Source organism: Macrobrachium rosenbergii, chromosome 54, assembly GCF_040412425.1.
Source record: "Macrobrachium rosenbergii isolate ZJJX-2024 chromosome 54, ASM4041242v1, whole genome shotgun sequence".
NCBI lineage: Eukaryota > Metazoa > Arthropoda > Malacostraca > Decapoda > Palaemonidae > Macrobrachium > Macrobrachium rosenbergii.
In genome coordinates, this window is record NC_089794.1 from 62,125,994 (window position 1) to 62,198,082 (window position 72,089).

Here is a 72,089-nt window from a genome sequence, read left to right on the forward strand (position 1 = left end):
GAGACGCAGGAAGAGGAGAAGGGGGGAGCTCCATCCTGAGGTTGGGGAGCCCATCAAGAAGCTTGACCAACAAGTTCTCTGTGCCAAGGACAAGACCATATGGCATAGAGATCCTAACCCTCGTTTGCCCAGTATTGTGAAGACATCTACAGAAAAAGGTGCCGCCCCTATTCTTAGTGAAAGTGCTACCTCCGCAAGTGATATCTTTCCATTATTTTTAGATGAAATGATGCTAGCTGAAGTGTGTTTAAATACTATGATAAAATGAATGCAATAAGAGAGCAGTTTAGTACAACCTACAGTGCAACATTTAGGGAGGTTAACCTTATGGAGATGAAGGCATTCATTGGCATTCTTCTGTTTAGTGGTATCAAGCAGGACAATCATGTAGCCACAGAGGAAATGTGGTCCCAAGTGTGTGGCTGTCCCTTCTACAGGAGTGTCATGAGTAAACGTAGGTTCTTCTTCATTCTCCACTGCCTAAGATTTGATTACAAAAATAAGTGTACCCTAGTTTAACCAGACCACTGAGTTGACTAACAGCTCTCCTGGCTGGCCCAAAGGACAAGACTTATTTTAGGTGGCTAAGAACCAATTGGTTACCTACCTGCCAACGGGACCTACAGCTTATTGTGGAATCCAAACCACATTATACCAAGAAATGAATTTGATGACAGTTAGTTAGTTATAAATGATTTGTTTAACCAGACCTCTGAACTCTTTTAGGTTCTCTCTGGCTGGGAAAAGAATGGGGGAAAGAGTACATAAAAATTAAGTAGTTAACTAAATAAATAAATAATAAAAAAAAAGGGGGAATTGGAAAAAAAATCGAGAAAAAAATAGAAAAAAAGGGGGAAGATTATATTTTACTTATCAATTTAATTTTGTTTAGGAAGAGAATGATGTTATTAATTGAAAAGTTATTACCTTCTGCTAGAATATCCTTCATTGATTTATTTTGTAAATAAGTCTTTCTTTCATGATGCCATCTGGGACAGTCAATCAAGATGTGTTTGATTGTTACTGGGATGTTACCTCTTTCACAAGCTAATTTGATGACAGTACCACAAGATATGTTAGGACGCAAAGTGATGATTTGCCCATATACGCAAGCTGTGGGATGTTGTCATTCACAAACGCATCATGAACTATCGCCGTCCAGGGCCCCACGTGACTGTGGACGAGCAGCTTCTTACATTTCGGGGTCATTGCATATTCCGGATATTCATACCTAACAAGCCAGCTAAATAAGTATATTTCGTTATTTACTACATATATGATTATATGTGTGTATTGTATACATACATGCATACATATATATATATATATATATATATATATATATATATATATATATATATATATATATATATATATATATATATATATATATATATATATATATATATACAGTATATATATATATATATATATATATATATATATATATATATATATATATATATATATATATATATATATATATATATATATATATATATATTATATAGACAGATAGATTTATACATTTTATATATATATGATTTTATATATGACTTTATTGTTCATACAGGTATGGCATCAAGCTGGTGATGGCATGTGATGCAGATACTCATTACATGTGTAATTCAATGCCCTACCTTGGAAAAGGAACTCTGGTGGACAAGGTGAAGAGTGGCACGCTTGGAGAGTTCTTCACTATGTAACTAATCAGGCCATTCCAGCTTTCAGGGCGTGTAGTAACCACAGACAATTGGTTTATGTCTCTGCCCTTAGCCCACAAGCTGAAAGAATCCTCCATGCATTTAGTTGGGACAATTAGACCAAAGCCTTATATTCTGCAGGAAATTATGCACATCAAGATAAATACTGGTGAGTCTGTGGCAGCATACAACTGTGAAGATAAAGTAACAGTGCTTTGCCAGAAAGTAAACACGACGAACAGGATTCAATTGCTATCTATAGTTCACCATAACCAAACCATCGTTGAGGGAAAGAAAACTCAAATTCATATATTTCAAAATGCAACAAAAGGGGGAGTGGACACCTTTGGCCAAATGTGTGCTGCAACATCTTGCAGTCGAAAGACAAGGAGATGGCCATTGTGTCTGTTTATGGCATTCTGAACATTATTGTAAATAATGCTTTCATAATCTATTCGAACAAACCAAACAACAGAAGTCACATGGCGTCAGTTTGGGATGAGATTAGCAATGGAACCGAGTCGTCCTTGGGCATGCTCAGACTCACCCAGACTGGTCTCCAAAGGGAGCTTTCAGCAGTTATCGAAAGTGTATTTGGCCCTGTGCAACAACTTCCCAGGCAACAAGAGGAAGATGCAATCAAGACAGAAAAGTGATACAGATGCCATATTTGTCCGCATTCGTCCACAGCTAAGACAAAGCTTTTGTGTGCAAATTGCAAGAAGTCCACTTGCCATCGTCATAATACATTCTGCACTTACTGTATCCCAGAATGGTTAGTATTCATTATTTTCTGTTATTTTATTATTTTTGTACAATTCTAGCAATAATTTGCATATATGATATGCCACATAGATCATAAATGCTTAAGTATCCGGGTGGAAAATTCCTGCTCCATGCGAGTTTTATATGTAAAATATTTTTTTTTAAATATTTACAATTTTTTATATGTTTTTATTATATCATCTTATTCAAGTATATTGATATTTTATAGATACAATTTTCATGTCTCAATTCATAATTTATATTAGAAAAATATATTTTTGACAAGTTTTTTAGCGACTAAAAACTTCCCCCTTTTTTTTTTTTTCTTCCAGATTGTAGTTTTCTGCCTAGGTGGCTCATTTTTCCACTGAAGATGCCTCAGGGAGTACTCAAACTGCCATTACGATATTTTCATCAAATAAGTACAAAGGCCCACAGGGCCACAGGAGTGGTGGTATATCAAAATTTTAAAAAGTTTTCAGGTATCATTTAATAAAAAAAAATCAGTGTTATTTTTTTTTGAGTATAAGCTAGTTATAGACATCTTGAAGTCCATGTAAAAACAAAATCTTAAAGAAAAAACCATTACCCAACCTAACAAGTGTATTAGAAACAAGCGGTAGTGTATATGTTACCCCTTTACCGGGTGCGCTTTCAATTCAGACGTTTACCTGTCCAGGGTTAATAGTTAGCTTAATACACTACCTTAATAAATAAATGGTTAACGTAAGAATATAGGAGGGAGTGAAGATTAGTATACTCAAATCTATTTTTAGAAGTCTTAACCTCATTTTTAAAAACTTCTTTATTCTGTCTCTTTCTCTTTGTTCTAAAATGCTTCATGTCTCTATGTTTTAGAACACCACATTTACAGTTTGTAAACGGTATACGTAAAACTAGATCAACTTAAAATTATCTACTGTACAGTTAAAGACATAGAGAAACAATAATACGTAGGTTGCGCTAACTACGAATGAGAGAGAGAGAGAGAGAGAGAGAGAGAGAGAGAGAGAGAGAGATAACAGTTGTCCTTACTTAGGAGAATGAAATTTTTTTATGAATTACTATGGACAGAGAGAGAGAGAGAGAGTTAGTTAGTTACAAGAAACCTCTGACCACTGATCAGCAACATTAGCCATTCTTGTCAGGTTAAAGTGACATGCCTGACAGCTTTTACCTTCAAGCTTCTTCCAGAAGATGAGGGAAAAATATTTGTTTGTTTAAAATACGTATCACATACGGATTTTGTAGTTACAGTTATATTGTTGTTGTTGTTGTTATTATTATTATTATTATTATTAATATTTAACCTTATTAATATTTGAAAATTAGTACAGCACTTATTAGAGAGAGAGAGAGATTATTACTTTTACTATCTAATGTTATTTAATTTACACAAAGCCTGAACACTTATAAATTACATAAAAAAATTGAACAAACACTTTTGCAGGGTTTCTCAGTATTCGCAAATATTTGCGTGGCTCTGAAAAACTCATGTATGATGATAATTAGTTAGATTCCAATGAAAACTTTGCGTGCCTGTGAATTTGCCCAAGCTCAGGGTGTTATTGTATATACTGTGCTGTTTGTAATAAACAAATTTACTCAAAAGTTTTGGAAGCAAAATTGAAAATTATAAAATAACTGTTATAAATAATTCTGCTAAAATATCTCAAATATATCATGACTAGAATTCTTGCAAATTAGTTGAAAATAAACTTTTAACAGACAAAAGTATTTGTTTTATTCACAATCAATTACTAAAAAGAATACATGTTATATGCACGAAATAAAATTTCCTTAATCCTACCTCTTGCTTGATGGGATTGTATGAGCCCAACCTATGATTGATAATTTTAGACAATTTCAGCAAAAAAATACAACACATTCATTCAGCAAATACTTTTTGCATAGATCACCAAAATAAAAATATTTTCTTTTTAATGTTTCATTTGGTATCTAAACTAACAGAAACTGGAAGTTATGTTTACAATACACAAAAATTTCCTAAGTAGTTTCTGAAGCAAAACTTAAACCTAAAATAATTATTATAAATAATTCTGCTAACAAGCTTCAGGCATATCATGGCTTCTGAATTCTTGTAAATCAAATAAATACAATTTTATCAGAGACATAGGCAATTTGTTTTCTACAGATTAATGAACAGTGTTCTTAAGACTTTACCTTAGGGGTTAATTTTATATAAATTCAAGTAAAAATATGAAACACTCATTCTGTAAATATCTTCATCTAATTCACAAATATCTTTAAATGGACTACAAAGATTTTTTTTTTTTTTTTTTTTTTTGTCGTCTACTACTGAACCACAACTATGTTACGTTGTGTGTAATGAACACATTTACTCAATAGCTTTGGCAACAGAATTGAAACTCATATAAAACTTTGTTACAAATAATTCGACTGATAAACAGTGCCTCCCTCCGTTTTTACACGTTTCATTTTGTTGCGGATTTTTGTGGAACATGTCATTCACTTGTCCGCAAGGAAATTTCACTGATTTGTAGATTTTTCTTTGGGCCCTATCTCTAAAATTATCACTACAGTAAACCACCATATTCATGGAGGATGTGTTCCAGACAACCACCGCAAGTTAAAATCAGCGAATACTTGCTACCCCCTCAATCAAAATGCTTATAACTGCCTATTTTGAAGGTTCAATAACAAATGTATACTTAAAGTATCCTACATCAAATATATCTTTAATTATAATTCTATTACTGTATTAATCTTTGAAATTTTATTAATATAATTTCAAATTTATCTTTAAACATTAGTTCCCTTAAAAATATAGACATACGTACTTCTAAGCCTTCCACTTCGACTTATATTCAACAAGGCTGGCTGGGGCAGAAGAAGAAAACACACACACACACACAGAGAGAGAGAGAGAGAGTAACTTCTTACAATATCCAAAGACTGGAAACCTTGAGCATCTGAGGGCAACACTCCTTCCCCTCACACCAATATGTCAAACTGTCAAGTAAACTGACATTTACCCTCCCCCCCTTCCTTTCTCAAGTCAGCATAAAAAGAGTGGGAAGCATTATTTGTTTGTTTAAAATTTTACATAATTTACTAAAGAAATGCATATTTTTTTACTTCAGAATATTATTATTATTATATTATTTGAAAATTAGTAACTGAGGGGGTAGGTTGGACCTGTCATATATGTCAGATTTGACATATATGACAGGTCCAACCTACCCTCTCAGTTCAGAGCTTTGGAAAAGACTGGGAATGTGTATTTTTTTTTATTTCACAATTTACTATAGAAATGCATAACATTATTACAGTATATTATTATTATATATATTATGTTGCCCATTTGGTGGTTAAATAAAATAGCTATGAGTGATACTGAAAACTCACTCTCTCTCATACATACATATTTTTAAGGATACAATGTTTAAGATGACTTTCAAATGATATAAATAATATCATTTCAAAGATTAATAACAACTTACTGTAGTAAATAATTTTTTTAACCATAAATATATTTGTACGCAATCACAAAAATACTAACATGACAATTAACAAACCAGCATTCTGTCTGGAGGTATATACATGTTCCATTCATCTAAACTACCCATGTATTTCAGATAGCCTATACTCTATACAACAGTACTATCCTAAAATACATACCTCTACAGTAAATATCAATTCAAAATCATCTTACAACACAGGAAAATATATGTAAAATATACGCCCAGTGCATTACATACAGTATGAGCAGATTGCGCAAAGTTATGTAGACCAAAGAAAACGTGCATGTCTGAATGATAGGGGACACTTGTAGGCTTGAACTTAATTTTGCAACATGACTGAAATGATATTAGGGTGTTCTGGGATGACAGTCTGCAGTATACTTTTGCTTGAACTGTCAAGTTTGGCGATGAACGGTTAAAATAGGCATTTAATAGTGTTTAAAGGGTGTATATGACATACTTAAGAGTAACAGTGGTAGGACAGTAGCCTACTTAAGAGTAACAGTGGTTGAACAGTACTGTAATGCAAAGTTACTTACGGTGTTTTAGATGATGATTTGGGGTGTATTTTTGTTTGAAATAATGTTAAATTCTTTTAGTATGAAAATTTAAGGTATATCTTGTTTGAACTGTCAAATTAATCAGTGGAATGTTAAAATAGGCAGTTATAAGTATTTTAGTTTACAAGGCATTCGGCAGTTATAAACCAATTATAAGCATTTTTAGAGGGGATTTATGCATTTCCGCATATATTGCATTTCTGAAGCAGGTTCTGGAACCTATTCCTGCGTAAAAATGGGGAACACTGTATTTCAAATATACCATGCCTTCAGAATTCTTATGAACTAAATAGAAATATAATTCTCATCAGAGACAGGGTAATTTTGTTTGATACTGAATCAATTACCAAAGTGAAAAAGTCGTTATACATTTGAAAAGAAAAGTACTTCACCCTTATTGAATAACTGTAGACAATTAATTCAACTAATATGAAAACTTCTCAAAATATTTTTATTTAATTTGCATAAATTTCTGAAAGTTTCATGCATAAAATGGAAATTAAAAATATTAATTTATTAAATATAATCAACTACATAAACTAAAGAAAACTATATAAATTATGTATAAGTAATAAACGAATTTACTCAAGAGTTTTGAAGCAAAATTGAAAATCATAAAATAACTTCGTTACAAATAGTTCTATAAAACATTTCAAATAAATCATCGATAGAATTCTTGCAAATTAGATAAAAATATTTTCAACAAACAAAAGTAACGTTTTATTCACAATCAATTAGCAAAAACAGTGAGTGTAATACATGAAAAAAAAAATTACCCTGACCCTATGTGGTGCATGTTGGGTTCAAATGAACCCAACCTACAGCACCGATAATTTTAGACAGTTTCAACTAAATATAAAACATTCATTCACCAAGTATTTTTTGCATACACCACACATACAAAACAGAAATATTTCCTTTTTCTAGTGTCATCAGGTATCAAAACTAACAAACTGTATGTTACATCATGTCTATGATGAACAACAAAATCCTAAGTAGTTTCTGAAGCAAATTTAAAAACTATAAAATAATTCCTACAAATAGCTCTACTAATATGTTTCAAGCATGCCATGACTTCTGAATACTTACTAAATAAAAAATACAATTTTATCAGACATAGGCAGTAACAATAATTCTAATACCATATTTCTTCTGAATTAAGAGAGACATAGGCAATATGTTTTATACAGAATCAATGAACAAGGTGTTCTTAAACTTTCCTAAAGGGATAATTTCACACAAAATTAACTAAAAATAAGAAATAATCATTCTATAAATATTTTCATCCAATTCACAAATATCTTTAAATGGATTACAAAGATAAAATGGAGAAATAACATTTCCTTTTTTTTTTTGTCAACTAATAATTAACCAAAACTGTTTCACTGTGTGTAATGAACACAGTTACTCAATAGCTTTGAAAGCAGAATTGAAGCTCATACAAAACTGTTACAAGTAATTCGACTGATGTATTTCCAATATACCATGACTTCAGAATTCTTGTGAATTAGATAAAAATATAATTCTCACCACAGACAAAAGTAATTTTGTTATATACAGAATCAATTACTAAAATGAACAAGCAGTTATACATTTGGGGAAAAAAATTCACTCTTATTGGATAACTTTAGACAATAATTTCAACTACAAATATATGAGAAAACTTTTTCTGAAAATATTATCTAACTTGCACAAGTTTTTGAAAGAACTTCATACATAAAATGGAAAGTAAAAATATTACCTTAAATATAATCAACTAACTAAACTAAAGGAAATTATTTATATTGCACTGTGTGTAATTAAACAAATTTACGCAAGAGTTTTGGAAGCACAATTGAAAATCATAAAATAACTTTGTTAAATATTTCAAATATATGACTAAAATTCTTGCAAATTAGATAAAATATAACTTTTCACACATGAGTAATTTGTTTTATTCACAATCAATTACCATAAAGAATGTTATACATAAAAAAATTCCCTTAACCCTATTTAGTGCATGTCGGGTTTGCATGAAACCATCCTACATGATTGATAATTTTTGAGAGAAAAAAAAAAAAAAGACGCCTTCATTCAGCAAATATCTTTTGCATAGACCATAAATACAATATAGAAATATTTCCTTTTTATAGTTTCATCTGGTATCTAAACTAACAGCAACTGTATGTTACATTGTGCCTACAATAAAATATAACTATTTCCTCAATAGTTTTAGAAGCAAAATTGAAACTATAAAATAGTTACAAATAATCATACCATCATATTTCAAGCATAGCATGACTTACAAATTCTTGTGAATTAAATAAAAAATACAATTCTATCAGACATAAGGAACTTGTTTAATATAAATTCAATGAACAGTGGTCTGAAGACTTCCACTTAAAGGGTAATTTTTATATTTAGACAAATTCAACTAATAATTTTATCTAATTCACATATATTTTCGAATCAACTAAAAAGATGAAAAGGAAAAATAAAAATATTTACTTTTTTGTCATCTACTACCTAACTAAAAACTGTTACATTGTGTGTAATGAACACATTTACTCAATAGCTTTAGAAGCAGAATTGAAACTCATACAAAACTTTGTTATAATTACTTCAACTGAAATATTTCAAATATACCATGACTTTAGAATTCTTGTGAATTTGATAAAATATAATTCTCATCTGAGAAAAACATAATTTTGTCTTATACAAAATCAATTACCAAAAGGAACAGGTGTTAAACATTTGAAAAAATACTTCATCCTTACTGGATAACTTGAGATAATAAATGCAACTAATAATATGAAAAACTTCTGAAAATATCTAATTTGCACAAATTTTTTCACAGAGCAATATTCACTTATTACTCTATTTCAATTTATTTTAATGACTAAATACATTTTTATGATAAACGATTTACTAATTTTCAAATGTTAATATTATTGTGCAAAACATAAAAAAAATATCTATAAAATGTTTAATACAAATTTAAATAAATCTTGTAATACAAATTGTAAATTTTTAAGCTCATTCTAGCCCACCCTGGAATGACAGGTGGGCCCCAGAATGAGCTTAACAAGTTTACGATGTGTCTTCTCTCTCTCTCTTTAAACACAGCAAAATATCTAGAGAATGTTTACAGTAACACAAATTAAAATCTTTAATACTGTATAAATCGTAAATTATTTAAGCTCATTCTGGGGCCCACCTTGCAAATGATAAGTTTATTTACAAACTCATTCTCACACCTCCAGTGGATTTTCCTCCAGAATGAACTTAACAAGACAACACACAATCTCTCTCTCTCTCTCTTTATTTTCAAGGGTAATGTAAGATGTTTTTGAAATTATATTACTATACTGCAAAGTGTTTTTGGATGATTGAACATGCTGTACAGTATCTGAAATATTAGCTAATTATTTTAATCTTATTATTGTCCAGTATGCTTTTATTGATGTGCAAAACCTTGTAACCTACGCAAAGAAAAAATGTTTGACAAAGTAACATCATGTTTATCTATGTATAAAACAGTTGTACAAAACAGAAAAAAAAAATACTGTACAAAACAAAACACACACACACACAGAAAGGGCGAGAGAGAGAGAAGTATCTTTGACGAGACTTCACAATTGCTGGGAGAGATTAAGAATGCTTTAATATCCAAATATGAAATTATTTTAAATACTTTTATGGTGATTAGAGATGAAACATCAACAGCAATAAAATATTCTCTTGTGTACTGTTATAACATGTGATAATCATAGTCAACTAAACTTGTAATGAAATATGGTACAATAAATCAAACACAGCAAAAAATATGGCAACACTACCTTTGTCAATCTATGGTGAACTTTCTGGATTTGTTTTTTTTCTTGTTTTTTTTTAATGTTTACTTATGAAATTTGGATTTTAAATATCTTTATTTTGATTAGATCAATACAGTATAAATGGATTCTGTAAATAAAATAATATGTTATAGATATTTTGCAGTGTTTTCTCATTATTAATATGTATGAGAGAGAGAGAGAGGGGGTTGCCCACAGTTATGTAGGCCAAAGAAAACATGCGCCTGAATGAGAGGGGATACTGAAGAGTAACGTTGTAGGCTGGTACTTAGTTTTGCAACATGAATTTAAAATGATATAAGGGTGTTCGGGGATGATAGTTTGAGGAGTGCATATGCGGTGCATATATAGCCTATTTAAGAGTAACAGCAGTAGGTGAGTACTGTAATATAAGCTTACTTTGGATGTTTTAGGATGATGGTTTGGGGTGTATTTTTTGTCTGAAATATTAAATATTTCTAGTATAATAATTTAAGGTATAATTTTGTTTAAAATATCAAACTAAACAGTGAAATGGTAAAACAGGAAGTTATAAGTATTTTAGTTTAAGGGGTACAAGGTTTCTGGCAGTTGTAAGGCAGTTATCAGCATTTTTTTTAGGGGATTTTTGCATTTCCGCAGTAGGTTCTGCAACTTATCTCCGTGTGAAAATGGGGGAGCACTGTATACATAAATAAACAAAATTCCCTTAACCCTATCTGTTTCATATTGGGTTTGCATGACTCCAACCTACAAGATTGATCATTTTAGACAATTTCAAAAAAAAAAATACGAAACATTCATTGAGTGAATATTTTTTTGCATAGATCACAAATAGAAAAGGAATTTTTGCTTTTTATAGTTTCATCTGGTATAAACTAGCAGAAACTGTACATTACATTACGTCTACAATAAAAAACAAAATTTCCTCAATAGTTTTGTAAGCAAAATTGAAAATTATAATTATAAATAATTCTACTAACACATTTCAATCACAACACAACTTTCAAACTCATGTAACATAAAAAAAAATACAATTTTATCAGAGACATGTAATTGCTATATGCAGAATCAATGAACAAAACGTTCTCAAAACTTTCCCTTATTGGGTAATTTTAGACAAATTCCATTACAAATATGAAATACTCACTCTCTACATATTTTTATCTGATTCACAAAGATATTTGAATGGACTACAAAGATAAAAAAAAACTTTTTTTTATCTGCTAACAGCAACTGTTACGTTGTGTAAGGAACACATTTACTCAATAGCTTTGTAAGCAGAAATGAAACTTATAAAAATCTTTTCTACAAATAATTCTACTAAAATATTTCAAATATACCATGACCAGAATTTCTGTGAATCAGATAAAAATATAATTCTGACCAGAGACAAAAGTACAGTAGCTCACCAATACAACAGACAGTGTATCGTACGTCTGGATATATTAATGCGAAATGGAAATATTGATTTTAGGGTTTTCAACATCAGATCGAGCGCTGTACTGTTTCTTTATCAATTTACATTGCTTTCAACACTAAAAATTATACTAAAGCTTTCATTGCCCTGAGTTTATATTAATAATAAGTCTTTTATCTTACTTTACAGAGGTGTTATGAAAGTATGCCACAAACTTAAGCAGTTGGTACAGTATTATAAATGTGCCTGAAGAAACAAATAATGAGCAAACTCCGAAATCTTTTGGAAGCTAAAGCAATGTCCAAAGCTGTCAAAATTACACATGTAATTAATATAATTTAAAACGTTTATAAATAAAGTAGTTGTAGTTTTTAAAATTCTTTGATAATTTGCAAAAAAAAAATCTCTGAATTAAGTTCCATTCGGCAACTAAAGACAGCGATGGTATCGGTAAAATGCAACCAGCTAAATTATTTTAAGGGGAGCGTTTGACGAAAAAATCGAAGAATCCAAATTTTTCCTAATATTTCACATACGGACTCTTACACCTCTTGACTATAGTCTCAGAAAATTTTATTAAAAATTCGCAATAGTTTTGGAGCTGTAAGCCAAAACCGTACCCCTACTATCACTGAGAAAATTACATTTTTCGTATAATGTACCGATAACTTCAGTATATCGGTAGTAATTTCAATTTAGCTATCAAAGAAGAATACCTAAATGCGGTATATGGCAACTATATCCTATGCAATTGCGTAGAGGCTCTGTTGGGTGAAGGAGTGTACCCACTTGGGCAATCAGTGGCAGCTCAGCTCTCGACAAAGCAAAAAGTCGTGCTGTCCAACCTCGCCCGTGTTTTGAAACACTTGTCATTCAGCGCACTTATATTACTTTGCACAAGTAAATTTTTTGTATTTCTCTTGGCTTTGCAATACTTCTTTGTTCAAAAGAAACCATGCCGAGACCAAGAAAATTTAAATAACATCTACATTCCATAAGAGAAAGGAAGAAACGTCGTCATGAAGAGGGAGGCATCTAAGAGAGAGGAAAGAGGGGGACCAGGAGCCTAAATATATAAAATATAATTCAATATACATAAAATAATAATCACAGATAACACCAATATGATATAACATCAAATTTGTCATAAAAACCTCAAAATGTGAAACAACAAGCAAATAAATGGACGGACAAGTAAAAAATGTCATCAGAAAACTTGAAGGCCGATTTCTCAAAACTAAAGTTATTGATCTTCAAATGGAAACTCAGACGTAACGAATTCACCTATCTTAATGAAACAAAAAGCAAATGAAAGCTAAATAAATTGTCTACAAAACTATAGTTTTTTTTTTTATTTTGTCCCAAAAATATTTTTGGGATTTTTTTTTCCACGAATCGATCCACGATTTTTCAAAAATCGAAAAATATTTGTATAAAAAAAACCTCTATTGTTTTATTCTAATCTATAATACCTGCCTATCACGCAAAACTCAGCTCTCAGGCTGCAATAGTTATGGCTTTTTCTTTTTTTTTTTTTTTTTTTTTTTTTTTTTTTTTGGGGGGGCAAGAAGGAAAATATGAATACTGACCTTTTTGCTATACATAAAAACCAATGCCCAAACTTTCAAACTGATTCATGCAAAAAGGCCAGAGTTATTAATAAAAAATTATTTTTTCAAACGCTCCCCTTAATAATGTACACATAAACAAAATACAAATAGCACATGATTGCTCTGTTCACATTTCTGTATGATAATAATACAGAAAGTACCCGGTTATCGGTGGGGTTCTGTTCTGATAGTGTGACAATAAGTGAAAATCAGCAAATTTCAGGGTTTATCGGCGCAAAAAGCTGCTGATTTTCAGTTATCGGCGCCTGTTAGGTATGCATCAGTGACAATACCCGATTATCGGCGACGATAAGTGGAAATCGGAGCTGATTTTCGTCGCTAGGCAAGCGCCAAAAACCCAGATTGCCGATACCCAGGGACTGCCTATACATGCAATATGATTAGATAGAGTAAAACAACACTTTTGTTAAAATTACCATAATTCTGAATGACAACTATTGTTTAACTTTTGCGTATGGATATCTATCAGTGTAACAACCTAACTGGGCCAATAATCACTCATTCACTCTCTCCATTTCATCGCCCATAATACAGTACTTATAATGCTTCTCCATCCTCCACTAACAAATTCCAGTTTTTACAACAGCAGATGAAGCAATTCTAAACCGGTACCAACATAAACAATCAAACTGAGAAACAGCTAACTGCTGACGTCATTTACTGGAACTATCAAGCGTTTACTAACACTTGCACTGAATGTGTCAAGTTCTTAAACTCTGCTAGCTCTCAGTTGTGCCTTCTATAAGTATAAATAAAATACATTTTTATTCATCCTTCATGCAGTGGAGATCTTAAGGAAGAATACCAGTAAGTTAAAGCTGCAGATTACAGCCAAGGCTGAATAAAATGAATAATGGGAATTTGAAAGTGATGTCCAAACATTGCAAAATCACACTTACTGCTTATACAATCAAGTAATGTGCACATTTTAAACCAAACTTTGATAATTTACAAGAAAAAGTATCCGGATTATATTTCTTTTACCAACTAATGACAATGAAGGCGTCGACAGTACTCAGTTAGCTGAGATTTTGAGAATGTAATCAATATCAAATGTAAATGGCATATAATGACAATGTTTATATTCTGTAATACAGCACCAATATGATAATATACTTGCAATACAGTATACTGTAATGACAAAGTTAGTTATAAATGATTTGTTTAACCAGACCTCTGAACTCTTTTAGGGTTCTTCTTAGGGCAGCATAAAAAATTAAGTAGTTAACTAAATAAATAAATAAATAAAAAAAAATTGGGGAATTGATTATATTTTACTTATCAATTTAATTTTGTTTAGGAAGAGAATGATATTATTAATTGAAAAGTTATTACCTTCTGTAGAATATCCTTTATTGATTTATAAATAAGTCTTTCTTTCATGATGCCATCTGGGACAGTCAATCAAAACCACCTTTATTTAAATCATCAATATTATAAATATAGTTGTACTATTTTACTTTTGTAAATTATTCCTTCTCGATACATAAATACAACAATATATCAGAGTTTCTTTTATAACGGTGTAGGCTCAAACACTTTACTCCACCATATCGGTGAGCTACTGTAGTTTTGTTTTATACAGAATCAATTACCAAATTGAACAGGTGTTATACATTTAAAAAAAATGCTTCACCCACATAGGATAATTTTAGACAATAAATTGAAATACAAATATGAAAAACTTTCTGAAAATATTTTTATCTAATTTGCAAAAAATTTGAATGAGTTTAAAGCATAAAATGGAAAGTAAAAATAATTTTTTAAATATAATAATAATCAACTAACTAAACTAAAAGAATTATATATATTGTGTTATGTGTAATAAAGAAATTTACTCAAGAGTTTTTGGAGCAAAATTGAAATTATAAATTGTTATAAATAATTCAACTAAAATATTTCATATATATCATGACTTTAGAATACTTGCAAATTAGATAAAAATAAAATTCTTGATAGACAAAAGTAATTTGTTTTATTCACAATCAATTACCAAAAAGATAAATGTTATACATAAAAAAATTCCCTTAACGCTATCTGTTGAATATTGGGTACGCATTAACCCAACCTACGAGATTGAAAATTTTTGACAATTTCAACGAAAAATACAAAACATTCATTCAGCAAATATTTTTTCAATCGATCACAAATACAAAATAGAAATATTTATGAAATATTTCTTTTATAATTTCATCTGGTATCTAAACTAACACGCTTATTTTTCACACACACACACACACAGAGAGAGAGAGAGAGAGAGAGAGAGAGAGAGAGAGAGAGAGAGAGAGAGAGAGAGAGAGAGAGAGAGAGAGAGAGAGAGAGAGAGAGCAACACTCAAAGACTGGAAAGCTTGCTTCTGAGGGCAACACTCCTTCGCCTCACGCCAATATGTCAAACTGTCAAGTAAACTGACATTTACCCTCCGCCCCTTCCTTTCTCAAGTCAGCATAAAAAGAGTGGGAATCATTATTTGTTTGTTTAAAATTTTACATAATTTACTAAAGAAATGCATATTTTTTTAGTTCAGAATATTATTACTATTATTATTATTATTTGAAAATTAGTAACTGAGGGGGTAGGCTGGACCTCAATGTCAGATTTGACATATATGACAGGTCCAACCTACCCTCTCAGTTCAGAGCTTTGGAAAAGATTGGGAATATGTATTTTTTTTTAATTTCACAATTTACTATAGAAATGCATAACATTATTACAGTATATTATTATGTATTATGTAGCCCATTTGGTGGTTAAATAAAATAGCTATGAATGATACTGAAAACTCTCTCTCTCATATATACATATTTTTAAGGGTACAATGTTTAAGATGACTTTCAAATGATATAAATAATGTCATTTAAAAGATTAATAACAACTTACTGTAGTAAATCATTTTTTTAATCATAAATATATTTGTACGCAATCACAATAATACTAACATGACATAATTAACAAAACCTAGCATTCTGTTTGGAGGTATATACGTGTTCCATTCATCTAAACTACCCATGTATTTCAGATAGCCTATACTCTATACAACAGTAGTATCCTAAAATACATACCTGTACAGTAAATATTTCAAAATCATCTTCCAACACAGGAAAATATATGTAAAATATACGCCCAGTGCATTACATACAGTATGAGCAGATTTTGCAAAGTTACATAGACCAAAGAAAACGTGCATGTCTGAATGATAGGGGACACTTGTAGGCTTGAACTTAATTTTGCAACATGACTTTGAAATGATATTAGGGTGTTCTGGGATGATAGTCTGCAGTATATTTTTGCTTGAACTGTCAAGTTTGGCGATGAACGGTTAAAATAGGCATTTAATAGTGTTTAAAAGGTGTATACTGTATAGCCTACTTAAGAGTAACAGTAGTAGGACAGTAGCCTACTTAAGAGTAACAGTGGTTGAACAGTACTGTAATGCAAATTTACTTACGGTGTTTTGGATGATGATTTGGGGTGTATTTTTGTTTGAAATAATGTTAAATTCTTTTAGTATGAGAATTTAAGATACATCCTATTTGAACTGTTAAATTAATCAGTGGAATGTTAAAATAGACAGTTATAAGTATTTTAGTTTACAAGGCATTCGGCAGTTATAAATCAATTATAAGTATTTTTAGAGGGGATTTATGCATTTCTGCATATTTGGCATTTCTGAAGTAGGTTCTGGAACCTATTCCTGCGTAAAAATGGGGGAGCACTGTATTTCAAATATACCATGTCTTCAGAATTCTTGTGAACTAAATAGAAATATAATTCTCACCAGAGACAAGTAATTTTGTTTGATACTGAATCAATTACCAAAATGAAAAAGTTGTTATACATTTGAAAAGAAAAGTACTTCACCCTTATTGAATAACTGTAGACAATTAATTCAACTAATATGAAAACTTCTCAAAATATTTTTATTTAATTTGCATAAATTTCGGAAAGTTTCGTGCATAAAATGGAAATTAAAAATATTAATTTATTAAATATAATCACCTAACTAAACTAAAGGAAATTACATATATATATAACGTTGTTGTTGTTGTGGTTCTCCAGACTCTGTTATGCCAGGAAGCCTGCACCACTCAAGAAGGACACCACGCTTACTGGATCTGACCATAACTGTGTGGTAGTGTGGATGTTGTGTTGTTGTCTAAGGGCTGCCAAGTTACGGCAATCTACTAAGAGATGTGTAATTGTGTGGGGACTAACTTGGCAGAGTGGACATATGTCTGTTTGGGTGTTGTCTATGCGGTGTTTGTAGGTGTTTAGTGATTGGTGATGACCACAGTGAAGTCGAGTCAGGTGTACTCTCTCCAATCTTGAGAGCTGTGTTTCTGTGCTGCTTATGTTGGGTGGGGGTGCTGAGTATTTTTGTTTTGTTGGGAAGGTTATTAAGTGCTTGTCTGGTGAGGTGAGTATGGATGTGCTTTTTGTTTTGTGTGATGTTTGTGGGTGGTGGTATAGAATTCAAGATATTTGTATAGTGTCTGTGTGGTGTATTCGCTATTTGCCTGTGTGTTGGAGGGTGGTCGTGAAGGTAATAGCATGGGCTGTTTGTGTTGTTTATGACTGATGCCAAGAATTGTGTGCCTCTCATGTCTAAGTGTTGCCTGATGGTGAGAATCTTGGTTTCGGCGTGTAAGTGTTCTATTGGTGTGGATTGTGTACTGCCAAGGATGATTCTAAGAGCTGTGTTTTTGTATTATTTGTAGTTTGTTTAGTTGTGTGTTGGATATGGCAGGGTGCCAGGCTGGGCTGGCGTAGTTTATTATGGAGCGGATGTATTGTTTGTATACTGTGATGAGCGTTTCTTTTGTTGTCCAAATGTTGTGCCTGTTAGTGATCTTAGTGCATTTAGTCTAGGTCTGCATTTCTTGATGATGTTACATGTGGAGCAAATGACATTGAAGTGTTGTATGTGACTCCTAGGATTTTTGTTTCATGTGTGTGTGGAATTGTGGTGTTGTTCAGCGTTGCTGTGGGTCTGTACTGATGTTCTTTGTTGTGACTAGTGAGTAGTGTACTTGTGGATTTTGTTGGTGCTACCTGTAATCTGTTTTGTGTGAGCCAGTTTTCAAGTTGTGTTATGTAAGTCTGTACTTGTGTGGAGCATACGTTTTTGTCTGCATGTATTGATATGACTGTTAGATCGTCTGCATATGAGGAGATGTATATGTTGTTAGGTGGTGTTGGTATGTCATGCATGAATAGGTTAAAAAGTGTTGGACTTAGGACGGAGCCTTGTGGGACGCCGTTCGGGGAAGTTTCTGATTTTGGATAACTCGCCATTGTAGTGTACAAATGCTTGTCTGTCTGTTAAGTAATTGGCGAGCCAGCGTTTGGTGTTGCTGTAGTGTGGTGTTGTAAACTTTGTTGATGAGAAGTGGTCTAGAGATGGCGTCAAAGGCTTTACTTATGTCTATTGTGATTAGCAGTGTTCTTTGTGGTGGGCGTCTGGAGTTAATGCCATCTTGTATTTTTTGTGTGAGGTTGGTGAGTAGTGTTGTTGTGGAGTGGTGTGGTCTGTAGCCATGTTGAGTGGGTGACAGTGGTATGTGTGGTGTGGTGCGTAATAAACGAATTTACTCAAAAGTTTTGGAAGCAAATTGAAAATCATAAAATAACTTCGTTACAAATAAAATTCTATAAAACATTTCAAATAAATCGATAGAATTCTTGCAAATTAGATAAAAATATTTTCAACAGACAAAAGTAATGTTTTATTCACAATCAATTAGCAAAAACAGTGAGTGTAATATATACATGAAAAAAAAAATTACCCTGACCCTATGTGGTGCATGTTGGGTTCAAATGAACCCAACCTACAGCACCGATAATTTTAGACAGTTTCAACTAAATATACAAAACATTCATTCAGCAACTATTTTTTGCATACACCAAACATACAAAACAGAAATATTTCCTTTTTCTAGTGTCATCAGGTATCAAAACTAACAAACTGTATGTTACATCATGTCTATGATAAACAACAAAATTCTAAGTAGTTTCTGAAGCAAATTTAAAAACTATAAAATAATTCCTACAAATAGCTCTACTAATGTTTCAAGCATGCCATGACTTCCGAATACTTACTAAATAAAAAATACAATTTTATCAGACATAGGCAGTAACAATAATTCTAATAGCATATTTCTTCTGAATTAAGAGAGACATAGGCAGTTTGTATTATACACAATCAATGAACAAGGTGTTCTTAAAGCTTTCCCTAAAGGGATAATTTCATACAAAATTAACTAAAAATAAATAATCATTCTATATTTTCATCCAATTCACAAATATCTTTAAATGGATTACAAACATAAAATGGAGAAATAAAATTTTTTTTTTTTTTTGTCAACTAATAATTAACCAAAACTGTTTCACTGTGTGTAATGAACACAGTTACTCAATAGCTTTGAAAGCAGAATTGAAGCTCATACAAAACTTTGTTACAAGTAATTCGACCGATATATTTCCAATATACCATGACTTCAAAATTCTTGTGAATTAGATAAAAATATAATTCTCACCACAGAAGAATGTAATTTTGTTATATACAGACTCAATTACTAAAATGAACAAGCAGTTATACATTTGGAAAAAAAAAATTCACCCTTACTGGATAACTTTAGAAAATAATTTCAACTACAAATACGTATATGAAAAACTTTTTCTGAAAATATTATCTAACTTGCACAAGTTTTTGAAAGAACTTCATACATAAAATGGAAAGTAAAAATATTAACTTAAATATAATCAACTAACTAAACTAAAGGAAATTATTTACATTGCATTGTGTGTAATTAAACAAATTTACGCAAGAGCTTTGGAAGCAAAATTGAAAATCATAAAATAACTTTAAAAATAATTGTTAAATATTTCAAATATATGACTAAAATTCTTGCAAATTAGATAAAAATATAATTTTTCACACAAGTAATTTGTTTTATTCACAATCAATTACAATAAAGAATGTTATACATAAAAAAATTCCCTTAACCCTATTTAGTGCATGTTGGGTTTGCATGAAACCATCCTACATGATTGATAATTTTAGAAAAAAAAAAAAAATGACGCATTCATTCAGCAAATATCTTTTGCATAGACCATAAATACAAAATAGAAATATTTCCTTTTTATAGTTTCATCTGGTATCTAAACTAACAGCAACTGTATGTTACATTGTGCCTACAATAAAATATAACAATTTCCTCAATAGTTTTAGAAGCAAAATTGGAAACTATATAATAGTTACAAATAATAATACCAACATATTTCAAGCATAGCATGACTTTACAAATTCTTGTGAATTAAATAAAAATACAATTCTATCAGATATAGGCAATTTGTTTAATATAAATTCAATGAACAAAGTGTTCTGAAGACTTTCACTTAAAGGGTAATTTTTATATTTAGACAAATTCAACTAATAATTTTATCTAATTCACATATATTTTTGAATCAACTAAAAAGATAAAACGGAAAAATAAAAATATTTACTTTTTTTTGTCATCTACTACCTAACCAAAACTATTACACTGTGTGCAATGAACACATTTACTCAATAGCTTTAGAAGCAGAATTGAAACTCATACAAAACTTTGTTATAATTACTTCAACTGAAATATTTCAAATATACCATGACTTTAGAATTCTTGTGAATTTGATAAAAATATAATTCTCATCTGAGAAAAACAATTTAGTTTTATACAAAATCAATTACCAAAAGGAACAGGTGTTATACATTTGAAAAAATACTTCACCCTTACTGGATAACTTGAGATAAATTCAACTAATATTATGAAAAACTTCTGAAAATATTTTTTTCTAATTTGCACAAATTTTTTCAACGATCTTCAAGCATAAAATGGGAAATGAACATTTTTTTTTAAAAAACAATCAACTAACTAAAGGAAACTACATATATTGTGTTGTGTTTAATAAACAAATTTAATCATTTGTTTTGGAAGCAAACTTTAAAATTATACAACAACTTTGTTGTAATTAATTCTGCCAAAATATTTCATATATATCACTATTTTGTAATTCTTGCAAATTAGATAAAAATAGATTTTTTCTTCACAATCAATTACCAAAGAGAATGAGTGTTACAGTGGACCCATTTTTACGTGTTTCATTTTGTTGCAGATTTTTGTGGAACACATTCACTTGTCTCCGAGGGACTTTTCACTAATTCGCAAATTTTTTCATAGAGCAATATTCACTTATTATTCTATTTTAATTTTATTTTAATAACTAAATACATTTTTATAATAAACGATTTACTAATTTTCAAATGCTAATATTGTTGTAAACATAGTAAAATATCTATAAAATGTTTAATACAAATTAAATAAATCTGTAATACAAATTGTAAATTTGTTAAGCTCATTCTAGGGCCCACCCTGGAATGACAGGTGGGCCCCAGAATGAGCTTAACAAGTTTATGATGTGTCTCTTTTTTCTCTCTCTCTTTAAGCACACCAAATATCTAGAGAATGTTTACAGTAACACAAATTAAAATCTTTAATATAAATCGTAAACTATTTAAGCTCATTCTGGGGCCCACCTTGGAATGATAGGTGGCCCCATATTTTTAAGCTCGTTCTGGAGCACACCCCAGAATGATACGTGGACCCCAGAATGAGCTTAACAAGACACTCTCTCTCTTCCTCAAGGGTAATGTAAGATGTTTTTGAAATTATATTACTATAATGCAAAGTGTTTTTGGATGATTGAGCATGCTGCACAGTATCTGAAATATTAGCTAATTATTTTAATTTTATTTTTGTCCAGTCTGCTTTTATTGATGTGCAAAAACTTGTACATTAATTATGCATGGAAAATATGAAAAAAATGAATGACAAAGTAACACCATATTTATCCATAAAACCATACTGTACAAAACAAATAAACATGCATAAAAAATCAATCTTTTTCTTATCTAAGAGAGAGAGAGAGAGAGAGAGAGAGAGAGAGAGAGAGAGAGAGAGAGAGAGAGAGAGAGAGAGAGAGAATAACTTCTTACAATATCCAAAGACTGGAAACCTTGACCTTCTGAGGGCAACACTCCTTCCCCTCACGCCAATATGTCAAACTGTCAAGTAAACTGACATTTACCCTCTCCTCCCTTCCTTTCTAAAGTCAGCATAAAAAGAGTGGGAATCATTATTTGTTTGTTTAAAATATCACATAATTTACTAAAGAAATGCATATTTTTTACTTCAGAATATTATTATTATTATTATTTGAAAATTAGTAACTGACGGGGTAGGTTGGACCTGTCATATATGTCAGATTTGACATATATGACAGGTCCAACCTACCCCCTCAGTTCAGAGCTTTGGAAAAGATTGGGAATATGTATTTTTTTAATTTCACAATTTACTATAGAAATGCATGACATTATTACAGTATATTATTATTATATATTATGTTGCCCATTAGGTGGTTAAATAAGATAGCTATGAATGATACTGAAAACTCTCTCTCTCTCTCATATATACATATTTTTAAGGATACAATGTTTAAGATGACTTTCAAATTATATAAATAATGTCATTTAAAAGATTAATAACAACTTACTGTAGTAAATCATTTTTAATCATAAATATATTTGTACGCAATCACAATAATACTAACATGACATAATTAACAAACCAGCATTCTGTTTGAGGTATATACGTGTTCCATTCATCTAAACTACCCATGTATTTCAGATAGCCTATACTCTATACAACAGTACTATCCTAAAATACATACCTCTACAGTAAATATCAATTCAAAATCATCTTACAACACAGGAAAATATATGTAAAATATACGCCCAGTGCATTACATACAGTATGAGCAGATTGCGCAGTTACATAGGCCAAAGAAAACGTGCATGCCTGAATGATAGGGGACACTTGTAGGCTTGAACTTAATTTTGCAACATGACTTTGAAATGATATTAGGGTGTTCTGGGATGATAGTCTGCAGTATATTTTTGTTTGAACTGTCAAGTTTGGCGATGAACGGTTAAAATAGGCATTTAATAGTGTTTAAAGGGTGTATAGAGCATATTTAAGAGTAACAGTGGTAGGACAGTAGCCTACTTAAGAGTAACAGTGGTTGAACAGTACTGTAATGCAAAGTTACTTACGGTGTTTTAGATGATGATTTGGGGTATATTTTTGTTTGAAATAATGTTAAATTCTTTTAGTATGAGAATTTAAGGTATATCTTGTTTCAACTGTCAAATTAATCAGTGGAATGTAAAAATAGGCAGTTATAAGTATTTTAGTTTACAAGGCATTCGGCAGTTATAAACCAATTATAAGCATTTTTAGGGGATTTATGCATTTCTGCATATATTGTATTTCTGAAGTAGGTTCTGGAACCTATTCCTGCGTAAAAATTGGGGAGCACTGTATTTCAAATATACCATGTCTTCAGAACTCTTGTGAACTAAATAGAAATATAATTCTCACCAGAGACAAGTTATTTTGTTTGATAATGAATCAATTACCAAAATGAAAAAGTCGTTATATATTTGAAAAGAAAAGTACTTCATCCTTATTGAATAACTGTAGACAATTAATTCAACTAATATGAAAACTTCTCAACATTTTTATTTAATTTGCATAAATTTCGGAAAGTTTCATGCATAAAATGGAAATTAAAAATATTAATTTATTAAATATATTCAACTACATAAACTAAAGAAAACTATATATATTATGTGGTGCGTAATAAACGAATTTATTCAAGAGTTTTGGAAGCAAAATTGAAAATCATAAAATAACTTCGTTACAAATAGTTCTATAAAACATTTCAAATGAATCATCGATAGAATTCTAGCAAATTAGATAAAAATATTTTCAACAGACAAAAGTAATGTTTTATTCACAATCAATTAGCAAAAACAGTGAGAGTAATACATGAAAAAATAATTACCCTGACCCTATGTGGTGCATGTTGGGTTCAAATGAACCCAACCTACAGCACCGATAATTTTAGACAGTTTCAACTAAGTATATATACAAAACATTCATTCACCAAGTATTTTTTGCATACACCACACATACAAAACAGAAATATTTCCTTTTTCTAGTGTCATCAGGTATCAAAACTAACAAACTGTGTGTTACATCATGTCTATGATAAACAACAAAATTCCTAAGTAGTTTCTGAAGCAAATTTTAAAACTATAAAATAATTCCTACAAATAGCTCTACTAATATGTTTCAAGCATGCCATGACTTCCGAATACTTACTAAATAAAAAATACAATTTTATCAGACATACGCAGTAACAATAATTCTAATAGCATATTTCTTCTGAACTAAGAGAGACACAGGTAATTTGTTTTATACAGAATCAATGAACAAGGTGTTCTTAAAACTTTCCCTAAAGGGATAATTTCATACAAAATTAACTAAAAATAAGAAATAATCATTCTATAAATATTTTCATCCAATTCACAAATATCTTTAAATGGATTACAAACATAAAATGGAGAAATAACATTTCCTTTTTTTTTGTCAACTAATAATTAACCAAAACTGTTTCCTTGTGTGTAATGAACACAGTTACTCAATAGCTTTGAAAGCAGAATTGAAGCTCATACAAAACTTTGTTACAAGTACTTCGACCTATATATTTCCAATATACCATGACTTCAGAATTCTTGTGAATTAGATAAAATATAATTCTCACCACAGAATAATGTAATTTTGTTATATACAGAATCAATTACTAAAATAAACACGCAGTTATACATTTTGGAAAAAAATCACCCTTATTGGATAACTTTAGACAATAATTTCAAACACAAATACGTACTATATATGAAAAAACTTTTTCTGAAAATATTATCTAACTTTGCACAAGTTTTTGAAAGAACTTCATACATAAAATGGAAAGTAAAAATATTAACTTAAATATGATCAACTAACTACACTAAAGGAAATTATTTATATTGCACTGTGTGTAATTAAACAAATTTATGCAAGAGTTTTGGAAGCAAAATTGAAAATCATAAAATACCATTGTTAAAAATAATTGCTAAATATTTCAAATATATGACTAAAATTCCTGCAAATTAGATAAAAATATAATTTCTCACACATAAGTAATTTGTTTTATTCACAATCAATTACCATAAAGAATGTTATAAATAAAAAAATTCCCTTAACCCTATTTAGTGCATGTCGGGTTTGCATGGAACCATCCTACATGATTGATAATTTTAGAAAGAAAAAAAAAATGACGTATTCATTCAGCAAATATCTTTTGCATAGACCATAAATACAAAATAGAAATATTTCCTTTTTATAGTTTCATCTGGTATCTAAACTAACAGCAACTGTATGTTACATTGTGCCTACAATAAAATATAACAATTTCCTAAATAGTTTTAGAAGCAAAATTGGAAACTATAAAATAGTTACAAGTAATAATACCAACATATTTCAAGCTTAGCATGACTTACAAATTCTTGTGAATTAAATAAAAATACAATTCTATCAGACATAGGTAATTTATTTAATATAAATTCAATGAACAAAGTGTTCTGACTTAAAGGGTAATTTTTAAATTTAGACAAATTCAACTAATAATTTTATCTAATTCACATATATTTTCGAATCAACTAAAAAGATGAAACGGATAAATAAAAATATTTACTTTTTGTCATCTACTACCTAACCCAAACTGTTACATTGTGTGTACTGAACACATTTACTCAATAGCTTTAGAAGCAGAATTGGAACTCATACAAAACTTTGTTATAATTACTTCAACTGAAATATTTCAAATATAACATGACTTTAGAATTCTTGTGAATTTGATAAAAATATAATTCTCATCTGAGAAAAACAATTTTGTTTTATACAAAATCAATTACCAAAAGGAACAGGTGTTATACATTTGAAAAAATACTTCACCCTTACTGGATAACTTGAGATAATAAATTCAACTAATAATATGAAAAACTTGTTCTGAAAATATTTTTTTCTAATTTGCACAAATTTTTTTAACGATCTTCAAGCATAAATTGGGAAATGAAAATTTTTTTTTAAATATAATCAACTAACTAAAGAAAACTACATATATTGTGTTGTGTTTAATAAAAAAAAAAAAATGTAATCAACTGTTTTCGAAGCAAACTTTAAAATTATACAACTTTGTTGTAATTAATTCTGCCAAAATATTTCATATATATCACTACTTTGGAATTACTGCAAATTAGATAAAAATAGAATTTTTCTTCACAATCAATTACAAAAGAGAATGAGTGTTACAGTGGACCCCGTTTTTACGCGTTTCATTTTGTTGCAGATTTTTGTGGAACACATTCACTTGTCTCCGGGGGACTTTTCACTAATTAGCAAATTTTTTCATAGAGCAATATTCAGTTATTTTCATTTTATTTTAATGACTAAATACATTTTTACGATAAATGATTTACTAATTTTCAATTGTTAATATTATTGTAAACATTAAAATATCTATAAAATGTTTAATACAAATTAAATAAATCTGTAATACAAATTGTAAACTTCTTAAGCTCATTCTAGGGCCCACCCTGGAATGACAGGTGGCCTTAGAATGAGCTTAACAAGTTTACAATGTGTCTCTTTCTCTCTCTCTTTAAACACAGCAAAATATCTAGAGAATGTTTACATTAACACAAATTAAAATCTTTAATATAAATCGTAAACTATTTAAGCTCATTCTGGTGCCCACCTTGGAATGATAGGTGGGCCCCATATTTAAGCTCATTCTGGAGCACACCCCAGAATGATAGGTGGACCCCAGAATGAGCTTAACAAGATTCTCTCTCTCTCTTCAAGGGTAATGTAAGATGTTTTGAAATTATATTACTATACTGCAAAGTGTTTTTGGATGAAAGAGCATGCTGCACAGTATCTGAAATATTAGCTAATTATTTTAATTTATTATTGTCCAGTCTGCTTTTATTGATGTGCAAAACTTGTACATAATTATGCATGGAAAATATGAAAAAAAAAATGAATGACAAAGTAACACCATATTTATCTATAAAACTATACTGCACAAAACAAATAAACATGCATAAAAAAATCAATCTTTTTCTTATCTGAGAGAGAGAGATAGAGAGAGAGAGAGAGAACAACTTCTTACAATATCCAAAGACTGGAAACCTTGAGCTTCTGAGGGCAACACTCCTTCGCCTCAGGCCAATATGTCAAACTGTCAAGTCAGCATAAAAAGAGTGGGAATCATTATTTGTTTGTTTAAAATTTTACATAATTTACTAAAGAAATGCATATTTTTAGTTCAGAATATTATTATTATTATTATTTGAAAATTAGTAACTGAGGATTGTAAGTTGGACCAGTCATATATGTCAGATTTGACATATATGACAGGTCCAACCTACCTCAGTTCAGAAAGCTTTGGAAAATATTGGGAATATGTACCTTTTTTTATATTTCACAATTTACTATAGAAATGCATAACATTATTACAGTATATTATGTTGCCCATTTGGTGGTTAAATAAGATACTTGTGAATGATACTGAAGTCTCTCTCTCTCTCTCTCATATTTTTAAGGATACAATGTTTAAGATGACTTTCAAATGATATAAATAATGTCATTTAATTTAAAAGATTAATAACAACTTACTGTAGTAAATCATTCTTTTAACCATAAATATATTTGTACGCAATCACAAAAATACTAACATGACATTTCTGGGTTTTCTGACCTGTGTCACCCGGTGAAATAACCTTTCAGCACTTATTTCTAGGTAAAGCTATTGCTAAATATACCAGAGAAAAGCTAAAAAGCTAAGCCGGAGTTACTACCCCCGGTGCGAGCTCCATGATATGGAGTCGTGTATGAGAAAGGGTGAGATTGTCACAATCACAGGCCTCTGCCCTGTAAACATTCCCAATGTCAAAAGTCCCACCGAGAGGTGCCGTTACAAACCCCGCACCTTTCGCGGACTGTAAACAAACCGGCGTCACCCACATTTCACTTTTAGCACGCGTCCGCTGTTGTTGTACTGTTCGCGTGTGCGCTTTATTTGATCGTTTCACTATGGCATCCTCCTTGGATTCTTCACCTAAGTTGAGTACCATCTCTGTATTTTATTTTAGGCGGTTGAGGCTCCTTATTTCCCTCTAATTTAATAATTAGAGGGATTTATATGCCCGTCTCATCGCCTTCTCCCGACCCCATGTGACCTTCAGTCGGTGCGGGAATTATGTCGGGGCTTCGTTCCCCTTCCCTTTCTTTTGTTGTACCCTTTTGTTTATTATATATATATTCAATTGGGTTTTTTATATTATTGTTTTATCCTTCTCTGGAGAAGTTTTGGTCCTTGTCGTTTAGGCTACGAGTTTTTCCCCTCGGGCCTATCCGCTATTTATCAATTATTATACGTGTTATAATTTGGACCTTCACTTCCTCCAGTGCTTGGATATTTTATTTGAGATGGTACAATTATGCTTATCTAGCTTATTTTAAGCCTAGCGCACGGATGTCTTTGATATTTGCGGATTATATCCTGTAGTTTTATATCTGGAAGGTTGGCCATTTTCCCTCCGCGCTCATATCGCGTTGGGCTTGGTCTTCCCTTCTACATATGTTCTTATGATTAGTTAGATCATTATTATTTTTGCCTAGGATAGGTTAACTTTAGGCTAGTGGAGTAGATACCTTTCCCTGGGCTTCCCTCCCTCAGCCACTGGCTGTGTTAGGTTAGCCCTAGGTTGTTGCTTTGGCGATCTCTTCCTTGCTAGGAGAGAAGGTTTGGTGTGTAGGAGGGTTCATAGTTGGAGCTCCCCTTTGTGTGGCGTTTGGTTAGTGAGTTGGGCTTGCGCTTCTCCCTCTCCCTGTTTCGGCCTTTCCGTTTAGACTCTACAGTCCTAAAAAAGGTTAAGCTGGAATAGCGAGGGTTTCTCGCGTAGCCTACCTTCATCCGAACCACATCTTCGGGTTATTCTCCATCTTCATGTTTACCCCCTCTCCTACCCCATTACTCCTCCCCCCCCACCTCACCCTCTCCCACCCTTGGTTCGCTTTCATATAATATATTAACTTACCAAGGCCCGAGAGTTTTATCCTGTTCCTTTCGCCATAGCCTTATATCCCCTTCCTCTGCATTGATTGGTCTGTTCTCTCGTTACGGTCCCGAACTTACCCAGTCACACCCTTCGAGACCATAGTTGGGGACCGGGGGTGCTACCACACCCCTGTTTCCCATTCCTTTCTTTGCTTTTGGCCTTGAGTGTTCCCCGTCATCTTCTCTCTCAGTATCGTTCGTACATGTTCGTCCGATCGCGGGGACAAGGATGGATCTCATGGCGCCGGGTGTGTGCTTACCCACCCCTGGTCGCTACCTGGATCCTTCACTCATGGCTATATACCACCCCCTCCTAGTGTCAGTACGCGTTTTTTTCCCAACCGAGTGTCGTTCCTAGAACAATATCTCGGGTGGAGAGAATTTGTGTTCAGGTTGCCAGTTAGTGTTTCCCACCTGACTGTCTTCAGTCGTTCACACGCTATGACATTTATATTCGTTCTTTTCACTTAGAACACCTATAGTCCCCAGTATCTACTCTCCGCCGACTAGCTATCTTTGTGTTTTCTCTGCTAGGTGGTCGGATGTTCTTGTCGCCTTCCACTCCAGTGGGTATGGTGTTTGGTCGGACGGTGCTCACTACACCACCTCCGCTGTCACCGTATTGAAGTACAGGACTCCCCCCGGCTCCAAGCAGCAATATCCACTTTTATAGTTGACCTTTCCCTAGTTGCATACATGTTTATTCATTTTATATATATATTATATATTATGTTATGTTTATACACCACCCTTTTGGGACCTTTCCGTCTCTCGGATTAACTCCGGCGGTCCCTTTAGGTTATCTTGCATGTTCCAGAGGCCCCTTAACCTCCCGGTTCACTTTTTAGGACCTATCCAGATATTGTTTATATATATATATATATATATATATATATATATATATATATATATATATATATATATATATATATATATATATATATATATATATATATTTATTATTTATTATTTTGTAGATTAACTGTCCTTTTTTGGGACCTTCCCGTCGCTCGGATTAACTCCGGTGGTCCCTCTAGGTAGTTAATCTTGTATGTTCCAGTAGCCCCTTATTCTCCCGGTTAGCTCTTTCAAGGGACCTACTTGGATAACTATTATACTAAGACACTGCTCCGGCATTCTACTCCGGCAGCCCTATTAGCATACTCATATACCGGTCAACTTACAGATGGTGCGTTGTCAGGAGCAGGGGTGTGCCGCTGTGCTGAATCAAGCCAGCGGGCATGAAGTGTGCAGGTCCCACTCCGGTTGTGCAGTCCACGTGGGGGACCTGACTGTCTGGCACCCTGATGGTTGTGAGGTGTGCTACGCTCTCTATGAACAGGTTCTGGATGAGTCGGTAAGTTAGTTTTCCACTTCCGATTCACGTTCACCCTCAGTTTTGTCTTTTATGGATAATTATAACATTCTCCCTTTAGGAGGCTCAGTCACCTGACTTTCTCCCCCTTTCCAGATTGACCGCAGCTCTCGGGACTCTTCCTTGTCGACCCTTAAGACCTGGGTCAGCGGCTTCGGGAGGAACGTCGGGGCAGGGAAGCCCTACATCCTGTCCAAGGACGTCTGCAGCGTTCTCTTCCCCGGCGCCTGGATCTCGGCTTCGGTTGCGGACGAGGTAGCCGCCCCCTTGATCGCTGGGATCCGGGAGATGACTCAGCCCTCCCAGGAAGAAGTCGCCGCATGCGGAGTTGTCGCCGAGGATGTTGCGGCCCTTAACCTCGACCTTGAGCCAATGAATGTGGACCTGGACTTGCAGACAGGTAAGGGGGTTAAGTGAGGCAGGTGACCTTCTTTTTAGTTCTCCTTCTTCTACTGCTTCTTCCTTCCGAGGATTTGTGAAATCCTCTTGCCTTATGGACGGTGCAAGGTCTACCGTCCCTAAGGTCAAAACTGTAAAGAAAAAGACCTTAAAATCCCAGAAAGTCCGCTCCGAGGTTCCCTCGAAGACGTCACGGCCCCTAGCCCCGTGCCGTCTGAGCAAGGCCTCTACTTCTGGGAAGGGAGCACGAGCCAAACAGAGTAAGGAGGCTCCCACCCCTCCTTCCTTTGATGCGGAAGCGTTTGCAGAGCTTCTTATGAAGTAGTTTGACAAAAGGGTTGACGACAAGCTGTCGCAACTCTCAAGTCAGCTGTCTTCATCAAACGCTTCAGTGCTCTCGTTGTCAGAGGAGGTTAAGTCGCAAAGGACTCTAATCTCTGGGTTCATGAGTGGCGGAGCGGCCAACAAACCCTTCTCCATCCCGGACACTTCCAGCCTGCCTCCTTTTGATAAAAGAAACCCGTGGCGCCTGACCCTCTTTGCCCCCAGCATGAGGGTAACCTCACTATCGAGGGCCTAGGCACTCGCAGGCTGGAGGAATTGGAATTCTTCCCTCCCAACCTGAAATCACCTTACACAGGTTATGCCAGGCTCACTGAGGAGGCATGGGTTCGGTCCGATAAGGTCCCTAAGGAAACTGTCATCTTCCCGAGGGACCAGGCCCAGTCGGCCCTACTACGGACTTTGTCGGAGTGGCAGGCGGAAAAGGTGCCTTCACAATGTTCTCTCTGGGAGAAGTTCTCCCCACCCCGTGCACCTCTAAAGTGGCCTCCTCACCAACCAAGCTTGTGTAGAGGGTAAACCAGTTCCTCATCTCCGGGAGACAGATCCCACCTCTCTTGTCTTACCCGGAGATTCTCAGTATTGGGCAGGAGCTCCGGATACCTTCACGGTTACTCAGCTGGACCCTGACTGCGCCTCTAACCTCTTCAGCGAGCGACTCCCTAGAATCCCGGAGTCGCTCCTGAAGGCTGAAGCTGAGTCTAAGGACAGACTCAGTAGGTTATTAAACTCTCTGACTTTGGCAGAGGCAACGTCAGTTGTATATAGTGAAGATGCGCTATTCCAGGTACTGACGAAATCTCTCTTGGGAGTTTTCAACAGGACCTGTATGACTTTGTCAAGGCCGGTTGAACTGCCGGAAACACATCTTTCGGCAGCTTCCATCCGTCATGAGCCTAACAGGCTCATAAAAAGCTCCATCTGGGAGCTAACCTCTTCCCCAGGAAGAGGTTGATGCAGTCTTAGCCGAGGCAACTAGGGCCAACCAGTCTCCGCTCCCGTTGGGGTTTATCTTCTAAGAGGAAGCAGTCTGAGCCCGCCGGAACTCATCCCAAGCCAGGGAAAAAGTTCAAAAAGTTCAAACGGCTCCCGACTCAGACTGTATTGCAGGCTGTCCAGGTCCCCGTCCCTGGTCATCCTTCAACCTCCCAACCTCAACCTCAGTATGTGCTGGTCCAACCAGCCCATCAACCTCTCGCTGCCCCTTTCACGTCTCCTCCCCAGCTTATAACGCTTCTTATGAAAGCCAGGGGCATTTGGTCTATCCGAAATGCAAGGGAACGAGAGCTAGGGGTACTTCGAGGTAGAGGAACATCCCGCTCCTCCTCCAGAGGAAGGGGAGGCAGAGGATCCAGAGGAGGCAGGCCCTCTCCCGCACAGTGAGATATCTCAGGTAGGCGGGAGGTTATACCATTTTCGGGACCAGTGGAGCTTCAGTCCCTGGGCCCAGAGCATAGTCTCCAAGGGACTGGGCTGGAGTTGGGAAAAAGTCCTCCCCAAGGCAGGTTCCATCAATCACCCTCCAAGGCTCTGAAGGACTTTGTGAAAGATCTATTATTAACCCTTTCATATCTGCATAGTTATCACATCACTGAGGGCACATGAGCCCCGATGTGTCTGGGATTTCGACAGTGCGAAAAAATAATTTCGAAAATTCAGCAAAAAAAAGAAATTTTATGCCAACAACGTTCATTTTGCTGTCCTTTTTTTCTAAATGTTTATATTTTATGGTGGAATAGTCAGAATAAGAGTCCCAGCCCTCTAAATACAAAAAATGTGAGTTATTTCATGAAAAAAAAAAAAAAAAAAAAAAATCTTTACTTATTTTCATATTTTCGTTCGTAACCCAAAAAATATGAATGTCAGGCGAATGAATTATTTTTTATGAGAAAGCCAATAAAATTCTCTAAATATCGACATATAAAAGAATGGAAAACGAATAAGTCCAGCTGGTGAAAAAATTGATAGAAAAAAGGGCAAGAAACAGAGCGCTCTGCCCGGCGTATGGTGAGAATTATCGCTAGAAAAAAGATTTTTTTGAAGAGCCCTATCTCGGTTATTTTTCATAGAAAGTACTTTGTAAATATACGAAAATGTAGAGGAAAAGTTGAAGAATAATGTGAAAGTCAAGAAAAATGGCTTTGGTAACGGCAACAGTTTCATTTTGACGTTATAAATTGATTGAAACGAAAAAAAATGTTACCGTTGTCAACATTATCGTTCGTAGCTCAATAGCTATAACAGTTAGGCGAATGGATTATTTTTTATGAGAAAGCCAACAAAATTCTCTAAATATTGATATATAAAACAATGAAAAACGAATAAGTCCAGTTGGTGAAAAAATTTATAGAAAAGAGTGTAAGAAACAGAGCGATTTGCCCGGCGTATGGTGAGAATTATCGCTAGAAACAAATTTTTTTTGAAGAGCCCTATCTCGGTTATTTTTCATAGAGATTACTTTGTAAATATACGAAAATCTAGAGGAAAAGATGTAGAATAAAGTGAGAGTCAAGAAAAATGGCTTTGGTAACGGCAACCGTTTCATTTTGACGTTATAATTTGATTGAAACGAAAAAAAATGTTACCGTAGTCAACATTATCGTTCGTAGCTCAAAAGCTATAACAGTTAGGCGAATGGATTATTTTTTATGAGAAAGCCAACAAAATTCTCTAAATATTGATATATAAAACAATGAAAAACGAATAAGTCCAGTTGGTGAAACAATTTATAGAAAAGAGGTAAGAAACAGCGATTTGCCCGGCCTATGGTGAGAATTATCGCTAGAAAAAGTGTTTTTTGAAGAGCCCTATCTCGGTTATTTTTCATAGAAATTACTTTGTAAATATACGAAAATGTAGAGGAAAAGATGTTTTAAAAAAAGTGAAAGTCAAGAAAAATGGCTTTGGTACCGGCAACAGTTTCATTTTGACGTTATAATTTGATTGAAACGAAAAAATGTTATGTTGTCAACATTATCATTCGTAGCTCAAAAGCTGTAACAGTTAGGCGAATGAATAATTTTTATGAGAAAGCCAATAAAATTCCTAAATATTGACATATAAAAAATGGGAAACGAATAAGTCCAGTTGGTGAAAAAATTGATAGAAAAGAGGGTGAGAAACAGAGCGCTCTGCCCGGCCTATGGTGAGAATTATCGCTAGAAAATTTTTTTGAAGAGCCCTATCTCGGTTATTTTTCATAGAAATTACTTTGTAAATATACGAAAAAGTAGAGGAAAAGTTGAAGAATAAAGGAAAGTCAAGAAAAATGGCTTTGGTAACGGCAACAGTTTCATTTTGACGTTATAAATTGATCGAAAGGAAAAAAAAAAAGTTACCGTTGTCAACATTATTGTTCGTAGCTCTCAAAAACTATAACAGTTAGGCGAATGAATTATTTTTTCATGAGAAAGCCAAGAAAATTCTCTAAATATCGACATATAAAACAATAAAAAACGAATCAGTCCAGTTGGTGAAAAATTGATAGAAATGTGGGTAAGAAACAGAGCGCGCCGCCAGGCATACGGTGAGAATTATCGCTAGACATTTTTTTTTTGAAGAGCTCTACCTCGGATTTTTTTCATAGAAATCACTTTGTAAATATACAAAAATGTAGAGGAAAGGTTGAGGAATAAAGTGAGAGTCAAGAAAAATGGCTTTGGTAAGAGCAACAGTTTCATTTTGACGTTATAAGCTGTTCGAAAAGAAAAAAAAATGTTTTCGTTGTCAACATTATCGTTCGTAGCTCAAAAGCTATAACAGTTGGGTGAATGAATTATTTTTATGAGAAAGCCAACAAAATTCTCTAAATATCGATATATATGATAATGAAAAATGAGATTCAGAGCCCTGCCTAAAATCCAGACGTCTCTTATGTGATGCACTAACAAATTTCCGCTAGTTTTACCGCAAAAACTTTGCGAAAGCATGTTGAAACTGTTCTCGATTGACGCCGCTTTATGTAAACAGCCACATGTGCTTACCCAGCCTCGTCGCATGGTCTCTGACAGAAGTGTGGCCTGCCAGGCCTGCGTGGGTGCGATCAGCTGATGTCATTGTGAGAATTTTACTACGCCATGGATTTGCGCATGCACAGTAGAGGAACTAAAAATTTATAGAAAATAAAGGATACCAAACAGTGTTTTTCCAATAATGTAATCCTACATTTTATAAAAAAAAATGTAAGATACGAGAGAGAAACGTGGGTAGGATCAGCTGATTTCATTGTGGAAATTTACTATGCCAGGAATTGCGCATGCGCAATATAGGGACTGCTTGCCTGGCGTATCGATGCCTAAGTTACACGGTCCAAGGTATGCTTTAGCCTATGGAAACCACCAACTGTACGAAAATAAAAAAAATTTACCCCTACCACACGTACGAAAAATGTCGGTAAATTTTACGTAAAATTACGTCAGTCAGACAAGAAGGGGGGTAGGGGTTATTGAGTAATATGCCGTCAATTGGGCAGGAAAGGGTTAAAGAGGGCAATAAAGAAAGCGAGACATCTGAAATTTCAGGGCAGACTGTTCAGTGTTCCAAAGAAAGGTTCCAGTCAGCGAAGAGTAATTCTAGACTTGTCTCGTCTAAATTCCTACATTCAATGCGACAAGTTTCGAATGCTTACAATCTCTCGCAGGTTCGGACCCTACTGCCCGTGGAGCCGTAACCACCTCTATAGATCTTTCAGACGCCTATTATCACGTCCCGATTGCAAGAAGGTTCTCTCCTTATCTGGGGTTCAGACTAGGAAATCAGGCATACTCATTCAGGGTCATGCCATTCGGTCTCAATATAGCTCCCAGAATCTTCACCAAACTGGCAGATACGGTAGTTCAACAACTCCAGTCTCAGGGGATCATGCTAGCCGCATACCTAGACGATTGGATTGTTTGGGCATCCAGCGTCAACGAATGCCGGAAAGCAACAGCCATAGTAATCAGCTTTCTGGAATCACTGGGCTTTCAGATAAACAAGGAGAAATCCCGCCTAGTGCCGGAGAGTCGCTTTCAATGGTTAGGAATCCAATGGGACCTGTGTGCACACAGACTATCTCTTCCGCCGGCCAAACGGAGAGAAATAGCGAAAGCAACCAGACAGTTTCTCAAGAACAAGAAAGCTTCCCGTCGTACCCAAGAAAGAGTCTTAGGTTCTCTTCAGTTTGCTTCAGTAACGGATCTTCTTTTGAAATCCAAACTGAAAGACATAAACAGGGTATGGTGGAGTCGAGCCAATGTCAGGTTCAGAGACAAAGTATCTCTGATTCCACAGATTTTGAAGAAGAGACTCCGGCCTTGGACGACCATCAAGAGCTTATCGAAGTCAGTGCCCCTTCAGTTTTCCTCCGCCATCTCTAGTGATTCACACCGACGCTTCCCTAAGCGGGTGGGAGGATACTCCCAACACAAGAAGGTACAGGGGACTTGGTCTACCATGTTCTGCCAGTTTCATATCAATGTTCTGGAAGTCATGGCAGTCTTTCTAACCCTGAAGAAACTGCGTCCGAACAATCGGATTCATATAAGATTGGTCCTGGACAGCGCAGTAGTAGTACACTGTTTAAACAGGGAGGTTCCAAGTCGAGTCGGATCAACCAGGTTATGATAGCAATATTCTCTCTAGCAAACAAACACCAGTGGCATCTGTCTGCTACCCACCTTGCAGGGGTCCGGAATGTCATTGCAGACTCCTATCCAGGACAACTCCGCTGGAGTCGGAATGGTCCCTGGACAAAACTTCATTCAAATGGATTTCCAATCAAGTTCCGGGTCTCGAAGTAGATCTCTTTGCAACAGAATGCAACCACAAACTACCTTATGTTGCTCCCAACCTGGACCCTCTAGCTCACTCCACAGATGCAATGTCCATAGATTGGAACAAGTGGAAAAGGATCTACCTCTTTCCTCCAGTAAACCTCTTACTGAAAGTCCTTCACAAGCTCAGGACATTCAAGGGTCAGATAGCCCTAGTAGCTCCCAACTGGCCGAAGAGCAACTGGTTTCCACTTCTTCTAGAGCTGAAGCTTCGGTGTTTGCAAATTCCCAACCCTGAAACTGACGCAAATAGTACAAACTCAGACTGTGTCAGCTTCCTCAAGAATTCAGAATGCCCTGGCTTTGTGGATTTCATGAAGTTTGCAGCTCAAAGGGATGCTAACATTGATCCTATTAACACTTTGTTCCTAGAATCAGATAAAAGGGAATCCACTCTTAGACAATATGACTCAGCAGTTAAGAAATTAGCACTCTTCTTAAAAGAATCTGAAGCTACTGTAATGACCACTAATTTAGCTATTTCATTTTTAGGTCATTATTTGAGAAAGGTCTGGCCTCAAGTACCATTACTACAGCAAAATCAGCTTTGAAAAGATATTTTTACACGGGTTTAAGATTAACTTAACAGACTCTTATTTTTCGTCTATCCCTAAAGCCTGTGCTCGTTTGAGACCAGTAACCCGCCCACATTCGGTTTCCTGGTTCTTAAATGATGTTCTTAAGTTAGCCTCAGAAATAGATAATCATAATTGCTCTTTCACTAACTTATTGAGGAAGACCTTATTTTTATTAGTTTAGCTTCAGGTGCTAGAATTTCTGAACTGTCTGCCCTGTCTAGAGAACCCAATCATGTTGATTTCCTTCCATCATGTGAAGTGTTGCTAGCTCCTCACCTAAGTTCCTAGCTAAAAATGAAGATCCTCGAGATAGGTGGTCTCCTGGAAGGTCATCCGCCTCCCACAGGACCTGTCTTCATGCCCAGTCTTTACCCTGAAAGCCTATTTAGACAGGACCTCACACAACTTCTGGGCCTCTATTTGTAAGAGAAGGGGGAGGAACCATTTCTTTGAAAGCCATTAGGCAACAGATCCTGTATTTCATTAAACATGCAAACCCAGATTCAGTCCCAAAAGTACATGACATTAGAGCAGTGGCCACCTCCACTAACTATTTTCATTATATGAATTTCGAGGATCTTTCAAAATACACGGGGTGGAAGTCTCCCGTAGTTTTTAAACGCCACTACCTAAATTCACTAGAAGCTCTGAAATTCACTACAGTGGCGGCAGGGAACATAGTTCCCCAATTTAATTCTTCTTTGTACTCAGTCACTCTCCTCCCTCCTACCTGCCTCATTTATTCCCTTAGGTCATCTGCAGGTGAGGCATGCTTCACAGCCTTTCTCCTGACCATGTCATAGTTTTGTCCTGTCTATTTGTTTAATTTAAATGTTACATGTATTATCTTGTGGGACATAGTTTCCCCACCTTAGTTTTAAGTATATGATTAGTACCTAAATTTGCACTTTTATGTACTCTTTAATCTAATATGATTTTGTATTCATGTACCCTTAATATTGTATTAAAACTAGTATATTTATTACATAATTATTATATCTTAATACCACATCTTGCTACTGGGATAATTAAAAACTCTTGTGGAATTTTAGTTTTATTACTTTCCTCTACAAGTCTCCCTTTTGTTTCAGGATGGTATTTTGATTTCTCTGTTATTACTTCACCAGGTGACACAGGTCAGGAAAACCCAGAAAAGGATTTTGACAAAGGAAAAATCTATTTCTGGGGAGAGACCTGTGTCACCCGGGTGACCCCATGATTCCTTCTTTCCCCTGGTAAAATACCATTCCAGTGTGGGGTGCTAATGTGGAATGTGGGTGACGCCGGTTTGTTTACAGTCCATGAGTGGTGCGGGGGTTTGTAACGGCATCTCACTCGGTGGGACTTTTGACATTGGGAATGTTTACAGGGCAGAGGCCTGTGATTGTGACAATCTCACCCTTTCTCATACACGACTCCATATCATGGAGCTCGCACCGGGGGTAGTAACTCCGGCTTAGCTTTTTAGCTTTTCTCTGGTATATTTAGCAATAGCTTTACCTAGAAATAAGTGCTGAAAGGTTATTTCACTGGGTGACACAGGTCTCTCCCCAGAAATAGATTTTTCCTTTGTCAAAATCCTTTAATTAACAAACCTAGCATTCTGTTTGGAGGTGTATATGTGTTCCATTCATCTAAACTACCCATGTATTTCAGATAGCCTATACTCTATACAACAGTGCTATCCTAAAATACATACCTCTACAGTAAATATCAATTCAAAATCATCTTACAACACAGGAAAATATATGTAAAATATACGCCCAGAGCATTACATACAGTATGAGCAGATTGCGCAAAGTTATGTAGGCCAAAGAAAACGTGCATGTCTGAATGATAGGGGAGACTTAGGAGTAACAGTTGTAGGCTTCAACTTAATTTTGCAACATGACTTTGAAATGATATTAGGGTGTTCTGGGATGATAGTCTGCAGTATATTTTTGTTTGAACTGTCAAGTTTGGCGATGAATTGTTAAAATAGGCATTTAATAGTGTTTAAAGGGTGTATATAGCATACTTAAGAGTAACAGTGGTAGGACAGTAGCCTACTTAAAAGTAACAGTGGTTGAACAGCACTGTAATGCAAAGTTACTTACGGTGTTTTGGATGATGATTTGGGGTATATTTTTGTTTGAAATAATGTTAAATTCTTCTAGTATGAGAATTTAAGGTATACCTTGTTTGAACTGTCAAATTAATCAGTGGAATGTTAAAATAGGCAGTTATAAGTATTTTAGTTTACGGGGTACAAGGCATTTGGCAGTTATAAACCAATTATAAGCATTTTTAGAGGGGATTTATGCATTTCCGCATATATTGCATTTCTGAAGTAGGTTCTGGAACCTATTACTCCGTAAAAATGGGGGAGCACTGTATTTCAAATATACCATGTCTTCAGAATTCTTGTGAACTAAATAGAAATATAATTCTCACCAGAGACAAGTAATTTTGTTTGATACTGAATCAATTACCAAAATGAAAAAGTCATTATACATTTGACACGAAAAGTACTTCACCCTTACTGAATAACTGTAGACAATTAATTCAACTAACATGAAAACTTCTCAAAATATTTTTATTTAATTTGCATAAATTTCTGAAAGTTTCATGCATAAAATGGAAATTAAAAATATTAATTTATTAAATATAATCAACTACATAAACTAAAGAAAACTATATATATTATGTGGTGCGTAATAAACGAACTTACTCAAAAGGTTTGGAAGCAAAATTGAAAATCATAAAATAACTTCGTTACAAATAGTTCTATAAAACATTTCAAATAAATCGTCAATAGAATTCTTGCAAATTAGATAAAAATATCATTTTCAACAGACAAAAGTAATGTTTTATTCACAATCAATTAGCAAAAACAGTGAGTGTAATACATGAAAAAATTACCCTGACCCTATGTGGCGCATGTTGGGTTCAAATGAACCCAACCTACAGCATCGTTAACTTTAGACAGTTTCAACTAAATATACAAAACATTCATTCAGCAACTATTTTTTGCATACACCACACATACAAAATAGAAATATTTCATTTTTCTAGTGTCATCAGGTATCGAAACTAACAAACTGTGTGTTACATCATGTCTACGATAAACAACAAAATTCCTAAGTAGTTTCTGAAGCAAATTTAAAAACTATAAAATAATTCCTACAAATAGCTCTACTAATATGTTTCAAGCATGCCATGACTTCCGAATACTTACTAAATAAAAAATACAATTTTATCAGACATAGGCAGTAACAATAATTCTAATACCATATTTCTTCTGAATTAAGAGAGACATAGGCAATTTGTTTTATACAGAATCAATGAACAAGGTGTTCTTAAACTTTCCCTAAAGGGATAATTTCATACAAAATTAACTAAAAATAAGAAATAATCATTCTATAAACATTTTCATCCAATTCACAAATATCTTTAAATGGATTACAAACATAAAATGGAGAAATAACACTTCCTTTTTTTTTATTCAACTAATAATTAACCAAAACTGTTACAGTGTGTGTAATGAACACAGTTACTCAATAGCTTTGAAAGCAGAATTGAAGCTCATACAAAACTTTGTTACAAGTAATTCGACCGATATATTTCCAATATACCATGACTTCAAAATTCTTGTGAATTAGATAACAATATAATTCTCACCACAGACAAAAGTAATTTTTTGATATACAGAAATAATTACTAAAATGAACAAGCAGTTATACATTTGGGAAAAAAAAAATTCATCCTTATTGGATAACTTTAGACAATAATTTCAACTACAAATATATGAGAAAACTTTTCCTGAAAATATCTAACTTGCACAAGATTTTGAAAGAACTTCATACATAAAATGGAAAGTAAAAATATTAACTTAAATAACAGGTTTTGACGTGGGAAAAACCTATTTTTGGTAGTCGCTGTCTCGTCCTCAAAGGAGTTACCCCCCCCTGGTGTGCCAGTGCTCCCATGGTGACTAGACTACTATGAGATTCAGAGGCGTCGTGCACGGTTTTTTTTTTATTTTACTCCTTATCAAAGAATCAGATGAAGGTGAAAGTTGGCATATTAATATTTCACAACCATACAAATATATCGAGAAATATATCTAGTAATGAAATTCGATAGTTTTCATTTTTATAAAGTAAAATTGGTTTGCCAATGCCGTATCCAGGGATATACGTGGCAAGGATCCTCAAACGTTTATGACGTAGGTAGAGTAAACAATCTATGACGAATTTAGTCCGCCCATAAACCTTACAAACTCATTCACTTGGTTTCGTCAGCTTTAAACCTTACCTGTCAAAAGATCAAAGAATGGCTAATAAGATTTGGAATTGTCCCTGTGGTTGCAAAACTGCATTTGCCTTGCGGCTTGCAACCTTGTATACGGGAGAGAAAAACCGTGGTAGTACTTACTACTCCTTGAACAGGTAAGAAATCGATTTCAGATTACGTAATTACTTCCAGTCTGATTTTTATTTTGCGAAAAAAATATAACTATTGCAATGCCTTTTTGAATTGTGAACATTTCCATTGAGTACCCATTATGTAGTGAAGAGAGAGAGAGAGAGAGAGAGAGAGAGAGAGAGAGAGAGAGAGAGAGAGAGAGAGAGAGAGAGAGAGAGAGAGAGAGAGAGATGTAAAAGGATTGTTCAGTCTTTATAGAATTATTATTGTTCTGAGAAGATTTTTGGGAAAGCTAAATACAACCAGTAATGTATTCAAGTTATCAGTACAGCAATGGACCATCTGATTTAAGATTTGTTGTTTTCCATAATCAATGTATAATTGCTTTAAATATATATATATATATATATATATATATATATATATATATATATATATATAATTATATATATTCTTTTCTGTCCTTTAAGGCCTTATGACCGCGTTGGACAAGTTTTGGGCATGACTGCAGGGGCAGTAAGGGCCAAAGTCAGCCTCCCGTACCTCCAGTTCATGTCATTCACCATCGTCAGTAACACAGTTTCATCAGCACCATCCGCCTTTGATAACTTTACTGTTGGTGCGATTCGTCGCTTTATCCACAGAAAGTTTGATGAGAAGGAGTATTTTACGGTTGGCTCTCTAACAATGGACCTTAAAACAGCTGGCATTATCTCAGAAAGGACATCACCGAGTTCAGTAATCCGCCTCCTGCATTCTCTGGGATTCAAGTATAAAACTACACAACGGAAAATGTATGTGAGGAAGGAGTCTCTGGATATAATTTGCCGCCGAATTAATGCTCTACGGGATCTACGACGCCTCAGGGAGGACAGAAGGAAGGTGGTGTATGTTGATGAAACTTGGTTCACCACTAGAATGACCCATAGCAGGAATGGGCAGACACCACGCAGGATATCACCAGTCCCTCTTACAGCCGTCAGGTCCCCTCCAGGAGAAGGTGAACGATTTGTGGTGGTAGCTGCTGGCACCAATGAAGGCTTCATTGAAGGCTCGTATCTGTGCTACCCCGCTAAGTCCAATCAAGGAGATTATCATGGCGAAATGAATGCCAAATTGTTCGAACAGTGGCTTACGACACAGCTTCTACCGTCCCTCCTGAGCCATCGGTTCTTGTGCTAGATAATGCACCATATCACAGCACACTAACCGAGGAGAGTCGATGCCCTACGTCAGCAAACAGAAAGGCGGATCTCGTAAGGTAATTACAATAAATCACAATATATATATATATATATATATATATATATATATATATATATATATATAGACATCATGAAATACGTATACACACGCATTAAAGTTAATGACTTGACTGGAAATTTCATATGATTCAACATTCTATTAACTGTGTGAAGTCAGTAAATTATTCTTGATGGAAACAATATCAAATCATAGTTTAATGATACAGTAATAACGGTATGTAAATTAGCATTCTATGGTCTATTTCCACTCTAATAATGATTAATTAACTTTTTCGACAGGTGGCTGGAGCAGCGTAGGATATCGTTCCCACCTTTGGCCACAAAATCTGAGCTGTTGCTCGTTTGCCAAAAGAATCGTCCGGAAAGGAGATATGTGGTGGATAACATCATCCGGGAGTGGGGCCACGAAGTTGGCGCTTGGCACTGGCTCACCCAGAGCTCAACGCCATTGAACAGGTGTGGGGTCATATGAAGAGGCAAGTGCGTTCATCGCCTCGTCGATTTACGCGGTCTGACTTGCAGGCCAGGTTGGAGGAGGCAAGGCTTTCTGCTACCCCGGAAGTGTGGGCAGGAGCAGTTCGACAATCACGTCATTTTGAGGAGGAGTACTGGGAATTGGACAACATCCGGGAGACTTACGTGGATCCAGTCATCATTAATTTAGCCAGTGATGATGAGGATGATGATGATCTTTTCCTTGATAGTGATGATGATTGTGATTTGTAAATAGATTATGAATAGTTTTTGGTGTTTCATTTGTACATTTAAAGGGGAATTACAAATACACAGAGTAAAAGTAAAATACATTTCATTTGAAATATTTTTAAGATATACCCACACCAATAGTAACAATGATAGAGGAAAAAGGGAACGATGGCAACCCTTGTTCCCCTCAGAGTCATCGCTGATTTCCTCAGGTCAGCTACGTTTCCTACGATAATCGGTAATTATATATGCTTGAGGGTGACTGGAACTGGCATGTCTACCCATTGTCATGCCCTGTCACCCATGAATTAAGGATAAGTAAAATGAAATAAGATAAAAGGCTAAAAAGAAAAATTTAAAATGAAAAACGAAATGAATAACGAAACTCTAAATACCAAAAATAAAACAAAACATTCGCTCACACGTTCTTTCTCAGGTTTGTGCCATATAGTACTGTTTCATAAGGGTAATAATGCTCAGCTCCATCGCCAATAGAAATGATGATTTTTATTACAATAAAGTAAAACATAGTTACATATAGATAATAAATCGAATATGTGATGTCCAAGGCTATAACGGTATGAACTTTCATTTATTTGCCTGGATGAGAACTGCTGAAAACTTACCAAAACTTACGACATTTCAGTCACTGCTTCTTTGACAGGACTCCTTCCCTGAATGCATGAGTTTGTTCCTCATTTGCAATACTGCATATTTAACTTGGAAAATTACTTTATACATTTCTCAAATGAAAACCCGGAATTCTGGGGAGGCCAGGACCCATTACACAATAAAGAAACATTTGCAAAGTCTTTATGAATAGCTGAAAGATTCTGATGTGGGCGGGGCATCTATGCTGCCGTGGAAATACAGCAATAGTGGTAGTAATAGTAGCAGAATGTATAATTTTGGCCTTCAGGTTTATTTATTTGATCATTGGTGATCATTTAGCATCTTTTGCAACTACTTGAGAAATGTATTTTCATCGTCAGTAATTCAATTCTTAAACTTCATGAGATAATTCAGTATTATCCTGAATTATGACGTAGCTTAGAGGGTGGAGCCATTTGTAACGTCACAGGTAAACGTCATTACTGTCTTCTAAGCCATGAATGACTTTTTAATGTCTCTGACTACAGAAAGTGGTGTGTTCTTCTATGATCAGCTAAAACTATAAGTCATAGGTACAAGATGATGTTAGAAAATAAAATGTATGGTTGTGAAATATTCATAAGCCAACTTTCACCTTCATCCGATTCTTTGATAAGGAGTCAAATAAAAAAAACCGTGCATGACGCCTCTGAATCTCGTAGTAGTATCAAAAAATATTTTTCTAGCCTGGTCTTGTAAGCGGGTATTGTGTCGTAATGAAAACACTATGACACGTGATAGAGTATAATGGACTCAAAGATAAGAGGACATTTTCCCTTATCTTCAGCGAAGCTGAACCCAGTTTTTCCTACGTCAAAACTGCAAGAAGTGACTATTGCGCATGCGCGTCTGCCATCTTGTTTTACGACCGGGCAGGCAAAAAGACATCTCCATTACCCTCTTCTAGCACAAGTGCTCCGCATCACCCGTCAGTGCTCCTTACTGTTTTCAAGCATGTAACGCAGCAAGTATTATGGAAACATCCAAACACGAAAGTTAAGTGCTTATTTTTAAACTTGAGTTTTAAAAATTGTTAGTTTTAACTGTGGAACAAATGCCTTTTGTGTATAGATTCCCAAAAACTGAACTTTGTTTTCGCAGCATATGGTCGGTGTCTTCAGAGCACATGACCGGTGCCCTCTCATGATCTCTGTTAGTTGCGAAAGTTTTAAAAATTTGATGTTTTGATCATTCAGTTTATAATGTGTAACCAAAGAAATGTTCCATAATTTAGTATTAATTTAGACAATCCTTTCAGATAACGGTGTCCACAATAGCCTAGGCGGTAGCCTACAGAGACGGTAGCCTAACAAATTCAGTCCGAATAATGTTAATGTAGTAGATGTTGTCCACAGCCTATATCCTAGGATTACATATCCTAAAGGTGATTTAAATATTCTGGGGTAGAGATTAACCCAATTTAAGGTAAGTAAGAACCTTTTAAAAACATATTCTTTTACGGAACTAGGCAGCAACCCAGTTTACACCAAGGATCCTAGATTTCGGTGAACAGGAAACTAAACATTTTCCCTTCGGTATAACCGCGGAAACTAAACTAAAGGAAATTATTTATATTGCACTGTGTGTAATTAAACAAATTTACATAATAGTTTTGGAAGCAAAATTGAAAATCATAAAAATAACTTTAAAAATAATTGTTAAATATTTCAAATATATCATGACTAAAATTCTTGCAAATTAGATAAAAATATAATTTTTCACACAAGTACCCAGCCAACACATACACATGGGGCCCATATGGAATTTCCATGGGTATTGGTGGGATTGATGGGCATGGGTTGGTGATGGGGAAATACATGGGTTTCATGTGGAACTCAGGTGGGTTTCCCACAAAATTAAATATTTTTCTATAGCGCTAAAACAGCACAGGAAACTGTCTAACAACCGAGAAAATTAACTTAGAAATAATTATTTTAATAATGTACACGTGATTTGGCAGACAAATGATACATCGGTACAACGTGGGTCCTATGTGGGTTTCCCACACAGATATATACACTTCCTCCATTTATACTTCAACAGTGAAATATACAGAACGAACTTAAAAATTGGTCCTATGTCAGAGAATATAACATTTATACTTCAACAGTGAAATTAAAAATTATCTTTGGGGCAATTCTTTTAAGATTTACATGTTGTCTGGTGGATGAATATGGGTACAGCGTAGGACCTATGTGGGTTTCCCTCACAGATATAGACTTCCTCCATTTATACTGCAACAGTGAAATATATTGTCAGAACGATTTTAAAATTATCTTTGGGGCAATTCTGTTAAGATTTACGTCTGGTGGACGAATATGGGTACAACGTAGGATCTATGTGGGTTTCCCACACGGATATAGACTTCCATAGACTTCCTCCATTTATACTGCAACAGTGAAATATATTGTCAGAACGAGTTTAAAATTATCTTTGGGGCAATTCTGTTAAGATTTACGTCTGGTGGACGAATATGGGTACAACGTAGGATCTATGTGGGTTTCCCACACAGATATAGACTTCCTCCATTTATACTGCAACAGTGAAATATATTGTCAGAACGATTTTAAAATGATCTTGGGGGCAATTCTTTTAAGATTTACATGTTGTCTGGTGGATGAATATGGGTACAACATAGGACCTATGTGGGTTTCCCCCACTGGTGTACTACAACTGAAATGATTGTTTAATTGTAGGCAAGAGAAACAGGCAATTGGTACAGATTGTAAATTAGTCTGTATGGCAGTGGTATTTTTCGCGGACTGCCTTACCGTAAAATCAAAATTCTCTTCAGGTAACGTTTATTTTGCCAAAATGCTTGAGCAACATCGAAATATGGCCAGCGGATAGTTTTCAGTTGTATCAAATAAATTCTCTTGTTCACACTTATAACAGAAGCAGAGAATGAAAAAAAATAATAAATTCATTTATTTTCTTTCTACTACTACCATAAATTTCCCATTTGGGTGTATCTTTATTTTCCCTATGTTACTTCGTTTTATTTTCTTTCTCTACCCTGATTTCCTTCGGTTAAGTCCGATAGGAGTGAGCCGATACAAAGGCAATTCTCTGTATAAGAAGAAGAAGAAGAAGAAGCTAAAAGTAAACAAAACAACAAAGGACGAGTCTATGACGGGTAAAGTTTGTCGAGTTTTTTCACTATCTTCTCGAGAAGGTAAGATCTTATCTACTATGTGTTAATTGCACTTGAATATGTTGTGAATATTTGCTAGTACTACCGACTAGTTCTCCATATAGCTGATACCTTCCGTAATGTGTGTGATGGCAAGTTAAGCTAGGTAGCCTATACGTACTATATAGCTATAGCTTTGCAATACTGGGTAGGTAGCTAGACCTACCTTGGTACTATATTCAAAGTTTGGTTTGCCACGTCTCCAAGAGGCACTTTAGCTAATACTTCTGCCACAGCTGTAAGCAGAAGCACCCTAAAGTATGCAACATAGGCTATATATGGAAAGTGATGTACTGTACCTAGTAGTAGCTACGTGCTGTGCTGGCAGTGGTGTGTAATTTGGGATAAAATCCAATTGTGGCGGGAGTAAAATTTTGGCCAAATAGATCCACAACCAAAAACAGTATCTGCCACACTGGGCACCTTTTTATATATTAGCTGTATGTAGCCTATATTTTTTTAATTTTAGTTTAAGGTAGAACCTAAGCTAGCTATAGCTAGGCTACAGAGGCGGATGTTATCCCTGGTGGCCAGAACTAGCCTGTTGACAAAAATTCTGCAAATATTAGCCTCGGCTAGCAGCTGATAGCCTACTACCCTACTGTGCCACTTGGCAGATATGTCAAAATAGCCCAGCCTAGGCCTACTACCTAGTCAAAATTTTACAGAAAATTCAATAGCCTAGTCTAGTTTAGGATCAAATTCACTGTCAAATAGCCGTTAACTTTTACACTTTAAAATATATTACCTGAAAACCTATGGGTCCAGCCCTCCCACAACAAAATCCAGTTTCTTAGCTTATTACTATCAAACCATCACTCCCTGTTCATAGGCAGGTACTAGGCTACCATACCTAGCCTATTGCCTGTCATCTTTCTCCTTGAAATGATCCATTGTTCCGTTTTTCCATGACAATACACAATAGGCTAGGTAACTCCATAAATTTCCAAATTCAACTCCAGTTTACCCCAATTTCATAACTAAAGGTGCATTTTTAACATCAAATCTGGGCACAACAAAGTCAAGATTTTGTGGTTGTGCTGGTCTTGCAGGTGGTGATGGTAGTGGTGGTGCTATTACCTCATGTCAATAGACTATACTAAATTTTGAGTATACAAAATATTTGCTCATATGGATTCACCCCTGTGGCCCCCTTCCATGGACCTTTATCATGGCCACCAAGAGACAAGGCCTAGTAGATGAGTTCGAAATTTGGTGTAATCTCACCAAATTAAGTTCTGCATGTCATTTGCGCAACCAATCTTGGCTCAGTATTCAACTGACAATTCTAGGTAGATAGGTATGTAAGTAGTTATGTAGGTATGTAGATATGACCAGATATACGTCATCTTCATGGAAGAAAAGCATGAAAAAAAAAAAAAAAAAAAATAGCTTCATATTAAATCTAAATTAAATTGTAACTATAACTACATACCTGTATAGCATAAATAGGTGATATCTAACAAATATCTTTACACACACACATATATATATATATAATTTTAGAATCTTGAAAATAATGGCACAGTTTTATCTCTGAGAATTGCCTGTGTTTTACAGAGTAGAAACATCTGCAATATAAATTGCAGCATCCTGGGACAAGATGGAAAATTATGAAATATGTAGTGCAAGAACAAAGAGAAGAAAAGTAAAGACTCTTGTGGACAACCTTTTTTCAAGTTCAGAGCAAGATGGCTCATCAATTAAAAACCCAGTTGCTAATGTATCTGGTGAAGATTGCAGTGCACAACTAACTAATCATGATGTTGAGATTGCCAACAGTCATTCACCAGATGTTTCCTTAAGCAATGCTGCAGATGTGGAAGACTGTGATTTAGAGAATGGTGAAGGCAATATTTCTGATAATGAGCCTCTCAACCTTGTGGGCAGTGAAACTGACAATGAGACTCTTTGTAATGATGACCACAGTGATAATGTTGTATTTGGTGAGATTAGGAAAAGTTAGCCTCATGGGCTGTGAAATTCAAGATCTCCCATTCTGCTCTTTCAGCTTTATTAGAGCTATTGAAAACTTGTGACTTGGATGTGCCCAAAGATCCCAGAACTTTACTTATGACTCCTAGAGTGACAGATATAAAAGAAAAGGCAGGTGGCTCTTTTTATCACTTTGGCATAGCAAGAGGCATTATATAAAAACTATCAACTTCTAGCCCCTCCCATCTTGTTGGCATTGAAAGTTTGACTTTACATGTGAACATTGATGGAATTCCACTATTTGGGAGCTCTACTGTAAGTTTGTGGCCAATATTGGGTATGATTAAGGAACTGCCAGGCAAACCATTTGTTATAGGGGTGTACTGTGGGTCTAGTAAGCCAAAATCACTTAAGGAATATTTATGTGACTTCGTTCAAGAAATGAAAGAAGTGCTGACCAATGGGGTGGATTTTGATGTTAACAAATATAATGTGAAGCTAGATGCATTTATTTGTGATGCTCCTGCTCGAGCATTTATTAAATGCATCAAGGGGCATTCTGGTTACCATGGTTGTGAAAAATGTGTACAAAAAGGGCTATATGTAAATGGCAAAATGACTTTTCCAGAATTTGGTGCTAGATTAAGAACAGATATTAGTTTTGATGAAATGAGAAACAGTGCTCACCATACAGATATTTCTCCATTGAAAGAATTAAATGTTGGTTTTGTTTCACAATTGTCTTGGACTACATGCATCTTGTGTGTCTTGGCATTGTGAGAAAAATTATTTTTCTTTGGATGAAGGGACCACTGAGAGACTTTCAGCACAATCACTTTCTGTTGTCTCTGCAAGTCTGTCAGATCTTAGACAGAATTTACCTAGAGAATTTGCTAGAAAACCTAGGTTACTGTCTGAATTTAGAATGTGGAAGGCCACAGAATTCCGGCAATTTTTGTTATATACTGGACCTGTAGTCTTGCATGGCAAAATACCAGACTTACAGTACAAAAACTTTATGCTTCTGTCAGTTGCAATTCGCATGCTTGTAAGTGAAAGCTTGTGTTCATCTTACTGTGATTATGTTGAAAAGCTACTTGAGTATTTTGTAAAAGATTTTGCTTGTATATATAGTGCAGATGCACTTGTCTATAATGTCCATAGCTTAATCCATATTGTTCAGGATGTGCGTCACTATGGGCCACTATATAATATTTCTTGCTTCCCGTATGAAAATATGTTGGGAGAGTTGAAACGAATGGTAAGGAGACCTCAGAATCCAGTAGCACAGTTAATATACCGTATATCAGAAAATGAGAGGTCTCATGAAAGTCTGTGTGATAGTTTTAACACAAAAATTTACCATAGCAAGCCACATTTCACGGGTCCTGTCCCTCTTCAGCACAGCAATTGCCAACAGTACAGACAGTATCAAGGTGACAAAGTATTCATTGCCTGTAGTGAAGGGGACAACTGTTTTGATGTAAACAATAGAGTTGTGATTGTGAAAAATATTTTATCACCAACTAGGGAAACATTCGTAATTTTTCAAGAGTTTTTAAGAGTCAGTGCATTTTTTGAATATCCCCTGAATTCAGAATGTCTTGGTATTAGAGTATGTAGGAAATTGTCTGATGAGTTGAAAGTAGGTCAGCTGTGTGAATTTGTCAAAAAACTGGTACTTCTCCCATGCAAGCAACATTTTGTAGCAGTCCCATTCTTGCATCACAAATAGGTTATTTACTGTGTAACAAAAATGTATTATACTTGTGACTGTTCATGAATTTAAATAACGATGGCATGTTAATGATGTTTGTAATCTGCCATTGGCTTGAAAATAACCTAGTTTTTTTATGATTAGCTATAGCTTTATTCATGAAACAGATATCTTGAAAGGATATATTTTTCCTAGGCTAACTTAACTGATTATGCCCCTTTGAAGGTTACTTTCATTGTTTATTTAAGAGTAAATTAAGTCGTTCATAGGGGATGTGCTATTGTTTAAAACTTGCCATACATTCTAGCACTGCAGATTATGTGATACTAGCAGAATTTGCACATGTACATTTGTGATTTAATGTAAAATACCAATATATATAAATTTAAGTGTAGCAACCATGTATCATACCATATTTTCAAACCATAATGTAAAATTTTACCAGGGTGATCCATAGTTACAGGACAGTCATGGCTCGATATTCAGTTGTTGAGTTTAATGACAAGACTGCTGCTGTTATTTGCAACTCCTGGTTTGTGGGTGAAGAAGAGGAGTACTGTTTGTGGCCAAATCAACAACTGAACAAGGTTGGACGGCTTGCAAAAGCTGAACAGCAGCCATGCAATGATTGGACAAAGTATAAGATAAGAGTTTTGGGGAAAGCAGGTACATACTATATATGCACTTTTCTCTACACATAAGGGTACATAGCTTTTAATTTTATTTTTCTTGAAGCCATCATAAAAATATAGTAAAATAATTTCATTACTAGAACGTTTAATCTCTTATTTTAATTAATGAATGAATTAAGTGACAGTTGAAGGTCCTTATTCCTGGTTCCTGTCTTGGATCCAGATGAACCTGCCTGTATTTAAATTTGAAACTGAAAAATGGAGTAAGAGGAATGTAATGTATCAGGTTCATTGACTTGAGATTCAAATGGGCTCAGGATGGAAGCCAGGAACTAGTATTTTACACTGATATAAATTTTACATCCATAGGAAATTATGAGACAGCTTTAAAGAAATTGAAGATGTGCGAAGAAACCAGTGATCTGAACAGTGATGTAGAAGAACTCTGCCATAAAAAAGAAGCTAAAAAAAATGCTAATTTAGCTACATTTATTTTTAAGATGGCACAGTATACATCCTCATCCTTTTCCATTTTTATTTTTTCAGGCGAATTAAGAACAGTAAATACTTTGATTCAGATTCTGACTCTGAGTCCAGTGCAATTGATGATCCACCTATTGTTACAAAAAATGACCTGCCACTACCCCCATGTTCACTTGTGTCCAGAGTCAGCAGTGAAGGTGCAATAACATTTGAAGGGTCAGGATTGACATCAGCTGCCACAACTTCCACACCCAGGGCTTCTCCAGTTACCTCAACCCCTAGCAGGACTAATTCTCTTGAAGATTTACACATCCTTTCATCAGCTGCCACAAGTTCTACACCCAGGTCTTCATTTACTTCAACCCTTAGCAGGACTAATTCTCTTGAAGGTGTGAGCATCCTTAGAAATGTTGACCAACACCCTGACCAAAGTAAGTTATTCTGTATTACTCATTAATGGATTATCAAGGGATTTCATATAAAATACTTGGATGTTAAATCTAGTTTCATTGTGATGTCTCCAATTTTATTTAGTTAAATGATTATTGGCAAGGAGTGACACACTTAGTTCACTGTATGCTGTCATAGAACTTTATATTTCATGACAGAAGTTTAATAACTATGATACTTATATTCAGGAACTGTATATTATGATGTCTGAACAGACCTTTAGCAGTGTTGAATTATAGTCAGTACCATTACTAATAAACAATCTCTTTATTTTAGGTGTGATTTTAAGAAAACTGGCTGCACATATCTATAGTATGAAGGAGACTATGCAGGTACATACTAGCATGCTGCAGAATCTCATAAAAAAAGCTGCAACACTGCCAGAAGGCTTAAAGTTTCCTCTTGAAACAGTGGACCAGCTCGAGGAGATGGAGACACATCTGATAGATCCAGGTGTGAGGACTGGCCTGGTAAGTGTGATAATGGGAAATTATCATCATTAATAACTTGAGAAATAAAAAACAAACTTTTTTTTTTGGGGGGGGAGTGATCATGATGAAATTTGACTTTTCTTATTGTCAATGATTTTTTGATAACTTTTTTTCCTTTGTTGAACAGATTCACAGGTTATGGTACGTAATATGCATTAGGTATGTGCATACATGAAAATGCTGTTCTGTTGTGTGATGCTTAGTGCCTGCTTAGTCCTTTTGGTTAAGTTTTGTATATAGGTGGAGGTAATTAAACATAAGGTAAAGGTGCAGGATACCACATCTTGAGTTAGTTCCTGCAAGTAGGCATGTTGGTAGGGGAGAGGATGATCTGGATAAAAATGTATGATTGACTGGTTCTGGTGTGCATCTTTTTTTTATGTTTATATTGATTTATATTGGCACTGGACAAACAAAGGAAGCAGGGCTGTTCTCTTCCTCCTCTTTACTTGATGTTGAGGAAGGCTGAAGGGGGGGTAAGGAAGAGGGTGATCAGAGACTGTTCAAAACCCAGCCCATCATTCCTGAGACCCCTTCCCCCTTCAGCCTAAGGGTTACTGCTTTGTGGGCATGTCATTGCATGGTGGGATGTGGTACCATTTTAAGGCGATTCCTGCTTGATATAGAGAAGTAGTACGTAACAATCATTCTTGCTTTTATTAGACCTGTTTTTAGGGATGGGATAATATAGCAGTTGTTTCTTTACTTGCTGTACAGGGGCATTCCCCTAAGAAAAGTTTTTACTTTGAAGTGAAGAAAATAAATTTATTATCAATCAAGTAATGATTATAACATAGTGATTTTTATTTTGTCTTGGTTTCTGCAAATAAGGTGCACTGTTTTATCAAAAAAATACTCCTTGCATGACATCTAAATTGTTTTATTTTTTGGTTTCAGGTGAATGTTCTCAGTGAGATTGGAGGGAGGAACATTGATGAATGTGTGAAGCGAGTAATGAAGTTCATAATAAGTGACACATTGGCTGCAAAAATGAACATGTCTGGAAGGAACAACAAGAAGGCATTTGGTCCCACAAACTTATTCGAGGCTGTTTACAGTAAGTATTTTTCATTTTTTTATCTATCTTTAAGCCAACGCTCACACAAGGGTTTATTAACTGTAATTTAATAAAATGGAAAAAAGGAAAACTGATAAGTAGAGGTGGTAGACTTGCATTATCTTTAGTGGTACCATAAACAGCAATAAAACATGTCACAGCGTGCATTCACTACTTAGTATTGATGGAAGTAAATCTTATCAACTTATTTGTCGTTTTGGCTATTTGATTTTACTTTTGTGAGTTTTGGAATATAATTTAATAGTTTCAGGTATTTTTTTCTGATTCTAGGAGGAGTGAAAAGGCACTCACAAACGTCAGATTGTACGAGAAGAAGTGTGGAGCATGCGGTGGCAAAATGGTTGATAGGGGGAAGAGATCGCAGTGGCAATCGCATCCGTAGGGCTACTGGTGCAACATTGTCTGCTAATTAGAGTAGATATGTATATCTTATACAAAGGAAAGTTTAATTACATCAAAAGTAGGTTTCTTAGTTTTGTTTACATTTATTAATTAGAGAATATACCAATGTTTTTCTGTCAAAGGAATTCTGTATTACTTCATAGATATATCCTTGTGTTTACATAATCTTGATTAGTAGATTTTGTTTCACAATGTTCACAGTATATTTGAGCTTATATTTTTGTGACATGGAATAATTTTATAGCAGACAGTCACATATAAAAATGTCAATTTTATTTTGCTTTAAAAATCAGATTTTGTTTTTGAAGACTTGTTAATGTGGAAATAATAGTATTCCATTTTGAAGTATGTATATATGAATAAAGTTAAGTTGAATTGTGTGATTATTATTCATATACCTTTGAGATAAGTATGACCACTGATATTGGGCTTTAGACATTTTAACAGCAAGTGAACATCAGAGAAAACTCTAGTTATGCTACACTTTTTGAATACCAACATCACTGTTTCATTTAAGGATAAGGGTACTAGTATACTTCTATAATGTAGATGATTTCCGCTGCTTTCCGCTTGCTAATGACCATGGGCAAAGCCCTTTAGCAATGATAATGCACTAAATGTAGGGTAGGGTAAACAACTGAGTGGTGACATAGGGTCCACCTCTCCTGGAATGTGACCACCTTCCCAGAAAAGTACTTGAATACGTTGCCATAACCTCCCGTGGGCTACAGTTAACAGCTGGCAGCCATCGAGGCAACACACCGAGATGGCCGTTGGCTTTAACTGATCCCGATGGGAGGTCATGGCAACGGATTGAAGTGCTTTTTTGGGAAGGTGGTCACATTCCAGGAAAGGTGGCCCCTATGCTGCCACTCGGTCGCTTACTCTATGCGAGATGCCCATGCAAATTCAATGCTATTCCTATACAGTACCCATGTAAATTCAATGCCATACCCACACAGTACCCTTATGGATCCCACCCATATCCCACGTTTAGCCTATGTGGGCAGTCCACCTGAAACCCACGTGAATCCCGTGGCCAAATCTATCTGGGCTCCATGTGGGCAGCTCACATGGGGCCCATAAAGTAGCCCACAAAAGACCCACATGGGTCCCATTACCCAGTGCTGGCTGGGTAATATTTTTTATTCACAATCAATTACCATAAAGAATGTTATACATAAAAAAATTCCCTTAACCCTATTTAGTGCATGTCCGGTTTCCATGAAACCATCCTACATGATTGATAAAAAAAAAAAAAAAAAAAAAAAAATGCATTCATTCAGCAAATATCTTTTGCATAGACCATAAATACAAAATAGAAATATTTCCTTTTTATAGTTTCATCTGGTATCTAAACTAACAGCAACTGGATGTTACATTGTGCCTACAATAAAATATAATTTCCTCAATAGTTTTAGAAGCAAAATTGGAAACTATAAAATAGTTACAAATAATACCAACATATTTCAAGCATAGCATGACTTACAAATTCTTGTGAATTAAATAAAAAATACAATTCTATCAGACATAGGCAATTTATTTAATATAAATTCAAAGAACAAAGTGTTCTGACTTAAAGGGTAATTTTTAAATTTAGACAAATTCAACTAATAATTTTATCTAATTCACATATATTTTCGAATCAACTAAAAAGATGAAACGGATAAATAAAAAAATTTACTTTTTTGTCATCTACTACCTAACCAAAACTGTTACATTGTGTGTAATGAAAACATTTACTCAATAGCTTTAGAAGCAGAATTGAAACTCATACAAAACTTTGTTATAATTACTTCAACTGAAATATTTCAAATATACCATGACTTTAGAATTCTTGTGAATTTGATAAAAATATAATTCTCATCTGAGAAAAACAATTTTGTTTTATACAAAATCAATTACCAAAAGGAACAGGTGTTATACATTTGAAAAAATACTTCACCATTACTGGATAACTTGAGGAGATAAATTCAACTAATAATATGAAAAACTTGTTCTGAAAATATTTTTTTCTAATTTGCACAAATTTTTTTAACGATCTTCAAGCATAAAATGGGAAATAAAAATTTTTTTTTAAATATAAATCACCTAACTAAAGAAAACTACATATATTGTGTTGTGTTTAATAAACAAATTTAATCAATTGTCTTCGAAGCAAACTTTAAAATTATACAATAACTTTGTTGTAATTAATTCTGCCAAAATATTTCATATATATCAATACTTTGGAATTACTGCAAATTACATAAAAATAGAATTTTTCTTCACAATCAATTACCAAAGAGAATAAGTGTTACAGTGGACCCCGTTTTTACGCGTTTCATTTTGTTGCAGATTTTTGTGGAACACATTCACTTGCAGATTTTTGTGGAACACATTCACTTGTCTCCGAGGGACTTTTCACTAATTAGCAAATTTTTTCATAGAGCAATATTCACTTATTTTAATTTTATTTTAATGACTAAATACATTTTTATGATAAATGATTTACTAATTTTCAAATGTTATTATTGTAAACATTAAAATATCTATAAAATGTTTAATACAAATTAAATAAATCTAATACAAATTGTAAACTTCTTAAGCTCATTCTAGGGCCCACCCTGGAATGACAGGTGGGCGGCAGAATGAGCTTAACAAGTTTACAATGTGTCTCTTTCTCTTTAAGCACAGCAAAATATCTAGAGAATGTTTACATTAACACAAATTAAAATCTTTAATATAAATCGTAAACTATTTAAGCTCATTCTGGTGCCCACCTTGGAATGATAGGTGGGCCCCATATTTAAGCTCATTCTGGAGCACACCCCCAGAATGATAGGTGGACCCCAGAATGAGCTTAACAAGATTCTCTCTCTCTCTTCAAGGGTAATGTAAGATGTTTTTGAAATTATATTACTATACTGCAAAGTGTTTTTGGATAAAAGAGCATGCTGCACAGTATCTGAAATATTAGCTAATTATTTTAATTTTATTATTGTCCAGTCTGCTTTTATTGATGTGCAAAAACTTGTACATAATTATGCATGGAAAATATGAAAAAAAGTGAATGACAAAGTAACATCATATTTATCTATAAAACTATACTGTACAAAACAAATAAACATGCATAAAAAAATCAATCTTTTTCTTATCTGAGAGAGAGAGAGAGAGAGAGAGAGAGAGAGAGAGAGAGAGAGAGAGAGAGAGAGAATAACTTCTTACAATATCCAAAGACTGGAAACCTTGAGCTTCTGAGGGCAACACTCCTTCGCCTCAGGCCAATATGTCAAACTGTCAAGTCAGCATAAAAAGAGTGGGAATCATTATTTGTTTGTTTAAAATTTTACATAATTTACTAAAGAAATGCATATTTTTTTAGTTCAGAATATTATTATTATTATTTGAAAATTAGTAACTGAGGGGGTAGGTTGGACCAGTCATATATGTCAGATTTGACATATATGACAGGTCCAACCTACCCCCTCAGTTCAGAGCTTTGGAAAATATTGGGAATATGTACCTTTTTTTTATATTTCACAATTTACTATAGAAATGCATAACATTATTACAGTATATTATGTTGCCCATTTGGTGGTTAAATAAGATACCTGTGAATGATACTGAAGACTCTCTCTCTCATACATACATATTTTTAAGGATACAATGTTTAAGATGACTTTCAAGTGATATAAATAATGTCATTTAAAAGATTAATAACAACTTACTGTAGTAAATCATTTTTTTAACCATAAATATATTTGTACGCAATCACAAAAATACTAACATGACATAATTAACAAACCTAGCATTCTGTTTGGAGGTGTATATGTGTTCCATTCATCTAAACTACCCATGTATTTCAGATAGCCTATACTCTATACAACAGTACTATCCTAAAATACATACCTCTACAGTAAATATCAATTCAAAATCATCTTACAACACAGGAAAATATATGTAAAATATACGCCCAGTGCATTACATACAGTATGAGCAGATTGCGCAAAGTTACGTAGGCCAAAGAAAACGTGCATGTCTGAATGATAGGGGACACTTAGGAGTAACAGTTGTAGGCTTCAACTTAATTTTGCAACATGACTTTGAAATGATATTAGGGTGTTCTGGGATGATAGTCTGCAGTATATTTTTGTTTGAACTGTCAAGTTTGGCGATGAACGGTTAAAATAGGCATTTAATAGTGTTTAAAGGGTGTATATAGCATACTTAAGAGTAACAGTGGTAGGACAGTAGCCTACTTAAGAGTAACAGTGGTTGAACAGCACTGTAATGCAAAGTTACTTACGGTGTTTTGGATGATGATTTGGGGTGTGTTTTTGTTTGAAATAATGTTAAATTCTTTTAGTATGAGAATTTAAGGTATATCTTGTTTCAACTGTCAAATTAATCAGTGGAATGTTAAAATAGGCAGTTATAAGTACTTTAGTTTACGGGGTACAAGGCATTTGGCAGTTATAAACCAATTATAAGCATTTTTAGAGGGGATTTATGCATTTCTGAAGTAGGTTCTGGAACCTATTACTGCGTAAAAATTGGGGAGCACTGTATTTCAAATATACCATGTCTTCAGAATTCTTGTGAACTAAATAGAAATATAATTCTCACCAGAGACAAGTAATTTTGTTTGATACTGAATCAATTACCAAAATGAAAAAGTCGTTATACATTTGAAAAGAAAAGTACTTCACCCTTATTGAATAACTGTAGACAATTCAACTAATATGAAAACTTCTCAAAATATTTTTATTTAATTTGCATAAATTTCTGAAAGTTTCATGCATAAAATGGAAATTAAAAATATTAATTTATTAAATATAATCAACTACATAAACTAAAGAAAACTATATATATTATGTGGTGCGTAATAAACGAATTTACTCGAGTTTTGGAAGCAAAATTGAAAATCATAAAATAACTTCGTTACAAATAGTTCTATAAAACATTTCAAATAAATCATCGATAGAATTCTTGCAAATTAGATAAAAATATCATTTTCAACAGACAAAAGTAATGTTTTATTCACAATCAATTAGCAAAAACAGTGAGTGTAATACATGAAAAAAAAATTACCCTGACCCTATGTGGTGCATGTTGGTTCAAATGAACCCAACCTACAGCACGATAATTTTAGACAGTTTCAACTAAGTATATATACAAAACATTCATTCAGCAAGTATTTTTGCATACACCACACATACAAAATAGAAATATTTCCTTTTTCTAGTGTCATCAGGTATCGAAACTAACAAACTGCATGTTACATCATGTCTACGATAAACAACAAAATTCCTAAGTAGTTTCTGAAGCAAATTTAAAAACTATAAAATAATTCCTACAAATAGCTCTACTAATATGTTTCAAGCATGCCATGACTTCCGAATACTTACTTAATAAAAAATACAATTTTATCAGACATAAGCAGTAACAATAATTCTAATACCATATTTCTTCTGAATTAAGAGAGACATAGGCAATTTGTTTTATACAGAATCAATGAACAAGGTGTTCTTAAACTTTCCCTAAAGAGATAATTTCATACAAAATTAACTAAAAATTAGAAATAATCATTCTATAAATATTTTCATCCAATTCACAAATATCTTTAAATGGATTACAAACATAAAATGGAGAAATAACAACATTTCTTTTTTTTGTCAACTAATAATTAACCAGAACTGTTACACTGTGTGTAATGAACACAGTTACTCAATAGCTTTGAAAGCAGAATTGAAGCTCATACAAAACTTTGTTACAAGTAATTCGACTGATATATTTCCAATATACCGTAACTTCAGAATTCTTGTGAATTAGATAAAAATATCATTCTTACCACAGACAAAAGTAATTTTGTTATATACAGAATCAATTACTAAAATGAACAAGCAGTTATACATTTGGGAAAAAAAAAATTTCACCCTTATTGGATAACTTTAGACAATACTTTCAACTACAAATATTTGAAAAGTTTTTCTGAAAATATTATCTAACTTGCACAAGTTTTTGAAAGAACTTCATACATAAAATGGAAAGTAGTTAGTTATAAATGATTTGTTTAACCAGACCTCTGAACTCTTTTAGGGTTCTTCTCGGGCTGGGAAAAGAAGGGGGGAAAGAGTACATACAAGATGAAGTAGTTAAATAAATAAATAAATAAAAAAAGGGGGGGAATTAGGGAAAAAAATCAAGAGAAAAAAAAGAGGAAAAAAAAGGGGGAAGATTATATTTTACTTATCAATTTAATTTTGTTTAAGAAGAGAATGATATTATTAATTGAAAAGTTATTACCTTCTGCTAGAATATCCTTTATTGATTTGTTGTGTAAATAAATCTTTCTTTCATGATGCCATCTGGGACAGTCAATCAAGATATGTTTGATTGTTATTGGGATGTTACATCTTTCACAAGTTATTGGGTTTGTGTGCGGAGTTGACATCAGATGACCATGTGTGAGTCTGGAGTGTCCTATTCTGAGTCTTGTTAAAATAACCTCATTAATTCTTTGCTTTTGGGTAGAAGAATGCCACTTTTTAACTTCGTTCTTAATTTGTTTTAGTTTGTTTTGAGGGGGTATATTTGTCCAATCATTTTGCCAATCCCTATAAATTAAGGGTTTAACTGATGCTAGCCAGTCTGATATGGGGGCTTTCGTAGCAGTTGCGGGGATTGTACAAGCCAATTTAGCAGCTTTATCTGCTTTCTCATTACCCTCAATGCCTACATGGGTTGGGATCCAACAAATTAGAATTTGAAGGCCGTTTGTAATTAACTGATGTATTTCCCGTTGGATATTTTGGACAATGTGATTATTTGATTTAAATGATCCTATTGCTTCAATTGCACTTCTTGGGTCACTCAATATGAGTGTTGAAGGAATTCCTTTTTTTGTTATAATCTTGAGAGCCAATTGTATGGCTGTTAATTCAGCTGTAAATACTGATGATATTAGAGGAATACCCATTTGGATAGTTTTATAACTTGAATAGGCTGATGAGCCAAGTCCAGCTTCATTTTTGGATCCATCTATGTAGATTATGAGGGGATTACCCTTCCATCTTGTGTGTTCCATGGCATGTTGATGGTACATTTCTGTGTTGGACATATATTTCTTTGAAAGATATGATAAATATGTGCATATTTTTGCCCTTTTTAGTGTCCATGGTGTGACCAGATTTATTTCTTGGGTAAATTTGGGTATCATGTTATGTAAATTCAAAAGATGATTAGTTTTTTTAGTAAATGAGTTTTGATTTGGGTTATTATTTGTATTTTGATTGAGAAATTTATTTGATGCAGGAGATGTGCCTGCTTGAAGGGATAAGTCTCTTCTTAAAGTAATTAGATCTCTGTAATATTTTAGAGGCAGTTGGCCTGCCTCTGCTAGGATAGAGACAGTTGGAGATGAGCGGAAGGCTCCTGTACATATACGCACTCCCTCGTGATGTAAAGCATCTAGAGATTTTAAAGTTGTTTCTGAGGCAGTTGAATAAATTGGACAGCTATAATTTATAATTGATAGTACTGTTGCATTGTATAACATTAACATTGTGTCTCGTCCTGCACCCCATTTGGTGTGTGAGATTTTCTTTAATAAAGTAAGGGCTTTAGATCCTTTGGCTTTGATATATTTGACATGATCTTTCCAATTTAAATGTTGATCAAAAATTATACCCAAATATTTAACACTATTGCACATGTTTATCTCTTCATTATAAAGATATAACTTAATGGTTTGTTGTTTCAACCATCTTTTGTCTTTGTAGAAGACAATGCCATTTGTTTTATTTACCGACAACTTGAAGCCTACGGAGTTGGTCCAAGTGGTTATATTATTTGTTGCTATATTAAGTATTCTTTGAGCATGTCTCAAAGAATAACTTGAATAATAAATTACAAAATCATCCACATACAAACTATTTTGTACACCCTCAGGCAGGTTCATAGTAATGTCATCTATTGCCAGGGCAAATAAGATGCAGCTCAAAACACTGCCTTGGGGGATACCCTCCTCTTGTATGTAGCAATTTGAATATGTATTTTCTATGCGTACTTGAAATGTACGATGTTAAAAAATTGATAAATATTGGAAGGTGACCTTGAATATCGGATTTGTAGAGTTTGTGCATAATATTGTATCTCCATGTGGTATCATATGCTTTTTCTATATCAAAGAAAATAGCCACTGTCAGCTTTTTCTTTTCAAATCCTTTTTAATATGATCTTCTATTTGAGTTAATGGGGTCTAGTGTAGATCTACCAGCTATTGATCCCGATTGGGTAGGTGATAAAATTGAGTGTTTTGTTATGACACTTGTTAATCTCAAACTAACCATTTTCTCCAACAGTTTGCACAAGCAACTTGTTAGAGATATTGGCCTATAATTAGTGGGGTTGCTAGGGTCTTTTCCTGGTTTACTGATGGGTATGATTATTGCATGTCTCCACTTAGTTGGGAAGACATGCGTTAGCCATATGTTATTATATAATTTTAATAAGAATTCTTTAGCTAGTGTAGCTAAATTCTGGATCATTTCAAAAGAAATCATATCATGACCCGGAGCTGATGATCGACATGATTTTAGGGCAAAATTAAGTTCATTCATATTGAATTCTTGGTTATAATCAAGGTCCTCATCAGTTTCAAAATTAAGTGTCTGATTCATTTTTTGTGTTCTAATTCTTTTGAAGTGCTCATCTGAGTTAGAATGAGCACTAATATCTTCTATGTTTGGCTAATATATTTGAAATATCTTGTAGGTTATGATTTAGTTTGCCATTATATAGTATTGGGCTTCTAGGTGGTCTTATTACCATTGATTTTACAAATTTTGTGCCATATTTCCTTTATTGAAGTATTTGGTGACAACTCCGAAATATAATTTTTCCATGACTGAGCTTTTTCAAATATTGTTTTTCGAAATTTTGCATTATATTTATTGTATAACTATTATCTTGTTTAGTTTGTTTATATTACAAGGGCCTTTATTAAGGGTGTTTAATCTAGATTTTAGTCTACACAAATTACGTGCTAGAGTTTGTTTGGTTTGATTTAAGAGAGATAAATTGTTAGACTACCATGGAACAGGGGGATATATTAGGGGTTGAAGAAGTTTTGGGGATGCATTTATCTGCAGCACTGATTACAAAACTGGAAAAGAAATCATTTGTGACATTATTGTTTTGATTTAATGGGAAGGGAGGGATATTTCTAGTTTGTAAATTGTATTTATCCCAGTCAGCTTTCATTAAGTTATATTTTATGGGAAATGATTGTTTTTCGTTGTTCAAATAATTCAAAACAATTGGAAAGTGATTACTAGAATATGAGTCATCTAGGACATTCTATTCCAGTTTTTCAGCTAATTCCAGTGAGCATAATGAAATATCTACTGAGAAGGTTAAATGAGCTTTTGAGAAGTATGTTGGTGAATCACTTTCGTTCAGGGAATGTAAATTCTGAACATTTCTGCAATTCCCAATGTTTGTCCTGGCCAAGTTACTAGCATGTGCGCTGTCCCACAATGGATTATGGGCATTAAAGTCGCCTACTATTAGTAGGGGGCCATTTACATTATTTAGTATTTGTGGTAAATCACTAAAGTTTGAGTTAAAATTTGGCTGATTATATAGATTTAGTATAGAGATAATTTGATTGTCTGGCATATGCAATTTGATTGCAGTTATTTGATATGACAGTGATGTAATATTTAAGGGTTCATAAGTTGAATCGTTATGAACATATATAGCTGTTCCTAGCTTGCCATCCGCTATTGGTGAGTGGCAAGCTAATTTATAGTTTCTAAAGTTCTTAGGAGTTGTACCAATATGCTGTAGACATATGCAAACAGGTTTATGTTCCTTTAGTATTCTCTGGATTTCACCTAGCCGGAGCTGAGTAGAAAATCCATTCATGTTCCACTGAATTATTTTATTGGTCATTGTTTGGTGGGATTGGCGTTAGATTTTGTAAGTTAATTGATGATTTAGCTATATCCCGTAACATTTTAAGGGAGTTTGTGTTGCTTTGTGGTTTCTTTGTAGCTAGGTTTGATTGCTGAATATTTGATGCATTGGTTCTTCTTCATATTTCCTTATTAGCAAATCTATTTGAGTTTTGATCATGTTTTTCTTTAGTTTTAAGGATTCCGAGCATAGTTCGCCATCTTGATGGAATGTTAAAGGGCATTTTCGGAACCTAGTAAAGTTATTTATGAAATTTCGGGTTATATTTTCATTTTTGTTAGGTAAACGATTGTACGTCATGATGAAACACTCTTGACATCCGCAAGATAAATCATGTTCCGAGTGTTGAAGGAATGGTTCTAATCTCTGGGTCCCAACTATGTTTCCATTACTGGATGTTGAAATATTTTTGTTAGGAATTTCTGGTATAGGTATATTGGATCTCCGATGTGCTGGTATAAAATTTTGATTTGAATTTTTAGGTTTATTATTATTATTCTTTGGTCTTGTTGAGGGTTGATTTGATGTGGTTGTGATTTGATTAATTTTATGGGTTTTTGATTCTTCAGTGGGATGTTTAATTGAAGGTTTCTGCATTGATTTTGGTGATGAGAGTGCAGAAGAGTTAGTTGATTTATCCATATTTGGGGAATCGTTATTTACATTTGTCTTGGATTGTGGAACACTATGGATTTCCACTTGTGATGCAGTTAATGTAATCTGTTTCAGATTAATGGGTGAGACTGGGTTTTGCTAGATCGATCTGTGAATGGAATGTTAGGTTTTTTTACCCTTAGGGGGAGTTCTGTCAATTACTTTCCTTTTTTTTTATTATGGTTATTTTTGTCAATTAAGTTTTCTGTGGATGATGTTAGTGCATTATGAGTTTCCAGATCTGGATTATTAACCTCTGTTGATTTTTCCATATCATTGGAATTCGTTTCTGAACGATTAACTGGGCTTGTTACTGGGGAGGTCTGTTGCAACTGTACTCTTGGGCTTTTATGAGTAGTAGAGGAGGGGGAGAGGTGTGTCACATCTATTCTGTGTTGAGATTCTTTATGTTTATTATGAGTTGTTACAACATTTGAATATGAATGGAGTTTTGCTGGGTCATTGATTCCTTTCACCTTCAGTTCGAGTTTGGCTTTGTTAACGGGCATACCAGTTCTGTCCATTAACATTTGTAATTCTGTATAATATTGATAAAATATACAGTCTTTGATTTGTTGATGATTTAATTTCTTTATTTGTTTTATTTATTTGTTGTGTGGTTTTCAGAGTTGTTACATCTTTTGGTTGAAGCATATTTGAATATTGAATGGGCATTTTACTGGTTTGTAAATTTTATTTTCATTGATTTCCTCTCACCTTCAGTTTGAACCTAGTTTGGCTTTGTTTTTTGGGCAGCATTTACCAGTTCTGTCCATTAACATTTATGCTTTTATTTAAATTTGTAGAAAATGCATTTATTCTTTATTTGAAAATGCATTTCAATGCATTTTTGTATCGAAAATGTATTATTTTATTTTTGTACATGCATAAATATGATGCAAATGATTTAATTTGATATATTTGATAAAATACTACACTTTTCTCAAAGATGATTGCATGAAAATTTTTTGCAATTTACACAGTTTTTTTTTAACTGTAAAATCGATATGGAAAATTTTTCCAATTTGTGTTGGTCTTCAGAACAGGTTACTTTGAACATATAGCGTTATTTCTACATCTTTTTGTTGAATGGCCATCTCTCTCTCTCTGTCTTTAGTTTTTAGACAGTTAGAACATTGGAGGTTTACTTTTGGGACACGGCTTTACTCTTGACAGGAAAACATCCCATGAATTAGGGATAACGATTAAGTAAATACGCTTAGAACACAATGAAACTTCAATTTTTTATTCAAGTCTGTATTCCTTTTTAAGGGTAATAAGCTAAATTTTAAAGAATTTTTCATTTTTTTTTTTGGGACATGTAGTCATAGTCCTTAAGTTTGTAAATTTTATTTTGACTATTTTAATATGTTTATTTGCATCCTTTCTACTTGGGACAGTATATAATTCCAAGTCATGTATGTTGTTGTATCTTAATTTAAGGGAGTCAATTAAGATTTGTTTTGATGGTAGCTCTTTTTCATCATTGTCTGGGAGCATTACTGTTCCTTGTGTATAGTTTTGTGTTTCATGGCTGGTTACTGTTACTTTTATTTCATTTATGTTGGTTATTTGTAGAAAGGTTGTTGATTGGGCTTTGGTTGTTGTTTGTATGTCTACATTCCATGTCTTGTGTTGGGTGTATATTTAATAATTTGTTCTCTAAAATGGCTGGCGAGATCTGCTTTTCTGCTTTTGATATTAAAAATCTGGACCAATTGTCTGGTCCAAAAATATGTTCAAAATGAACTAGTGTTGGATTGAGTCGATAGTTATATCTTTTTAGTTTTTTCACATTCATCGGTGATGAGATTTCTTGTGTTGATGGGGTTTTAGGGGGATTACTTGTCTCTATTTTAGAGTTATTGTCCTTTATGTATGGTTCCAGTGTTACAATACTGGAGTTTACCAATTTGTTTTTATTTGTTTCTTTTTGACTTTCTAAACTCTCTGAGTCTTTAGGAATTGATATTTTACTTGGAACAGGATGTTCCGTTGTAGCGTTTATATCTATGCTAAGGAGATTCGGGAGTGACGTTCCATTAGTCATCGACTGTGCCAGAATTTTACCATCATGGGGTCCAGGGTACTACAGTGATATCTTCATGACTACTTTGCATAAAGGATATATAAAAAAAAATTAATAATAATAAATCTTGAAAAGATATCATTGGCTTTTTATGAAGTTGAATGTTCCACTAATGGCACAAGTGGGAACTGACTCCCAAATGTCTGCGTCCCTACCCTACCCCAAAAGGGGGATGGCACATCATGATTAGTATGGCCCAAGTGTAAGCAAAACCCGCTTGCTAGGATTGAGTGTATTGTAATAATACAGTCATCCCCATCCTAATCACAATATGGGCTAACCGGACAGAAAGCCGAGAGTCCTATTCCTAGAACCAGGCCCCCCTGGAATCCGTGGTCCAGCTCCACAGAATAGTTCCGCCTGAAAAACCAGGTCCAAACATTATCAGGTAGATGATGGTTCTACCACAGTTCCCACTATTTAGCTTCAGATTCAACGTCACTCCATGCTATGATATGTTTTCCTATTTATTAATTTTGGTAATTTTGACAAAAGTGGAAAAATCCACAAAATTATTCCTAAAGTGTATTATTATATATGTGGGACACTTGGGATCAAACTTAGAAAAAAAAAAAGATCCCTAGGTTTGAGAGCCCCCTCACCACGTCAAGGTGGTCCCAATTTGAGGGGAAAATGGAAAGTAAAGGGGGCTTCCACTAACTAGGTAAAGAATCTCTTTAACACTGTTCTTGAAGCAGTTGCTATATGAAAATATATGTATTGTTTGAATGTGAGATGACCATTTTTTCCAAATTAGGTCCAGATCTACTTTAAATGAGGTTCAAGCATTAGTCAATCAGTTCCCTCAAGTGTTTTTCAGCTTCTTGGGATTTTAATTCATTCCAACAATCCACTTTGGAAATGAGATTTCCTTTTTTATTTTTTTGATGCAGGAGGAAGGATCGTTGACGAGTTTTAGCCATTCCAATGATATTACTCTTATAATGACAGATCGATGACATTTTTGAATTAATATCTATACCAATGACTCCTGTTAGAGACTTGAGCATTTGTTCTTCTGTCAACTAATTTTACTCGTATTTTTCAGTTGGTCTGTTGATGAATTTTTGTTATCTACTACCTAACCAAAACTGGTGTGATAATTTTCCCTTTTTATTTAAAGAAAGACTTCTTTTGAATTGACAAGCATTTGTTCCCCACCTGTCAATTTTGATTTTTTAACTAAGTGGGCTGTTGGTGAATTCTGGCAGAGAAGTGATGATTTTCGTCTTCCATTAACTGGGAATGAAAAAATTTACATAAAACAGGTTGGGTTTTAAAATTTAATCAAGTTTTGAAGCAAACTTTAAAATTTTTTCAGAATTTTGAGTCCCATTTGACTTTGATTCCAAAGACCAAAGGCAGTTGTCCTCAGTGTCACTTTTTTTTGGGGGGTGGGTTATTAACAGCACAGTTGAATCTGTCTTTCCAGTCAAAGATTCACTGTTTGTTGTGACTCATCTTAGTACATTAAAATATGATAAATGCTGTATTTGCAAATTGATTTGCAAAGGTCAGTTAACCCTTAAACGCCTGTTGAACGCTTAACCCAACGCCTACTGGACGTATTTTACGTCGACTAAAATTGTCTGTTGAATGCCGTCAAGTGGACGTAGCAAACGTCGACTAAAAATGCTTTTTTTAAATATTCGCGGAAAAATAATTATAGGCCTAGTTTGCGGAAGGTTTCAGATCACGCGCCTTGGCGGATGCTGGGAGTTCACGGATCCAGCTGTTGTTTTGTTTCTGAGCATCACCCAGACGCCGCATGCGCGAATTCCCCCTTCTCGCACCAGAACAGCATCAGAGCAGCACCTTGCGGAGCGATTTTTTGACGCAGACGTGTTTTGCAGAACTTTGGCGAGTGTTAGCGTATTTGTGCTGCAACAGGACGTTTGCAGAGATGTCTCAAGCCGTCAGGACCGTGAAAGGCGCATACTGCCTGTCGGAAGTGAGCGTGTGAGGCGAGTTTTAGACTGGGATGCTGGAGAAGGACCCAGCAACCAAAGATGACCCAGCTTCTCGCAACGCGTGTTGTTCGCCCGTGTGACCTTTTGGGGACCAAGGACCACATCCCGTTCCTTTACGACACCTAGGAAGCATCGGGGTGTCCTGAGGGGGATCCGAAAACATTTGGGAGGCCTCCAACAAAAGGACATAGACGAATACTTGTCGGAGCTCGATCGAGAGCAGGTGGGAAGTCCTGATTTCGGTGGTAGCTGGTCATCTAGCGATGAGGACATCACGCCTGATGTCAGCGATGATGAGTATTTGCCCCAATGTCCGTCACGTGATCCACAGGAGGAAAGTGAACTGGAAGTTTAGTGGTTTCAGTGCGTATGAGGAGAGGAGTGAGTTGGAGGAGGAGGAGGATGCCCGATTGTGGCTGATGGGGACGGACAGAAAGTGATGGTGAAAGTGGGGAGCGGACCAGCTGGGAGGGTGGGAGTGCGAAGACGTGCCCGTGCACGCGGGCGAGCGCAAATAGAAGGCGCAACGTCGCGGCAGCTTGGGTGAAGGCCGTTCGTCCGAAAGTGATGAGGGTGGTTGGAGGACCCCACCCCACCTAACATGCACCCATTCACGGCGGCAGCACCTGGACTGACCGTCCCTGTGCCTCTCACGGCACTGGGGTTCATTCAGCTTTTCCTGACACGGGAATTGCTGGAATTCCTGGTTGTGGGAGACTGCAGATTACGCTCAGTACTGCCGTGAGGAACTGCAGACGACGTTGATCGCTGGCGCTGGGGGCTGCAACCTCACGGACATGGCGCATTTTTGGGGCTCCACATATTTTTGGAATGATGCCTGCTGCCGACGTCAGGCAATATTGGAGGCGGAATTTTTTTAAAGTACGCCCAATGTGCCCGGCATTATGCCCCTGTGATAGTTTCCTGGCGTTGGACAGGTATTTCAACGTGGCTGTACCCCAGAATAACCCCGACCGCCTCATCTTAGTCCGTCCAGTGTTGGAGTTCATTCAAGAACGGTGCCAGTTTCTCGTGGTTCCTTCCAAGAACCTTTCTTTGGATGAGGGGATGATGCCATACAAAGGGCGTCTAAGTATAAAAGTGTACAACCCCAAGAAGCCAAAGAAATATGGTGTAAAGTTATTTTTTATTACGGAAGCCAACACTGGATACGTCGTGGACTTCTTGGTGTATTCTGGGGTCTTCTCCACGCTGCGTGACACTGTCTTCGGTCTTGTGAATCGTTTCGTAACCAGGGATACCACCTGTTTATGGATAATTATTATAACTCAGTATCCCTGGCCCAGGAACTGTATGAAGCAGGTGTGCACGTCAGTGGTACCCTTCGGTTGGTGCGTGGGGCCCCGAATGTCCTCAAGAGGTTTGCTAGCCACCCGCAACATCTGGCAAGAGGAGAGACAGAGTGGCGGCGGAAGGGAGATGTCTTCGTCATCTGTTGGAAGGGAGTCCGACTCGTGCCCATGATTACGACGAGTCATGAGCCCATCCAAGAAGAGATCATTCAGCGGAAGAAGACACGTCGGCAGGGCCGAGTTACATATGAGGAGTTTCGTGTCCAACGCCCTACTGTCATCGGGCACTACAACAGGCACATGGGAGGAGTTGATCTCTTTGATCAACTCATCCAGTATTATCCCTTCGCCAGGAGAACCAGGAGGTGGACACAAAGAAGCTCCTCAAATACCTCCTTCAGTTGGCCCTCCAGAATGCCTACATCATTTACTGTGGGTATAATTCTGACGCTCGGAGGTTGACCCACATCCAGTTTCTTGAGGTGGCTGGGAATGCCCTCATAAACTTCAATCCAGAGGAGTGGCCTTCCAACGCCGCCCCCCTGCCCCGAGGAAAGGGCAGCTCTGCCTAGGGAGGGCCGAGAGGAAAGGGCAGATGTCCTGCTGACGCCGCCCCTGACCTCAGAATTCCTGATCCTGCCGACGTTGATGATGCCCCCCTGAAGATGCCGCTGCCGTTGATG

At 34.8% G+C, this 72,089-nt stretch overlaps 1 pseudogene; it reads left to right on the top strand.

The window, feature by feature from the left end:
• The first annotated feature begins 44,148 nt into the window (after positions 1-44,148).
• On the top strand, positions 44,149-55,793 carry LOC136834715 (uncharacterized; annotated as a pseudogene).
• Positions 55,794-72,089: the final 16,296 nt, after the last annotated feature.